At 45.7% G+C, this 60,948-nt stretch overlaps 6 protein-coding genes across 6 annotated transcripts; all 6 read left to right on the top strand.

Moving 5' to 3' along the window:
• The first annotated feature begins 10,107 nt into the window (after nucleotides 1-10,107).
• On the top strand, nucleotides 10,108-11,043 carry LOC140077545 (olfactory receptor 5V1-like). The gene has a single exon (XM_072124802.1). The coding sequence runs from the start codon at nucleotides 10,108-10,110 to the stop codon at nucleotides 11,041-11,043; it is 936 nt and encodes a 311-aa protein (XP_071980903.1).
• An 8,986-nt stretch (nucleotides 11,044-20,029) lies between these two features.
• Nucleotides 20,030-20,965, top strand: LOC140077544 (olfactory receptor 5V1-like). Its single transcript, XM_072124801.1, has one exon. The coding sequence runs from the start codon at nucleotides 20,030-20,032 to the stop codon at nucleotides 20,963-20,965; it is 936 nt and encodes a 311-aa protein (XP_071980902.1).
• A 7,822-nt stretch (nucleotides 20,966-28,787) lies between these two features.
• Nucleotides 28,788-29,717, top strand: LOC140077836 (olfactory receptor 5V1-like). Its single transcript, XM_072125371.1, has one exon. It carries the CDS (start codon nucleotides 28,788-28,790, stop codon nucleotides 29,715-29,717), a length of 930 nt encoding a protein of 309 aa, XP_071981472.1.
• Nucleotides 29,718-38,082: 8,365 nt separating this feature from the next.
• Nucleotides 38,083-39,036, top strand: LOC140077543 (olfactory receptor 6C1-like). The gene has a single exon (XM_072124800.1). It carries the CDS (start codon nucleotides 38,083-38,085, stop codon nucleotides 39,034-39,036), a length of 954 nt encoding a protein of 317 aa, XP_071980901.1.
• A 12,020-nt stretch (nucleotides 39,037-51,056) lies between these two features.
• LOC140077542 (olfactory receptor 5AR1-like) lies at nucleotides 51,057-51,998 on the top strand. Its single transcript, XM_072124798.1, has one exon. The coding sequence runs from the start codon at nucleotides 51,057-51,059 to the stop codon at nucleotides 51,996-51,998; it is 942 nt and encodes a 313-aa protein (XP_071980899.1).
• Nucleotides 51,999-59,552: 7,554 nt separating this feature from the next.
• Nucleotides 59,553-60,608, top strand: LOC140077538 (3-galactosyl-N-acetylglucosaminide 4-alpha-L-fucosyltransferase FUT3-like). The gene has a single exon (XM_072124790.1). The coding sequence runs from the start codon at nucleotides 59,553-59,555 to the stop codon at nucleotides 60,606-60,608; it is 1,056 nt and encodes a 351-aa protein (XP_071980891.1).
• Nucleotides 60,609-60,948: the final 340 nt, after the last annotated feature.

The raw sequence follows: 60,948 nt of genomic DNA, 5'->3' as shown, positions 1-60,948 counted from the left end.
ACTGGGTCATGTAACTGGACAATGATATCAAGTATTGCTGTATTTCCATGTCCCAGTTATAGTCCAGGCCTCAACCCAATTTAAAAGCTGTAGAGAGACCTAAAGAAAGTAGAGCATAAACTAATGCCCACAGGCCTAAAAACTAAGGCCATGTTGTAAAGGACAGTTCCTCCAGAATGAGATGAGAGACTTAAAAAGTAATCCAGACACCAATGACTTCAAGATATTACTGTATTATTGATTCTTCAAGCTACCGATTCATGGGGGCACTTTTTTCACACATAACTTTTTTGGCTTCATTTTTGGGATATAAATAGAGATGAGCGAACACTAAAATGCTCGGGTACTCGTTATTCGAGACGAACTTTTCCCGATGCTCGAGTGCTCGTCTCGAATAACGAACCCCATTGAAGTCAATGGGAGACTCGAGCATTTTTCAAGGGGACCAAGGCTCTGCACAGGGAAGCTTGGCCAAACACCTGGGAACCTCAGAAAAGGATGGAAACACCACGGAAATGGACAGGAAACAGCAGGGGCAGCATGCATGGATGCCTCTGAGGCTGCTTAATCGCACCATTATGCCAAAATTATGGGCAACAGCATGGCCATGACAGAGTGACAGAATGAAGCTAGATAGCATGTAAAACATCCAATAATTGACCCTGACACTATAGGGGACGGCATGCAGAGGCAGAGGCAGCGGCAGCAGGCTAGAGAGTGGCATGGCGACATACCCTAATTGGACTCAGGCTTCAAACCAATGGGTGTCAGAGAGGAACCAAAGGAGGTGAGCAAGAAGCGCTCAAATAATATCGGTACATGATAAAAGTTTGCCAGTATATTTTGTGGATTACACAGCAGGGTGGCGACAAAGTTAACATGGAAGCCATGAAAACAACCCAAAATTCTGCCTGACACAGCTCGTTTGATAAGGGGACCATGTATGCTTACAGTTCATGCCAGTCGCTGCACTGGCTGCCAGTCTCCTTTCGAATACAGTTTAAAATAATAATAACCCTCATCCATAAAGCTCTGTATAATGCTGCACCCCCCTACCTCTCCTCTCTTATCTCAGTCTATCGCCCAACCCGTGCTCTTAGATCCGCCAGTGATCTTAGATTAACCTCTACCCTAGTGCGGACCTCCCACTCGCGTCTCCAAGACTTCTCTAGAGCTGCACCAATTCTATGGAATGCTCTGCCCCGGACTATCAGACTAATACCTAACCTCCAAAGTTTCAAACGTGCTCTTAAAACCCATTTCTTTAGGCAAGCCTATAACACTCATTAACTGCATGAAGTTTTAACTCTTCTACTAACCCGTCCTGTGTCGTCCTCCCATCTGTTATCCAGCAACCAACAGGCACCAGACTTCTCTGCAGTCCCATTCACCCTGGACCTGGTATATAAGATGACGGCTGAGTGGTTCAAGCGACAGCAATTCCATTTATTATATTTTTTTCTATTCCCTAAGAAGAATGGCTTGACCATTAAATATTCTTTTACCTCGTGTTACCCCATCATCTTCATAAACCGTAAGCTCTGGCGAGCAGGGACCTCACTCCTGTTGTTCCATACAAATGTTGTGCTCTGTTACATTACATTTGTATTTGTTTCCTATGATTTGTAAAGCGCTACAGAATATGATGACGCTATATAAATAAAGATTATTATTATTATTATTATGGAGGCAGTGAACTAGTAGTAGATTAAAGGTGCTGCAACTATGTTAGTTGGATCTTGGGATGGAGCTGGCGCTCTGCAGCCAGGCGAGCTTTTGCCAATCCAAGCCCCTGTCTCTAGGCTACTCCCCAAACAGCACTTCTAAGAACCTTTTGTATAAGATCAAGTGTAGTAGCGTTCTTATAAGTTTAGGATATGGCGGGTGAGGGGAATGTAAACAGATGCGCAAGAAGCGCTGAAATAATATCCCTAAATGGTAAAAGTTTGCAAGTATATTTTGTGGATTACACAGCAGGGTGGCGACAAAGTTAACAACTTTGATGTGGAATGCCCTGTAATAGCTCTTGGGCGGTGTGCCTTTTATCGCCTAGGCTCAGCAGTTTCAGCACCGCCTGCTGTCGCTTAGCGACGGCACTGCTGCTGTGCCTAGAGCTACCGACTGATGGCGCCATGCCCACGGATGGTAATTCGGAGGAGGAGGAGGTGGAGGAGGGGTGGGAGGAGGTATAGTAGGCCTTTGAGACCTGGACCGAGGTAGGCCCCGCAATTCTCTGCGTCGGCAGTATATGACCAGCCCCAGGGTCAGACTCGGTCCCAGCCTGCACCAAGTTAAGTGTAGTAGCGTTCTTATAAGTTTGGGATATGGCGGGTGAGGGGAATGTAAACAGATGCGCAAGAAGCGCATGATGCGCATGGAGCTGGCGCTCCGCTGCCAGGCGAGCTTTCGCCAATTCAAGCCCCTGTCTCTAGGCTACTCCCCAAACAGCACTTCTAAGAACCTTTTGTATAAGATCAAGTGTAGTAGCGTTCTTATAAGTTTAGGATATGCCGGGTGAGGGGAATGTAAACAGATGCGCAAGAAGCGCTGAAATAATATCCCTAAATGGTAAAAGTTTGCCAGTATATTTTGTGGATAACACAGCAGGGTGGCGACAAAGTTAACAACTTTGATGTGGAATCCATGAAAACAACCCAAATTTCTGCCTGACACACCTCGTTTGATAAAGGGACGATGTATGGAGGCAGCTATATGGACGACTTTTGGAGGTAGCAATGGAGACAACGTGTGGAGGCTGCTATGGAGACAATTTAATTTGGATAGTGCCTGTATGTGGCAGTCCCAAACATTTTTCAAACCAGAGGAGCAGGTAGGTGGCCCTGCAGTAAAATGGAATAGATTGAGTGCCTGTATGTGGCAGTCCCAAAAATGTTTCAAACCAGAGGAGCAGGTAGGTGGCCCTGCAGTAAAATGGAATAGATTGAGTGCCTGTATGTGGCAGTCCCAAAAATGTTTCAAACCAGAGGAGCAGGTAGGTGGCCCTGCAGTAAAATGGAATAGATTGAGTGCCTGTATGTGGCAGTCCCAAAAATGTTTCAAACCAGAGGAGCAGGTAGGTGGCCCTGCAGTAAAATGGAATAGATTGAGTGCCTGTATGTGGCACTCACAAAAATTGTTTCAAACAGAGGACCGGGTAGGTGGCCCTCCAGAAAAATTAAATGCATGAAGTACTATAGCAAGAGCCAGTGGGCCCTGTCAAAAAATAGCCATTTTCCTCTGCTTTACTGTACAAAGAGGAGGAGAAGGAGGAAAATGAGGAGGAGGAGGAGTGGATCAATTATTCAGGTTGAGCTTCCTTCACCTGGTGGAGATTGGAAATTCTGAGAAATCCAGCCTTTATTCATTTTAATAAGCGTCAGCCTGTCAGCGCTGTCAGTCGACAGGCGTGTACGCTTATCGGTGATGATGCCACCAGCTGCACTGAAAACCCGCTCGGACAAGACGCTAGCGGCAGGGCAGGCAAGAACCTCCAAGGCGTACAGCGCCAGTTCGTGCCACATGTCCAGCTTTGAAACCCAGTAGTTGTAGGGAGCTGTGTGATCATTTAGGACGATGGTATGGTCAGCTACGTACTCCCTCACCATCTTTCTGTAAAGATCAGCCCTACTCTGCCGAGACTGGGGACAGGTGACAGTGTCTTGCTGGGGTGACATAAAGCTGGCAAAAGCCTTGTAAAGCGTACCCTTGCCAGTGCTGGACAAGCTGCCTGCTCGCCTACTCTCCCTCGCTACTTGTCCCGCAGAACTACGCACTCTGCCGCTAGCGCTGTCAGAAGGGAAATACTGTTTCAGCTTGTGCACCAGGGCCTGCTGGTATTCATGCATTCTCACACTCCTTTCCTCTGCAGGGATGAGAGTGGAAAGATTTTGCTTGTACCGTGGGTCCAGGAGAGTGAACACCCAGTAATCGGTGCTGGAATAAATTCTTTGAACGCGAGGGTCACGGGATAGGCAGCCTAGCATGAAATCTGCCATATGCGCCAGAGTACCAACGCGTAAGAATTCACTCCCCTCACTGGCCTGACTGTCCATTTCCTCCTCCTCCAACTCCTCCAACTCCTCTTCTTCTGCCCATACACGCTGAACAGTAAAGGACTCAACAATGGTCCCCTCTTGTGTCTCGCCAACATTCTCCTCCTCTTCCTCCTCATCCTCCTCCACCTCCACCTCCTCCGATATGCGCTGAGAAACAGACCTGAGGGTGCTTTGGCTATCAACAAGGGAATATTCTTCCCCTGTCTCTTGTGACGAGCGCAAAGCTTCCGACTTCATGCTGACCAGAGAGTTTTTCAACAGGCCAAGCAGCGGGATGGTGAGGCTGATGATGGCGGCATCGTCACTGACCATCTGTGTTGACTCCTCAAAGTTACTCAGCACCTGACAGATATCAGACATCCACGTCCACTCCTCATTGTAGACTTGAGGAAGCTGACTGACCTGACTACCAGTTCTGGTGGAAGTTGACATCTGGCAGTCTACAATCGCTCTGCGCTGCTGGTAAACTCTGGATAACATGGTCAGTGTTGAATTCCACCTCGTGGGCACGTCGCACAACAGTCGGTGAGCGGGCAGTTGGAGGCGGCGCTGCGCTGCCCTGAGAGTGGCAGCATCTGGGCTGGACTTCCTGAAATGCGCACAGATGCGGCGCACCTTCGTGAGCAAATCAGACAGATTGGGGTATGTCTTGAGGAAACGCTGAACTATCAGATTTAACACATGGGCCAGGCATGGCACATGTGTCAGTCTGCCGAGTTGCAGAGCCGCCACCAGGTTACGGCCGTTGTCACACACAACCATTCCCGGCTTGAGGTTCAGCGGTGCCAGCCACAGATCAGTCTGCGCCGTGATGCCCTGTAATAGCTCTTGGGCGGTGTGCCTTTTGTCGCCTAGGCTCAGCAGTTTGAGCACCGCCTGCTGTCGCTTAGCGACGGCACTGCTGCTGTGCCTAGAGCTACCGACTGATGGCGCCGTGCCCACGGATGGTAGTTCGGAGGAGGAGGTGGAGGAGGGGTGGGAGGAGGAGGAGGCATAGTAGGCCTGAAACACCTGGACCGAGGTAGGCCCCGCAATCCTCGGCGTCGGCAGTATATGAGCAGCCCCAGGGTCAGACTCGGTCCCAGCCTCCACCAAGTTAACCCAATGTGCCGTCAGCGATATATAGTGGCCCTGCCCGGCAGCACTCGTCCACGTGTCCGTGGTCAGGTGGACCTTGTCAGAAACGGCGTTGGTCAGGGCACGGATGATGTTGTCTGACACGTGCTGGTGCAGGGCTGGGACGGCACATCGGGAAAAGTAGTGGCGGCTGGGGACCGAATACCGAGGGGCGGCCGCCGCCATGAGGTTGCGAAAGGCCTCGGTCTCTACTAGCCTATAGGGCAGCATCTCCAGGCTAAGCAATCTGGAGATGTGCACATTAAGGGCTTGGGCGTGCGGGTGGGTTGCACTATATTTGCGTTTCCGCTCCAGCGTCTGGGGTATGGAGAGCTGAACGCTGGTGGATGCTCTGGAGGATCGTGGAGGCGACGATGGGGTTTTTGTGGCAGGGTCCTGGGCAGGGGGCTGACTAGCAGCTGACACAGGGGAAGGAGCAGTGGTGTGCACGGCCGGAGGTGAACGGGCTTGTTGCCACTGAGTGGGGTGTTTAGCATTCATATGCCTGCGCATACTGGTGGTAGTTAAGCTAGTAGTGGTGGAACCCCTGCTGAGCCTGGTTTGGCAAATGTTGCACACCACAGTCCGTCGGTCATCCGGTGTTTCCTTAAAGAACCTCCAGACTTCTGAAGATCTAGCCCTCGCCGCAAGAGCCCTCGCCACGGGAGCTTCACTAGTTGACACATTTGGCGCTGATGCACCAGCTCTGGCCCTGCCTCTCCGTCTGGCCCCACCACTGCCTCTTCCAACCTGTTCTGGTCGAGGACTCTCCTCCGTCTCAGAAGCACTGTGTTCACCCGGCCTCTCAACCCAGCTTGGGTCTGTCACCTCATCATCCTCCGATCCCTCAGTCTGCTCCCCCCTCGGACTTCCTGCCCTGACAACAACTTCCCCACTGTCTGACAACCGTGTCTCCTCATCGTCGGACACCTCTTTACACACTTCCACTACGTCAAGAAGGTCATCATCACCCACAGACTGTGACTGGTGGAAAACCTGGGCATCGGAAAATTGCTCAGCAGCAACCGGACAAGTGGTTTGTGACTGTGGGAAGGGTCCAGAAAACAGTTCCTCAGAGTATGCCGGTTCAAATGCCAAATTTTCCTGGGAGGGGGCAGACTGGGGGGGAGGAGGCTGAGGTGCAGGAGCTGGAGGAGTGGCGATTTCGGTGACATGGGTGGACTGCGTGGAAGACTGACTGGTGGTGGACAAATTGCTCGAAGCATTGTCAGCAATCCACGACATCACCTGTTCGCACTGTTCTGGCCTCAACAGTGCTCTACCACGAGTCCCAGTAACTTCAGACATGAACCTAGGGAGTGTAGCTCTGCGGCGTTCCCCTGCTCCCTCATCAGCAGGTGGTGTCTCACCCCGCCCAGGACCACGGCCTCTGACCCCTGCAGTAGTTGGACGCCCACGTCCCCGCCCTCGTCCTCTACCCCTAGCCCTCGGGTTAAACATTTTTAAAATGAGAGTTATAACTTTTTTGTTTTTTTTACTTCTTTTTGTTTTTTTTGTGTTTTTTGTTTTTTTTTGAGTTTTTAAAACCAAACAATGCTATCCTATTGCTATGGCTATTTTCAAGTATCAAAGCACACTACTATGCCAGATGAGATGACACTGAGTTAGTGCCTAATTGAAATCCAACCCCTACTAAATTTTCCCACTTCGGTCTTTGCTATGGATATGTGCGTCACTAAGCGCAGAACACAGCGGTCGCAAGTCTCACTACAAATTGCTCAGAATTGGCTAGTACATGCACTGCAGAAAGTACAGCCACCAGCAGATCAACCAGAAATCAAATATATAGAACGCTACTGTAGGCGTAAGTAAGCTCTTTGTATTCTCCTATGGCTATTTTCTAGCCAAGTATCAAAGCACACTACTATGCCAGATGAGATGACACTGAGTTAGTGCCTAATTGAAATCCAACCCCTACTAAATTTTCCCACTTCGGTCTTTGCTATGGATATGTGCGTCACTAAGCGCAGAACACAGCGGTCGCAAGTCTCACTACAAATTGCTCAGAATTGGCTAGTACATGCACTGCAGAAAGTACAGCCACCAGCAGATCAACCGGAAATCAAATATATAGAACGCTACTGTAGGCGTAAGTAAGCTCTTTGTATTCTCCTATGGCTATTTTCTAGCCAAGTATCAAAGCACACTACTATGCCAGATGAGATGACACTGAGTTAGTGCCTAATTGAAATCCAACCCCTACTAAATTTTCCCACTTCGGTCTTTGCTATGGATATGTGTGCCACTAAGAGCTAAACACAACGGTAGCAAGTCCCCCTGCTAATTCCTCACAAAATGGTACTAGATGCAAATTAAAATAAAAAAAGTAGAACGTTATTGTAGCCCTAAGAAGGGCTGTTGGGTTCTTTGAGAATCACTCCTGCCTAACAGTAAGCTAATAGAACACCCTAACGCTTTCCCTGACCAGCAGCAGCTCTCTCCCTAGCGGCATCCAGACACAGAATGATCCGAGCAGCGCGGGCAGCGGCTAGTCTATCCCAGGGTCACCTGATCTGGCCAGCCAACCACTGCTATCGACGTGTAAGGGTACCACGTCATGCTGGGTGGAGTGCAGAGTCTCCTGGCTTGTGATTGGCTCTGTTTCTGGCCGCCAAAAAGCAAAACGGCGGGAGCTGCCATTTTCTCGAGCGGGCGAAGTATTCGTCCGAGCAACGAGCAGTTTCGAGTACCCTAATGCTCGACCGAGCATCAAGCTCGGACGAGCATGTTCGCTCATCTCTAGATATAAATAATTACTTTGTAGAATTTGCTGTGTGTTTGTTTATACTTACCTTAATTATAGACCATACATGAAACCATAAAACTTACAGAATATGGACTCATTGTTAATTACTTTTTTAAAGAAAGTAATTTTAGTAACATGACAGTCCCATATTTCTATTTTGACTAAAACAGCAGAAGTCTATTGGAAGGAATTTATCAAGGTTTATACTTGCACTCAGCCAGAAATTGGGATGTTGAGTTGGGCATGCCAAAGAGCAAAGTGGGTTGGATTCCCCATGCCTACTCACTAGCTAAAGTTTCTGGTGCAGGTCATAGTATAATACTACCCCAGGCATGGCCATGCACTGGATGTATTAAGTCTGGAGACTCCTGATATATCCGGCACAACCAATGGGTTAAGATAAAACTTGATTGGTAAATCCCCCCCCCCCCATTATTTATGTTTTTGATGTATTTTGTCATGGGTACCCCTCTCCGTTGCGGTGCTGCCCCGGTCCCCGGCCCGCTCTTGCTTCTCCCCGATCCTGTTCTCTCTAGGGCTTGCGGGCGCCTGCAATCTAAGATTTAAAGGGCCAGCACACCGCCGATTAACGCTGGCATTCCCGGGTTTCCTTAAAGGACGGCTGTTCCCAGGATTCCCTGCTGGATCTTTGAGCCAACAGCCTTAGAGAAAGCTCTCCTGTGTGATTCCTGTGTCCCTGTTCTCCAGCGTTCCCGTGTTCCTGTGCTCCAGTGTTCCTGTCCCATGTTACTGCTGTGTGTTCCAGTGTTCCTTCCTGTATTGTTCTCCCGCTGTCACCCTGGGCTTGGACTGTGTTCTGCATTACTACCTTGGCTGCCACCGCGGGCTAGTTGCACACGTGGAACAACCTGGTGGCACCCCACTGCAGCAAGACCATCCCGCAAGACCAGATGCCACTTAGGCTCCAGTCCCAGATGTCGGCTAGTACCATCTCCCGCGGTGGTCCAGAGGATCCGGAATCCTGACATATTCCATGCTTACTAAAAATATGAATTAGTTTGTTTCCATGCATTACCTTAAATAACTCATTATAAAAAAAATGAAAATACAATATAATTTAAAGAAAACGTATTTGACCATATATAACAATATGCCATGACATGCCCAAACTTGGCCAAAGCTGCAATATCAAAGTTCATAGCTAGATGGAAAATGTGTGTCCTTTGTTTTTTTCTGTTGCTCGTCTCTAATCCCTTGCCTGTTACCGGCCCAAGGGAAGCTCTCAAAGCTCCACCACTTCTCTATATAATCCGCACTCCTCTTTGTTCTTAAAAACTCTCTGTTCACCGGTAGCTTTCTGGACATGTCATGTACATAGGTTGTGTTTCATTGGGGTTGAACATGCCGGAGAATGTCTGAACAGTTAAGGCTTCTACTCCTAGTACTTGTATATGTAGAGGGTAGCAGATACTAGTGAAAATCCTTTACACTCATGGTTTGATCATTTGATTTATAAAAGGATGTCTCCAGCCATTTTCCCAAAATTTCATGGAATTTAGAGGTGGGAAAAGAACCACCTTCAATATAAGCCATGGATCTTTCTAATGTGCAGTTATTACATCCCCTGTGAGTGGGTTCAACGGTAGAGGGTATCTTGGAGGACTTCTATTAAAGAAACTAGTGTGGTTGTTATGTGATATACAACTGTCCGGTCGGCAGGGATAAGATCACTTTGGCCTATGCCCAACAATGATAAAGATCGGGATAACGAGACCTGTGTCCCTCACAAATTTATCAATGGTATTTGTTCCCAAAACCACCTAGTTGTACTACACGTGCAAAATATATGCTATATTGTTCCCTTCTAATTTTCACATCTCCAACAAAAATTGGATGCTTTTAGGTAAATTTTAGAAAATTTGCTGGATGTGTAGTACCATCTCTATTGCGGCTTTCTTCTAGTCTCAAGGCGTGGAACACATTTAGATAAGGAAGGTATAAGTTGGAAAACACCATCCCAACTTTCTTTATCTATTGTCATGTTTTGTAGGAGCTCAGAGGTCATTTGTTTGTAAATCAAATAACAAATCTGTTATTTTTATAGGAAAAAAATTAAGTAATGTTAAGACATTTCTCTGCTTGACTTATTTTGTTAAAAACTTCATTGTCGTTGGAAAATGCAGATTCTGTTTTAAAATGTTCAATTCTATGGATATTATAAATATGAGTACATCAAGTTATTTCATCATTACTGGAATCTCTGATAATTCTTTGTTGCAATGTTTTGTGTTTCTCCTGGTTTTGGTCATCTATCTAATCACTCTTGGAGGTAACATCATCATCTTCCTCCTGGTTTGTCTCGATCATCGTCTCCATACACCCATGTACTTTTTCTTGGCCAACTTATCTTTGTTGGACATGAGTTGTTCTACAATTACTCTTCATAAAATCCTTACCTCTTTCATGACGGGAGATAAGACTGTCTCAATTCTCAGTTGTCATGTGGCAATTTTTACCTTTCTGTCATTGACTTGTGATGAATTGTTGCTTTTGGCGGCTATGAGTTATGATCGCTATGTTGCTATCTGTAAACCTTTACACTATCATCTTGTCATGAATTACAGATGCTGTGTCCTTTTGGCCTCTCTGTGTTGGGCTTTTGGTTTCCTTGAAAGCATACCAACTTTTATGGGTGTCTACAAATTAACATGTTATACATCCAACAAGATGGACCATTTCTTCTGTGACATTATTCCTGTCGTGAAGTTGTCTTGTAGTGACACATCTTTCCTCCAGCTCTATATTCTAACTGTAGGGGTTTTCATTTGTGGTTTTACTCCATTTGTCCTTACTTTTATCTCCTACATCTTCATAATTTCCACCATCTTGTCGATACGATCCAGCAGTGGCAGACGTAAAGCCTTCTACACGTGTTCCTCTCACCTTACAGTAGTCATCACTCTCTACGCTTCTCTTGTCTTCCAGTATCTGAGGCCATCTTCATCCATCAATCTAAGCTCCAGTAAATATTTTTCCTTGTTTAACGCAGCCGCTGTCCCAATACTGAACCCACTGATCTACAGCCTAAAGAATAAAGATGTGAAAGATGCTATTATGAGAAGAAAAATATTAGCTGTGAAATAAAGAAATACTCAAGTACATTCTTGAAAAATGTAAAACTCCATGGGGGAAATTCATTAAGACTGGTGTTTAGTAAATGCAGGCGCAAACTCCAGCAGTCCTGACCTGTAGACCAAATCGGAACTGGTAGAGTTTTTTACTATAGTAAATGTGACAGGTCGACCCCGCTCTTTAGCCCAACATGCCCATATGGGCAAGCGGTTAGGAGAATGCCAAAAACTGGCAGGGACGTGGAGATTCATGTGGTTTCTCCACCAGAAAACTGGTGGAAAAGCCATAATGAATATCCACCCATGTGTAGTTTTGTCTAAAAGCATTCTGTAAACAGTAAAAGTAATGCAGTTGTGAAATCCAGAAACGAAGAAGGAATCCTGCATAAAGCTGGAGTAGCTTTACTTTATTTTTAAAGTATTACAGTACCTCAATGCTTTAACCCCTTACCGACAAGTGGTGTTATACTACGTCACACGTCGGCTGTGGGTGAATGGAGAGGGCCTCCATTCTGGTAAGCCCTCTCCATAGCCGGTACTCGAAACTGCTCGTTGCTCGGACGAATACTTCGCCCGCTCGAGAAAATGGCAGCTCCCGCCGTTTTGCTTTTTGGCGGCCAGAAACAGAGCCAATCACAAGCCAGGAGACTCTGCACTCCACCCAGCATGACGTGGTACCCTTACACGTCGATAGCAGTGGTTGGCTGGCCAGATCAGGTGACCCTGGAATAGACTAGCCCCTGCCTGCGCTGCTCGGATCATTCTGTGTCTGGATGCCGCTAGGGAGAGAGCTGCTGCTGGTCAGGGAAAGCGTTAGGGTGTTCTATTAGCTTACTGTTAGGCAGGAGTGAGTCTACAAGAACCCAACAGCCCTTCTTAGGGCTACAATAACGTTATACTTTTTTTTAATTTTATTTGCAGCTAGTACCATATTGTGAGGAATTTGCAGGGGGACTTGCTACCGTTGTGTTTAGCGCTTAGTGACGCACATATCCACCTCAAACACCAAAGTGGGAAAATTTATTAGGGGTTTGATTTCAATTAGGCACAGTCTGCCAGTTTCTTTTTATTTTACGTTTATTTTTTTAATAACTCAGCGTCATCTCATCTGGCATAGTAGTGTGCTTTCATACTTGGCTAGAAAATAGCCATAGGAGAATCCAAACGGCTTACTTAGGCCTACAATAGCGTTATATATATTTTATTTCTGGTTGATCTGCTGGTGGCTGTCCTTGCTGCAGTGCATCTACTACCAAATTGTGAGGAATTTGTAGTGAGACAAGTATGAAAGCAGTGTGCTTTCATACTTGGCTAGAAAATAGCCATAGCAATAGGATAGCATCGTTTGGTTTTAAAAACTAAAAAACACCAAAAAAAAAAAACACAAAAAAACACACAAAAAAGTTAAAAAAAAATTAAAGTTATAACTTTCATTTTCAAAATGTTTAACCCGAGGGCTAGGGGTAGAGGACGAGGGCGGGGACATGGGCGTCCAACTACTGCAGGGGTCAGAGGCCGTGGTCCTGGGCGGGGTGAGACACCACCTGCTGATGAGGGAGCAGGGGAACGCCGCAGAGCTACACTCCCTAGGTTCATGTCTGAAGTTACTGGGACTCGTGGTAGAGCACTGTTGAGGCCAGAACAGTGTGAACAGGTGATGTCGTGGATTGCCGACAATGCTTCGAGCAATTTGTCCACCAGTCAGTCTTCCACGCAGTCCACCCATGTCACCGAAATCGGCACTCCTCCAGCTCCTGCACCTCAGCCTCCTCCCCCCCAGTCTGCCCCCTCCCAGGAAAATTTGGCATTTGAACCGGCATACTCTGAGGAACTGTTTTCTGGACCCTTCCCACAGTCACAAACCACTTGTCCGGTTGCTGCTGAGCAATTTTCCGATGCCCAGGTTTTCCACCAGTCGCAGTCTGTGGGTGATGATGACCTTCTTGACGTAGTGGAAGAAGTGTGTAAAGAGGTGTCCGACGATGAGGAGACACGGTTGTCAGACAGTGGTGAAGTTGTTGTCAGGGCAGGAAGTCTGAGGGGGGAGCAGACTGAGGGATCGGAGGATGATGAGGTGACAGACCCAAGCTGGGTTGAGAGGCCGGGTGAACACAGTGCTTCTGAGACGGAGGAGAGTCCTCGACCAGAACAGGTTGGAAGAGGCAGTGGTGGGGCCAGACGGAGAGGCAGGGCCAGAGCAGGTGCATCAGCGCCAAATGTGTCACGTAGTGAAGCTCCCGTGGCGAGGGCTCCCGCGGCGAGGGCTAGATTTTCAGAAGTCTGGAGGTTCTTTAAGGAAACACCGGATGACCGACGGACTGTGGTGTGCAACCTTTGCCAAACCAGGATCAGCAGGGGTTCCACCACTACTAGCTTAACTACCACCAGTATGCGCAGTCATATGAATGCTAAACACCCCACTCAGTGGCACCAAGCCCGTTCACCTCCGGCCGTGCACACCACTGCTCCTTCCCCTGTGTCAGCTGATAGTCAGCCCCCTGCCCAGGACCCTGGCACAAAAACCCCATCGTCGCCTCCACGATCCTCCACAGCATCCACCAGCGTTCAGCTCTCCATACCCCAGACGCTGGAGCGGAAACGGAAATATAGTGCAACCCACCCGCACGCCCAAGCCCTTAATGTCCACATCTCCAGATTGCTTAGCCTGGAGATGCTGCCCTATAGGCTAGTAGAGACCAAGGCCTTTCGCAACCTCATGGCGGTGGCCGCCCCTCGGTATTCGGTCCCCAGCCGCCACTACTTTTCCCGATGTGCCGTCCCAGCCCTGCACCAGCACGTGTCAGACAACATCATCCGTGCCCTGACCAACGCCGTTTCTGACAAGGTCCACCTGACCACGGACACGTGGACGAGTGCTGCCGGGCAGGGCCACTATATATCGCTGACGGCACATTGGGTTAACTTGGTGGAGGCTGGGACCGAGTCTGACCCTGGGGCTGGTCATATACTGCCGACGCCGAGGATTGTGCGGCCTACCTCGGTCCAGGTCTTTCAGGCATACTATGCCTCCTCCTCCTCCCACCCCTCCTCCACCTCCTCCTCCGAACTACCATCCGTGGGCATGGCGCCATCAGTCGCTAGCTCTAGGCACAGCAGCAGTGCCGTTGCTAAGCGACAGCAGGCGGTGCTCAAACTGCTGAGCCTAGGCGATAAAAGGCACACCGCCCAAGAACTATTACAGGGCATCACGGCGCAGACTGATCTGTGGCTGGCACCGCTGAACCTGAAGCCAGGCATGGTTGTTTGTGACAACGGCCGTAACCTGGTGGCGGCTCTGCAACTCGGCATACCCCAATCTGTCTGATTTGCTCACGAAGGTGCGCCGCATCTGTGCGCATTTCAGGAAGTCCAGCACAGATGCTGCCACTCTCAGGGCAGCGCAGCGCCACCTCCAACTGCCCGCTCACCGACTGTTGTGCGACGTGCCCACGAGGTGGAATTCAAAATTAACCATGTTATCCAGAGTTTACCAGCAGCGCAGTGCGATTGTAGACTGCCAGATGTCAACTTCCACCAGAACTGGTAGTCAGGTCAGTCAGCTTCCTCAAGTCTACAATGAGGAGTGGACGTGGATGTCTGATATCTGTCAGGTGCTGAGTAACTTCGAGGAGTCAACAAAGATGGTCAGTGGCGATGCCGCCATCATCAGCCTCACCATCCCGCTGCTTGGCCTGTTGAAAAACTCTCTGATCAGCATGAAGTCGGAAGCTTTGCGCTCGTCACAAGAGACAGGGGAAGAAGATTCCCTTGTTGATAGCCAAAGCACCCTCAGGTCTGTTTCTCAGCGCATATCGGAGGAGGTGGAGGAGGATGAGGAGGAAGAGGAGGAGAATGTTGGCGAGACACAAGAGGGGAGCATTGTTCAGTCCTTCACTGTTCAGTGTGTATGGGCAGAAGAAGAGGAGTTGGAGGAGGAAATGTAGAGTCAGGCCAGTGAGGGCAGTGAATTCTTGCGCGTGGGGACTCTGGCGCATATGGCAGATTTCATGCTAGGCTGCCTATCCCGTGACCCTCGCGTTCAAAGAATTTATTCCAGCACCGATTACTGGGTATTCACTCTCCTGGACCCACGGTACAAGCAAAATCTTTCCACCCTCATCCCTGTAGAGGAAAGGAGTGTGAGAATGCATGAATACCAGCAGGCCCTGGTGCACAAGCTGAAACAGTATTTCCCTTCTGACAGCGCTAGCGGCAGAGGGCGTACTTCTGCGGGACAAATAGCAAGGGAGAGTAGGCTAGCAGGCAGCTTGTCCAGCACTGGCAGGGGTACACTTTACAAGGCCTTTGCCAGTTTTATGTCACCCCAGCAAGACACTGTCACCTGTCCCCAGTCTCGGCAGAGTAGGGCTGATCTTTACAGAAAGATGGTGAGGGAGTACGTAGTTGACCATACCATCATCCTAAATGATCACACAGCTCCCTACAACTACTGGGTTTCAAAGCTGGACATGTGGCACGAACTGGCGCTGTACGCCTTGGAGGTTCTTGCCTGCCCTGCCGCTAGCGTGTTGTCTGAGCGGGTTTTCAGTGCAGCTGCTGGCATCATCACCGATAAGCATACATGCCTGTCGACTGACAGGCTGACGCTTATCAAGATGAATAAAGCCTGGATTTCTCAGGATTTCCATTCTCCACCAGGTGAAAGAAGCTCAACCTGAATAATGTATGCACTCCTCCTCCTCATTTTCCTCCTTCTCCTCCTCTTTGTACACTAAAGCAGAGGAAACTGGCTATTTTTTGCCAGGGCCAACTGGCTCTAGCTATAGTACTCTATGTATTTAATTTTTCTGGAGGGCCACCTACCCGGTCCTCTGTTTTAAACAATTTTTGGGAGTGCCACATACAGGTACTCTATGTATTTAATTTTTCTGGAGGGCCACCTACCCGGTCCTCTGGTTTGAAAACTTTTTTGGACTGCCACATACAGGCACTCAATCTATTTAATCTTTCTGGAGGACCACCTACCTGCTCCTCTGGTTTGAAAACTTTTTTGGACTGCCACATACAGGCACTATCCAAATTTAATTGTCTCCATAGCAGTCTCCACACGTCGTCTTTATAGCTACCTCCACACGTTGTCTCCATTGCTACATCCACACGTCATCTCCATAGCTGCCTCCAAAAGTCGTCCATATAGCTGCCTCCATATATCGTCCCCTTAGCAAACGAGCTGTGTCAGGCAGAATTTTTGGTTGTTTTCATCGCTTCTGCATCAAACTTGTCAATTTTGTTGCCACCCTGCTGTGTTATCCACAAAATATACTGGCAAACTTTTATCCTTTACCGATATTATTTCAGCGCTTCTTGCGCATCTGTTTACATTCCCCTCACCCGCCATAACCAAGCCAATTACTTATAAGAACAGTACTACACTTGATCTTATACAAAAGTTCTTAGAAGTGCTGTTTGTAGCCCCCGCCTGCTTTGAAAATTATAATTTTTTCAAAGTAAACGCTTCTGGCCCCCAGGCCCATTTTGGGTGGGGAGGAGCCGAGAGGCAGGGGCTTGGACAGGCGAAGGCTCGCCTCGCAGCGGACCGCCAGCTCCATCCCAAGATTAGGCAGCCTCAGAGGCATCCATGCTTGCTGCCCCTGCTATTTCCTGTCCATTTCACCTCCACGATCCTCCACAGCGTCCACCAATGTCTCCATGCGCAACTTTCAACTCTCTATATCCCAGGCGCTGGAGCGCGAGAGTATATACAGCACATCATCCCCTTATCAAACGAGCTGTGTCAGGCAGAATTTTCAGGTGTTTCACCAGATACATAATGGAACTCGGCCCATCTGTCGCCGCCATGCTGGAGACCTGAAGTTGCAATCATAGCAGCGCAATATGAATGCCCCATACTGTCGCTCTTAATCATGGAAGTCGTCTCCATGGCTGCATGCATGCTGCCCCTGCTTTTTCCTGTCCATTTCCGTGGTGTTTCCATCATTTTCTGAGGTTCCCAGGTGTTTGGCCAAGCTTCCCTGTGCAGAGCCTTGGTCCCCTTGAAAAATGCACGAGTCTCCCATTGACTTCAATGGGGCTCGTTATTCGAGACGAGCACTCGAGCATCGGGAAAACTTCGTCTCAAATAATGAGCACCCGAGCATTTTAGTGCTCGGTCATCTCTAGTCTTAATAAGAGACGAATACGAGGGGACGTGATTAATTTATATAAATATATAAATGGACCATACAAAAATATGGCAGTAAGTTGTTCCAGATTAAATCAAATCAAAAGACGAGGGGGCACTGTCTGCGTCTGGAGAAAACAAGGTTTAATCACCAGAGGCTACAGGGCTTTTTTTACTATGAGAACTGTCAATCTCTTAAATAGCCGAGCTCAGGCGCTGGTCACAGCAGGGAAACACAGCCGAAAAAGGAGACACTCCTCCCAGTTCCATGGGCACCTTTCAGTCTTTGAGTTGACTGTGATCTTCTCAGTACTTAGTATAGTATTCTAGAGCCAGATGTGAGGACATCTATCCTACAGCAAAAGCTTGGCTGAAACTGGGTCATGTAACTGGACAATGATATCAAGTATTGCTGTATTTCCATGTCCCAGTTATAGTCCAGGCCTCAACCCAATTTAAAAGCTGTAGAGAGACCTAAAGAAAGTAGAGAATAAACTAATGCCCACAGGCCTAAAAACTAAGGCCATGTTGTAAAGAACAGTTCCTCCAGAATGAGATGAGAGACTTAAAAAGTAATCCAGACACCAATGACTTCAAGATATTACTGTATTATTGATTCTTCAAGCTACTGATTCATGGGGGCACTTTTTTCACACATAACTTTTTTGGCTTCATTTTTGGGATATAAATAATTACTTTGTAGAATTTGCTGTGTGTTTGTTTATACTTACCTTAATTATAGACCATACATGAAACCATAAAACTTACAGAATATGGACTCATTGTTAATTACTTTTTTAAAGAAAGTAATTTTAGTAACATGACAGTCCCATATTTCTATTTTGACTAAAACAGCAGAAGTCTATTGGAAGGAATTTATCAAGGTTTATACTTGCACTCAGCCAGAAATTGGGATGTTGAGTTGGGCATGCCTAAGAGCAAAGTGGGTCAGATTCCCCATGCCTACTCACTAGCTAAAGTTTCTGGTACAGGTTATAGTATAATACTACCCCAGGCATGGCCATGCACTGGATGTATTAAGTCTGGAGACTCCTGATATATCCGGCACAACCAATGGGTTAAGATAAAACTTGATTGGTAAATCCTCCCCCCCCCCCATTATTTATGTTTTTGATGTGTTTTGTCATGGGTACCCCTCTCCGTTGCGGTGCTACCCCGGTCCCCGGCCCGCTCTTGCTTCTCCCCGATCCTGTTCTCTCTAGGGCTTGCGGGCGCCTGCACTCTAAGATTTAAAGGGCCAGCACACCGCCGATTAACGCTGGCATTCCCGGGTTTCCTTAAAGGACGGCTGTTCCCAGGATTCCCTGCTGGATCTTTGAGCCAACAGCCTTAGAGAAAGCTCTCCTGTGTGATTCCTGTGTCCCTGTTCTCCAGCGTTCCCGTGTTCCTGTGCTCCAGTGTTCCTGTTCTGTGTTCCTGTCCCCTGTATTGTTCTCCCGCTGTCACCCTGGGCTTGGACTGTGTTCTGCATTACTACCTTGGCTGCCACCGCGGGCTAGTTGCACCCGTGGAACAACCTGGTGGCACCCCACTGCAGCAAGACCATCCCGCTTTGTGGTGGGCTCTGGTGAAGACCAGATGCCACTTAGGCTCCAGTCCCAGATGTCGGCTAGTACCATCTCCCGTGGTAGTCCAGAGGATCCACTGATCCGGAATCCTGACATATTCCATGCTTACTAAAAATATGAATTAGTTTGTTTCCATGCATTACCTTAAATAACTCATTATAAAAAAAATGAAAATACAATATAATTTAAAGAAAACGTATTTGACCATATATAACAATATGCCATGACATGCCAAAACTTGGCCAAAGCTGCAATATCAAAGTTCATAGCTAGATGGAAAATGTGTGTCCTTTGTTTTTTTCTGTTGCTCGTCTCTAATCCCTTGCCTGTTACCGGCCCAAGGGAAGCTCTCAAAGCTCCACCACTTCTCTATATAATCCGCACTCCTCTTTGTTCTTAAAAACTCTCTGTTCACCGGTAGCTTTGTCATGTACATAGGTTGTGTTTCATTGGGGTTGAACATGCCGGAGAATGTCTGAACAGTTAAGGCTTCTCCTCCTAGTACTTGTATATGTAGAGGGTAGCAGATACTAGTGAAAATCCTTTACACTCATGGTTTGATCATTTGATTTATAAAAGGATGTCTCCAGCCATTTTCCCAAAATTTCATGGAATTTAGAGGTGGGAAAAGAACCACCTTCAATATAAGCCATGGATCTTTCTAATGTGCAGTTATTACATCCCCTGTGAGTGGGTTCAACGGTAGAGGGTATCTTGGAGGACTTCTATTAAAGAAACTAGTGTGGTTGTTATGGGATATACAACTGTCCGGTCGGCAGGTATAAGATCACTTTGGCCTATGCCCAACAATGATAAAGATCGGGTTAACGAGACCTGTGTCCCTCACAAATTTGTCAATGGTATTTGTTCCCAAAACCACCTAGTTGTACTACACGTGCAAAATATATGCTATATTGTTCCCTTCTAATTTTCACATCTCCAACAAAAATTGGATGCTTTTAGGTAAATTTTAGAAAATTTGCTGGATGTGTAGTACCATCTCTATAGCGGCTTTCTTCTAGTCTCAAGGCGTGGAACACATTTAGATAAGGAAGGTATAAGTTGGAAAACACCATCCCAACTTTCTTTATCTATTGTCATGTTTTGTAGGAGCTCAGAGGTCTTTTGTTTGTAAATCAAATAACAAATCTGTTATTTTTATAGGAAAAAATTTAAGTAATGTTAAGACATTTCTCTGCTTGACTTATTTTGCTAAAAACTTCATTGTCGTTGGAAAATGCAGATTCTGTTTTAAAATGTTCAATTCTATGGATTTTATAAATATGAGTACATCAAGTTATTTCATCATTACTGGAATCTCTGATAATTCTTTGTTGCAATGTTTTGTGTTTCTCCTGGTTTTGGTCATCTATCTAATCACTCTTGGAGGTAACATCATCATCTTCCTCCTGGTTTGTCTCGATCATCGTCTCCATACACCCATGTACTTTTTCTTGGCCAACTTATCTTTGTTGGACATGAGTTGTTCTACAATTACTCTTCATAAAATCCTTACCTCTTTCATGACGGGAGATAAGACTGTCTCAATTCTCAGTTGTCATGTGGCAATTTTTACCTTTCTGTCATTGACTTGTGATGAATTGTTGCTTTTGGCGGCTATGAGTTATGATCGCTATGTTGCTATCTGTAAACCTTTACACTATCATCTTGTCATGAATTACAGATGCTGTGTCCTTTTGGCCTCTCTGTGTTGGGCTTTTGGTTTCCTTGAAAGCATACCAACTTTTATGGGTGTCTACAAATTAACATGTTATACATCCAACAAGATGGACCATTTCTTCTGTGACATTATTCCTGTCGTGAAGTTGTCTTGTAGTGACACATCTTTCCTCCAGCTCTATATTCTAACTGTAGGGGTTTTTCTTTGTGGTTTTACTCCATTTGTCCTTACTTTTATCTCCTACATCTTCATAATTTCCACCATCTTGTCGATACGATCCAGCAGTGGCAGACGTAAAGCCTTCTACACGTGTTCCTCTCACCTTACAGTAGTCATCACTCTCTACGCTTCTCTTGTCTTCCAGTATCTGAGGCCGTCTTCATCCATCAATCTAAGCTCCAGTAAATATTTTTCCTTGTTTAACGCAGCCGCTGTCCCGATACTGAACCCACTGATCTACAGCCTAAAGAATAAAGATGTGAAAGATGCTATTATGAGAAGAAAAATATTAGCTGTGAAATAAAGAAATACTCAAGTACATTCTTGAAAAATGTAAAACTCCATGGGGGGAAATTCATTAAGACTGGTGTTTAGTAAATGCAGGCGCAAACTCCAGCAGTCCTGACCTGTAGACCAAATCGGAACTGGTAGAGTTTTTTACTATAGTAAATGTGACAGGTCGACCCCGCTCTTTGCCCCAACATGCCCATATGGGCAAGCGGTTAGGAGAATGCCAAAAACTGGCAGGGATGTGGAGATTCATGTGGTTTCTCCACAAGAAAACTGGTGGAAAAGCCATAATGAATATCCACCCATGTGTAGTTTTGTCTAAAAGCATTCTGTAAACAGTAAAAGTAATGCAGTTGTGAAATCCAGAAACGAAGAAGGAATCCTGCATAAAGCTGGAGTAGCTTTACTTTATTTTTAAAGTATTACAGTACCTCAATGCTTTAACCCCTTACCGACAAGTGGCGTTATACTACGTCACACGTCGGCTGTGGGTGAATGGAGAGGGCCTCCATTCTGGTAAGCCCTCTCCATAGCCGGTAAGTCTTTGCTGCATATTCCCGCACTGATCGTGGGTTTTAACCCATCCATCGCTGCCAGGAAAGTTGTCGGCGGCTTCAAAAAGTTGGCGGGGCATGGGTATTTGCACACTGTAATGATTGAGGAGGATCAATCAGACAACCTAGGGCTATATTGGACACTGAGCACAGTGACGTAGCGCTCAGCGTCCGATATATCTGACGCGAGCCCGTCCTTGTTCTCTGATGACAGGTTGATGAGTGTTAGGGGTGGGTGGGGATTGCAAGGCGACACCCACCTTCTGACATCACAGGATCAATTTGATCAGTGTCATGACTGATCTGTAAGTTCATTGTGATAGTAGAAGTAGTGAACACTGTGTGGGGAGGATGGAGAAAGAAAACAAATGGCAAAAGTTTTCTACAACAAGAAATTTGTGGTATGACTTTTTGTCAAAAACTTGAAGAAAGAACATTTGAAAGTTAGAAAATTGTACTGTGTTGATTTTTTATCCCCCAAAAATCTGATCAAGCAGCAAAATTATACTACTAAGATAAACTACAATGTGTCACGAGAAAACAATCTCAAAATCAGTTTGATAAGTTAAGGTATTAAAAAGTTATTACAATCCGAAAAGACACTGGTCAGATTTTAACAAAATGGACTGATTCAAACTCACTGCGTCCACTGCGTCCATCTCCGCTGCTCAGGGTCCCATTCACTTCCCCACAATCCAGCGATGACTCCAGCAGCGCGGCGTGCGCGTACTCGCCTCCTAGGGTACGCGTGGTAGCTTCAAGAAATTTAAAGGGCCAGCGCGCCGATAATTGGCGCTGGCTGGCCAGCCATATTGCTTAAATTTCCAGCCCCTTCCTGTGCCCCCTGCCAGATCTTTGTGCCTCACAGACTGAGAGAAAACTCTGTAGTGATTATCCTACGTTCCTGTTTCTCCTGCTTTCCTGTGTCTCCTGCGTTCCTGTGTGTTCCCGTGTTCCAGTGTCTACCCGTGTATCCTGTGTTCCTTTGTGCCTGTGTTCCCGTTCCCATCTGCCTGGACCTTCTGTTGCTGACCCGGATTGGACTTGACGTTGCATCTCTGCCGCCTGCCCTGACCTTGTGCCTGGATCTGACCACGAGACTGTCTCCTGCTAAGGTACCTTGATCTCGGCTGCCACCGTGGGCTGGTCGCACCTGTGGAACGACCTGGTGGTACCCTGCCGCAGCAAGTCCAATCCGATTTGCGGCGGGCTCTGATGAAGACCAGGTGCCACTTAGACTCCGGTCCCAGGTGTCGACTAGTATCACCTCCCGTGGTTGTCCAGTGGATTCACGCATCCCAAATCCTGACAATAATTTTTTCTGAGTGGAAATTTTCTCTCTATAAAAATGAATTGTTGTGCAAACCTGACGAAAAAAGTTAGTTTCGGGTACCCGTGGCAAAATGGTGGTAATTACAGGGCAGTTGCCTTGCCAAAAATAGGGTAGGGAAAGTAATAAAAACATATTAATAAATGTTTTAAATAATAATTAAAATTATTTGGAAACCAAATGAAATGCTATCATTTAAAAAAAAATAAATTAAATCCTATTGTCACTGTTCTCGAAGGCTCCATGGGTGGTGAGGTGAAGAGGTGGATGCTAGGTGGACAGTGAAGGACAGCTAGAAATTTTAATTATTTACTTTTTCAGAGCAGTGTGAAGTTGCCAGGCACCAGGGGTACTGGACCCATTGGATCATCGCGGACGATGACGTAAGCCGACACCTGGGAGTGGACACTAAGTAGCACCCAGTTTTCACCAGGGCCTGCCGCAAAGCTGGTTGTACTTGCTGCGATGTGGTACCACCAGGTAGCTCCACAGGCACAACTTTGTCCGCGGTGGCCAAGGCGCAGTATAGAGTCATAAGGCAAGATCGTGGTCAGGGACAGGCAGGAGGTCAATACAGGCAGCACCGGATCAGAGCCAGGGATGTAGCAGTAGGTCAGGACAGGCAGCAGGGGATCGGAGTCAATAATGGAACCGGGGTCACAACAGGAAATTGCAGAGTAAACACAGGGCATCAGGAACCAGCTTTCTCAATGGCTATAGGACACAAAGATCCTGCGGGGTGTGCAGGAAGAGGCTGGCTTATGAGGAATTCTGGGAATAGCCAGCCCCACTCAATGGTGAGCTGGCCCTTTAAATCTTTGGGAGTCGGCGTGCGCCCTAGGAAGCGGGGAATCACGTGTCTGACTACCGGACCCGGAACAGGAACCCAGACAGGTGAGTTGGAGCGGTGCTGCACTGTAGCACTTAAAGGGGCACGGGTGAGCCTATGACCCCAGATGTGGGTCGCAGGAGCAGCCATGACCCCCCCCCTTCAGCCTCCCCCTCTTCTTGGTCTGGAGGAATCTCTGCAGGAGACCACGGTATTAGATATTGTCCTAGGGCTCCCAAGACCTCTCCTCAGGCCCATGGTGGTAGGAAGTCGTAGTTTGTAGGCCACAGGAGTGATGCGCTTCAGCACCACAAAAGGACCCAGGAAACATGGACTAAGTTGGTAGCTAGGGATCCTCAGTCAGAAATACTTGGAGGATAGCCACACCTTGTCACCTGGAGGAAAAATGGGAGGAGACCTGTTGGCCTGGGTCTTGTTTCGAGCAGAAGCCTGTAGCAAGGTAAGTCGAGTTTGCTCCCAGATAGACTTCAGATTCCGCTAGATTCCAGAGTCCAGAGAGTTATAAGAAAACTATACCCACAGCAACAGAGTTGACCAGTCTGGATGCAGAAGAAAAGTCCAATTTCACTTGAAGCTGGCTGCACAGAGATCGCCAGAACGTGGAAACTGAACCCCCCGGTCAGACACAATGTTCTTGGGAAGTCCATGAAGCTGGAAGACATGAAGGAAGAACCTGGCAGACCAACAAAGTGGGACATTTTGGAAAAACGGTCAGTTAGCACCCAGATGACAGTATTGCCAGAGGAAGGCAGAAAGTCCATGATAAAATCCATAGCCAAGTGAGTCCATGGGCAGCTGGTTTTCAGCAATGGCAGAAGAAGACCTCCAGTTCTGAGACAAGATGACTTATTTCGAGCACAAGAAGCGCAGGAACCCACAAAATCTCATATATCTTTGACCAGATCAGGCCACCAATAGAAACTGGAAATGAGGGTGACAGAGCGTTGCACCCCAGGTTTCCCAGCCACACCTGAGCAATCTCGACAGTATCCTCTTCCAAAAAGCAGGTCGGATGTAGGTCTTGCCAGGAGGAAGCTGCCAAAGGTCCGCTGGAGCAGCAACAACCAGTCGTTCAGAAGGAATAACATGCTGAGGAGTCAGTTCTTCCCCAATAACATCAGAGGCACAAGAGAGGGCATCAGCCTTGATGTTCTTTTCTGACAGACGGAAGTGGATTAGGAAATTGAAACAGAAGAAAAAGAGTGACCAGGGATAGAGCCGCTGAGCAGTCTGGAGATAGAGTAGCTTCTTGTGATCTGTGTATATGCAGACTGGAAAGTGAGCTCCCTCCAGAAGATAGAAACACTCTTCTAGGGCAAGTTTTATGACCAGTAGCTCTCAGTCCCTTATGGAGTAATTGAGTAATTCCTCTCTGCTAAGGAGAAAGTCTTAGAGAAGAACCCACAAGTGAGAGTTCAGCCCTTTGGCCCTTTGTAGGTGATCACTGCTCCAGCTCCTACTGAGCAGGCTTCAACCTCTAACTGGAATGACTTCTCCATGTCAGGCCGTGTGAGAACTGGGGCAGAGGTAAACGCAGACTTTAGTTTAGTGAAGGATTCTTCAGCCACCGGAGGCCAGAGTTTAGGATTGGCATTCTTCTTGGTCAACGCCACAATGGGAGATACAAGGGAGGAGAAGTGTGGTATAAATTGCCGGTAGTAGTTAGGTAGCAGGTAGAAGTTCAGGTATCTCTGTATAGCAGGAAGGCCTACTGGACGAGGCCATTGGAGAACCACAGAAAACTGCATCTGTAGGCCCTTGTCAAAGATCATGTACCCAAGGAACGGAAGGCTCTTCTTGTGGAACTGGCACTTCTCGAGTATGTCATATAGGCGATTGGCCCTTAAATGTCTTAGGACTTGCTGGACGTGGGACTGGTGGGACTCAAGGTCCGTAGAGAAGACCAGGATATTGTCGAGATCATGACACAGGTATATAACAAGTCTCTGAAAATGTCATTGACGAATTCCTGAAAGACAGCTAGTGCATTACAGAGACCAAACAGCATGACCAGATACTCGAAGTATTGAAGAGGGTCTTCCACTCATTGCCTTCACGGATATGGATGAGGTTATATGCCCCACGTAGGTCTAGTTTAGTGAAGACCTTGGCTTTATGTAAGAGGTCGGAATGTTCTGTCATCAATGGCAAAGTGTAGCGGTTCTTCACGGTGATCCTGTTAAGGCCACGATAGTCTATGTATTGACGGAGTGACCCATACTTTTTGGCCACAAAGAAGAACCCTGCATCGGTAGGAGAAGAGGACTTACATATGAACCCCCTCTGCAGGTTCACTTTAACATGGGCTGACATTGCTGCAGTCTCAGGGACAGACAGTGGGGGTCATTTACTACGGGCCCAATTCGCGTTTTCCCGACGTGTTACCCGAATATTTCCGACTTACGCCGATTTTCCCTGAATTGCCCCGGGATTTTGGCGCACGCGATCGGATTGTGGCGCATCGGCGCCGGCATGTGCGCGACGGAAATCGGGGGGCGTGGCCGCACGAAAACCGACTCGCGCTTACCTTCCCTCAGCTGGCCTCGGTGTATTTCAGTGCGTTCCGATGCTCTTTAGCGCAGCAGCACCACCTGGTGGACGGCGGAGGAACTGCCTTAGTGATTCCCGGCCGGACCCGAATCCACCGCAGAGAAGGCGCCGCTGGATCACGAATGGGCCGGGTAAGTAAATCTGCTCCAGTGGGTACACCCGACCCCGTGGAGGAGATGAGCTGGGCAGCAGGTCAATAGAACAGTCGTAGGGACGGTGCGGTGGCAAAGTCTCTGCTGGCTTCTCCAAAAAGAGGTTGGAAAAATACATATGGGAAGCAAGAAGACCCAGCAGAAGCTTGGAGTACTGTGGAAGAGACACAGTGGAGATGGAACAAGGTAGCTCCAGACATCATGACTGGCATTCTGGTCCCCAGCACGCTGTGTGGCACTGCAACCACGGAAGGCCCAGAAGAACTGAAGACGTGGCCAGACCAGCACGTAAAAGGAAAGTCTCTCCTTGTGCAAGGCCCCCACTTGCAGGCATTGGGGTTCAGTGTGGGACTGGATTGGGTCGTGGAGAATCTGCCCACTGACTGACGAGATGACCAGCGGCATCTCGAGATGAACCAGGATCCAGAAAGGCATAGGCTTGAAACTGATTACCCAGTAAGTTCAGGTAGGTGCAGACTTGGAGAAGCTTTGTTCTCACCTAGAAACGCTTCTCCCAAGAACCCTAGGTGCATGCGTTTCCCGGACGCTGAGGACATTGTTGACAGGTCTGAAGGAAATGTTCTGGGCTGGCACAATAGAGGCACAGGTTCTCCTGATGTCACCTGGAATGCTCCTGGGGATACAGCTGAGCTCTATCCACCTGCATTGGTTCCTCTGCAACTGACAAGGCAGGTGGCTGAAGTGGCCTTTGGAAGGAAGGAGCTAGACGGGGCGTTGCTCCTCAGAGCACTCCATTAAATCTAAGTGGCCAGAGAATTGAGACCACTGAGATTGCACGACAGTTCACGTACAATGGGGCACATTTTCTTACCCGGTCCAGTCGCGATCCAGCGGTGGGTTCTCCGACGCTGATTCGGGTCCGGCCGGGATTCACTAAGGTAGTCCGCTGGAGTTCACTATCCTATCCTGGGTGCAGGTAAGCGCGTGTCAAGCGACACATTTTTTTAAAAATTCTGCGGTTTTTCCGAATTCGGGTTTTCTGACGACCACGCCCCCCTGATTTCCGTTGCATGCATGCCGGCGCCGATGCACCACAATCCGATCGCGTGCGCCAAAAACCCGGGGCAATTCAGGGAAAAGCGACGCAAATCAGTAATATTCGGGAAACCCAACGAAAAATAGCGATTTGGGCCCTCAGTAAACGACCCCAATGGGGGTCATTTACTAAGGGCCCGTTTCCCGTTTTTCCGGCTGGTTACACGAATTATTCCGTTTTGCGCCAATTTTCCCTGAATTGCCCCGGGTTTTTGGCACACGTGATCGGATTGTGGCACATCGGCGCCGGCATGCACGCAACAGAAATCGGGGGGCGTGGGCGAACGAAAACCCGACGGATTCGGAGAAACCGCCGCATTTTAAAAAATGGACGTCGGGGGACCTGGTGGACGTCGGAGGAACTGCCTTAGTGAATCGCCGGAAGACCCGAATCCACCGCAGAGAACGCGCCGCTGGATCACGAATGGACCGGGTAAGTAAATCTGCCCCAATGTGTCTTTAGCTTGTCCACAAAGTCCCTTTTTTAAAGATCGTTAAAGGTTTGCCTTCTAGAAAAAAACACTTCAAGCCATGATGGAGGGTCTAATGGTGGCACAGGAGTAAGCAGAGGAGAAAGAGGTGTCAGGCCAGTACACACTCGGCTTGCAGGGATGCTATCCCAAATGTGTCCAAGTACTCCAATGTCAAACCAGTGGGCAATTTAGAAGGAGGAGGAAGCACAGAAGGAGAAGGTAGCACCCAGCCTTTGGTGGCTAGTGGTTAATAGATGTATAATGCACACAACATTTCAGCTCCTCCATGGAGCCATAATAGACTTACACACACATAACAAAAAACATAAAGTAAAGTGTCCAACCCCTTAAAGCCCGGGTCAATTTTCTATTTTGGTTTTCACTCCCTGTCTTTTAATTTTTTAATATACAAAGCCATATAATTGCTTGTTCTCTGTGGGACAACATTGTGCTATATAGGTTGTTTTTACCCCATTCTCTAAATAACTAAATTACTTTAGGGACACTTTCATAGAGACACAATTTACGTTAATTTACCATTACATCATTAAAATTCGATGCAAAACCTTTGAGAGTTTTCTAAGTCTAATCCCATCGGTTTTTATTGACCCACAGGGAATATTTGAAGTTTTTCCATCCGTCTATTTAAACCCCCTGCTCCTATTATTACAAGGCTCCATTCATGGAGCGTAATCTTCACGGGCTCCTTTTGTAATGTCCACTGTAGTGTCAAGCTTTATCTGGATGTAGAAATATTCCGTACTCTGCAGTGAAACCAGACTCTCTCTATTACAGCATATTTCACTTTATTTGCACCTTAAAATTTTAAAGGATTTTCACATTTAAAACATTTCATTTTTTCATAACTATATGGATCACAGCAATGTCACCTTGCCGACCCATTTCATCATTACGGGGATCTTGGATAAGCCCTGGTTGCAAGTCTTTATTTTCCTACTGGTTCTGCTCATTTATCTCACGGCTCTCGGAGGTAACATCACCATCTTCCTCCTGGTTTGTCTCGATCATCGTCTCCATACACCCATGTACTTTTTCTTGGCCAACTTGTCCATCTTGGACATGTGCTGTTCTACGATTACTCTTCATAAAACCCTGATATCTTATATATCCGGGGATTCCAAAATCTCAGTTCTTGAATGTCATCTTCAAATATTTGCCTATTTATCGTTGACCGTGGATGAAATGTTGCTGTTGACTGCTATGAGCTACGACCGCTATGTTGCCATTTGTAACCCTTTACGTTACAATGTTGTTATGAACTTCAAACTTTGCATTTTTTTGGCCTTTATATGTTGGTTTTTAAGTTTCCTGGAAGGCATACCAGTTTTTACCGAAATATTTAGAATAATTTGTTATACATCTAACAAGATTGACCACTTCTTCTGTGACATTATGCCTGTCATTAAGTTGGCATGTAGTGACACATCTTTCCTCCAGATCTATATTCTAATTGGAGGAGCGTTTGTAACTGGTTTTACACCCTTTTGCCTTACATTCGTTTCTTATATTTTCATAATTTCAACCATCCTGTCGATACGATCCAGCACCGGGAGACGTAAAGCCTTCTACACGTGTTCCTCTCACCTTACAGTGGTCATCATTCAATATGCTTCTCTTGCCATCCAGTATCTCAGGCCTCCTTCAGCCATAGATTTAGGTTCCAATAAATATTTCTCCTTGGTTAACGTAGCTGCCGTCCCGATACTGAACCCACTGATCTACAGCTTAAAGAATAAAGATGTGAAAGCCGCCATAAGGAGAAGGATAAAATCTATATAACACAATATTTTTATTATTTACAACCAAGACCATTATAAAAACATGGAGACATTGAAATGACGATTTCACTTAGTAAAGGTATGTTTGTCAGTGAACATCCAATAATCATTGTACAGTTATAGTATTGAGCTGCCTATTTGTCACTCCTAGATAGACTTTTCCAGTCTTACTCTACATTTTGTGTGTAAATGTTAAAACTAGAGATGAGCGGATCCAACGTCCAGGTAAGGCGTTCAGGATCAGCCTCTCGTTCCTGATGTATTGCCAGATTAGCGGCCAAACAGCCAATACCCCTAGTGACTAACCATGGCTAGAATTGGCCATGGTAAGTTCTTCTGGCCAATCCTAGGCATGGTTGGTAGCAAGGGGCATTTATTTGCTGGATCGACAGTTCGGCTGCTGATTTGGCAAAACGTTCGTGTCGGGCGGAAGAACCTGAAAGCCAAAGACCGTGGCATGTAAGTGTTTAACACTTCATATGAATATGAAGTAGCTATGATTGTGGGCGTTACGGCTGTAATATACCCGCAGCTTCCGGCACTGGCTCTACTAGTCCAATCTAGCAGGCTGTCAACTGGTTGTTAAATTTACAGCCGGCTCAGGGAGCCGGGGAGATGCAGAGCACAATGCTGACTCCCCCCCCCTCCCCCACATCTAGTCTAATAACAGTGTGGCAGCTCTCCTGCATGACCAGGCAGCACAAACAGCAGTGAGATGAGTATATGAAGCTTTACTTCATCCTCCTCTTCAGTCCTCGCTGTCTGTGCTATGTCCCTCTCCCTTTCCCCCTCCTCTGTTCCTGAACCATTCATGCATGCCCGGAGTGTGGGTGAATATATGTTCTGTCATATATGTATGAATATGTATGTATTTATTGTATATATGAAACTGTCAGCGTAGGTCTCATACACATGACAGAAACACGCTGCAAACAGACGGAAGTATACGGGCAATAAACGCTACTCACCTCTCCCATCTTCATCGGATGCGGGGATCTCCATTGGAGCCTGGCTCAGTCCCGTCCCGGTATGGTGAGACACATTGGCCCACATTTACTAAAGCCCCTGCGCCAGTTTTCTGGCAGACTGCCATGTGCAAACTGCCTGTACACATATTTAGGAAGTGTCCGCGCCACATATGTGTCGCGGTTGCACCACTCACAAAATGAAATGGGGCGTTCCAGTTCGCAGTCAGACCATGCGACACATTTATTATGCACAGTGCAATAAAAGTGTGTCATTATGCTGTCCATGTTAAAGGGGCACCAAAAAAAGTTGGGGCAGTGCAGGGGGCGCCAGAATCATGAAGAACATGTGCCAGAAATCCTGAATCTGGCGCCCCCTGCACACTACACAGGTAAATGCACCTAGTACACACTGCACTCTTCTTAGTAAATGTATACCTAAAATGGATGCCCTGTTTCTTAAAGTGGCACACGCCCCCTGACGTTTTTTATTGAACAGATCATGTAACATATATGTTTGTTGGTTTTACGCTAAGCTCACATCACTGGGATTGGTGACTGTTCCTCTAATCTATCACGGGATAGAGTGATGGTAAATTAAAGACCTTCCATTTACCATCTGTTGTCATTGACTTTCACATAAGCAAGTTCACTACTGTTACCCATCAGTTATTTGTAACTACAAAAATAACACAGCAGCTCACAATATATATCGTGTTAAAATAACTCAATAATTGGACTCCACTATCGTCGGTATAAACTGAGCCTGACTTCCATATACAACCACATACTAGCGAAGGACTTACCGAATATACTCAAGTATAAGCCGACCCGAGTATAAACCGAGACCTCTAATTTTACCACCAAAAACTGGGAAACCCTATTGACTCGAGTATAAGCCAAGGGTGTAGTATACAGCCAGCCCCCATGTAGTATACAGTCAGCCAGCCCCCATGTAGGATACAGTCAGCCAGCCCCAAGTAGTATACAGCCAGCCCCAAGTAGTATACAGCCAGCCCCATGCAGTATACAGCCAGCCCCAAGTAGTATACAGACAGCCCCATGTAGTATACAGCCAGCCCCCATGTAGTATACAGCCAGCCCCCATGTAGTATACAGCCAGCCCCCTGCCAAAAAAAAAATAAAAAACTTAATACTCACCCTCCAGAGTCCGGATCATTGGTGCGGGTCCGGATCTTCAGCGCGGGTCCCAGTGGCTCCTCTTCTCTCTTCTCTCTGCTTTCTTCTTTCGCCGGCAGAGTCGCGTCCATGCAATCTGCCAACGGGTGCATACTATGATGCGGCAGTGTCACCGCTGATGACGTCATCAGTCGCGACACCGCCAGATCATAGTGTGCGCCCGGACGCGACTCTGACGGCGAGAGAAGAAAGAAGAGAGAAGAGGAGCCACTGGGACCCGCGCTGAAAATCCGGAGCCGCGCGCTGAAGATCGGGACCCGCGACAACGATCTGGACACTGGAGGGTGAGTATTAAGTTTTTTATTTTTTACTTGACTCGTGTTTAAGCCGAGGTGAGTTTTTTCAGCACATTTTTTTTGCTGAAAAACTCGGCTTATACACAAGTATATATGGTACTTTGCTCTCTGTCTGGATAATGCAATGCTGGGACCTATTTCGTTTGTACAAATTTTTATATCTTATATATATGTATATATAAACTTTATATACTAAATGACGATTAGAGCAGGTTTTGAGGAGTGTAAAATAATAGTTGCTAAACTGAGACAATAGGCTACTGTAGGGAGCATTGAGACTAGGGGAACAGTGACTACTGGCCACTGTGGGGGCACTGTGACCACTGGCTACTGTGGGGGAACTGAGACCACTGGCTACTGTGGGGGAACTGTGGCCACTGGCTACTGTGGGGGAACTGTGGCCACTGGCTACTGTGGGGCACTGTGACATTTGGCTTCGGTGGGTCACTTTAACTACTGGCTACTGTAGGACACTGTAGCTATTGGTTAATGACGAAAAAGATGCACAATCAAAACTTATATTATAGCCAGTGATGCAACTGGTGAATAGATTCAAAGATTGCAAAGTAAATATGTCTAACCCTAATGCTATAAACAGAATAAGGTAATACAGAGAATTTTTTAACTCATTGGGGCAGATTTACTTACCCGGTCCATTCGCAATCCAGCGGCGCGTTCTCTGCGGTGGATTCGGGTCCGGCCGGGATTCATCATGGTAGTTCCTCCGCCGTCCACCAGGTGGCGCTGCTGCGCTGAAAAGCATCCGGATGACCTGAAATTCACCAGCGGAAATCGGCGCAAATCGGAAATATTTGGGTAACACGTCGGGAAAACGCGAATCGGGCCCTTAGTAAATGACCCCCATTGTTTTACTCATTGAGTTGGACGTCTTATTTAATATGAAGACATTTTCCCTACAACATTTTTAAAACATTATACACTTTGTCATTTTTAAAATGGAACCCAATTTACATTTTCAGAACTTCATGGATTATAAAAATGCAAGTATCCCGTTTTATCATCAATGGAATCTCGGTTGATCCCTGGTTGCAAGTTTTTGTTTCCTCCTGGTTCTGCTCATCTATCCCACCGCTCTTGGAGGTGACATCACCATCTTCCTCCTGGTTCTGCTCACCTATCTCACCGCTCTCGGAGGTGACATCACCATCTTCCTCCTGGTTCTTCTCACCTATCTCACTGCTCTCAGAGGTGACATCACCATCTTCCTCCTGGTTCTTCTCACCTATCTCACCGCTCTCAGAGGTTCTGCTCACCTATCTTCCTCCAGGTTCTGCTCACCTATCTCACCGCTCTCGGAGGTGACATCACCATCTTCCTCCTGGTTCTGCTCATCTATCCCACCGCTCTTGGAGGTGACATCACCATCTTCCTCCTGGTTCTGCTCACCTATCTCACCGCTCTCGGAGGTGACATCACCATCTTCCTCCTGGTTCTGCTCACCTATCTCACCGCTCTTGGAGGTGACATCACCATCTTCCTCCTGGTTCTTCTCACCTATCTCACCGCTCTTGGAGGTGACATCACCATCTTCCTCCTGGTTCTGCTCACCTATCTCACCGCTCTCGGAGGTGACATCACCATCTTCCTCCTGGTTCTGCTCATCTATCCCACCGCTCTTGGAGGTGACATCACCATCTTCCTCCTGGTTCTGCTCACCTATCTCACCGCTCTCGGAGGTGACATCACCATCTTCCTCCTGGTTCTTCTCACCTATCTCACTGCTCTCAGAGGTGACATCACCATCTTCCTCCTGGTTCTGCTCATCTATCTCACTGCTCTCAGAGGTGACATCACCATCTTCCTCCTGGTTCTGCTCACCTATCTCACCGCTCTTGGAGGTGACATCACCATCTTCCTCCTGGTTCTTCTCACCTATCTCACTGCTCTCAGAGGTGACATCACCATCTTCCTCCTGGTTCTGCTCATCTATCTCACTGCTCTCAGAGGTGACATCACCATCTTCCTCCTGGTTCTGCTCATCTATCTCACTGCTCTCAGAGGTAACATCACCATCTTCCTCCTGGTTTGTCATCATCTCCATACACCCATGAACTTATCTATCTTGGACATGGGGACATGTTCCACCATTTCTTCATAATACCCTTACTTCTTTCATACCAGGAGATAAAACTTTCTCAGTTTTCAAATGTCTTGTGCAATTTTTTACATTTTTGTCGTTGACTGTTGATGAACTGTTGCTTTTGACAGCTACGAGTTTCCTGTCTGTAACCCTTTACATTATAAGGTTGTCATAAATTCTAAACTTTGTGGTGTTTTTGCATTTTTATGTTGGGTTTTCGGTTTCCTTAAAGACACACCCACTTTTATGATAATATTTCAAATAATTTGTTACACATCCAACAAGGTGGACCATTTCCTCTGTAGTGACACAACTGCTCTCCAGCTCTACATTGTAGTAGTGTATTGTGCAGGCCTCACACCATTTGCTCTTACATTCATTTCCTATATTTTCATAATCTCCACCATCTTGTCGATAAGATCCAGGAGTGACAGACGTAAAGCCTTCTACACAAGTTCCTCTCACCTTACAGTAGTCATCACTCTCTACGTCTCTCGTCATCCAGTATTTGAGAGCATCTTCATCTATAGATTTAGGTTCCAGTTAATATTTCTCTTTGATTAATGCACCCACTCATCTACAGCTTAAAGAATAAAAATGTTCCAGGCGCTATAATGAGAAAAATTTCATGCTGTACTGTGGAAGCATCTTCCCCTGGTAGTATTGTTTCTAGTGGAGAATAAGGTGCCCTAACAGAGCCACCATATGGTGCTACATTGAGTGCCACATTCTCATGATTCATGGGGAACCCATCACACAGACCCCCACTGATCAGCAAGTTAGCCCCATCCTGTGCATAAGGACATCATGGCACAAGCCATGTGATGATGCCATCATATTTCTTGAATCTTAAAGAAGCAGCGCTGCAGAGGGGAGGTCCTGCTATGCTTAAACATATTGGTACATATGATAATAAAGGTTGTAGTAGTTTAGTACTTGTGCGGCCGCATCGAGTACTGAAGTGATGGATCACAGCTAGAGATGAGCAGACCCAAACTTTATGTTCAGGTTTGGGTGCGTCCCAGATGACCCGCACATATTGCTGGTTATTGCAAATTGACGTCCATGTCTGTGATTGGCCAAGGGGACACCCTTGGACAATCAAAGCCATGGCTAGTTGGCCAGGGGTGTCAATTTCCTGGAAAGTTTATGTTCGCTCATCTCTAGTCACCAGGCCTCCTTTTCTTAGCATGGTGTCCGGGGTCCACATGGCAGCGGACCGGTGTGGGTGCATGCTCCCTTCTCCTTACAGGCCCAGTCGCAGTCACGCAAAGACCATAAGACCTGCAGCCAAAAATGTTGCCCAACTTGTTTTTCACTTTATTTAGGGGGAAAAACCTGCTATAAATCCTTATTTATTATGTGTCCTTGAGTAAGAAAAATAGAATGTTGAAGAAAGCATCTCAACCCGGTGGTCCAATGGCTTTACAAATACCTGAAATTTTAGTTTTAGGGTCATTTGCCACCATTTGGGTCCATTTGACACAGCTTATGTGCTCCTACCCTTAGACCCTTCTTGTTTCTCATTTGATAATGGGGCCTAGCTAGAAAATCTGTGGCTTAAAATCATGCACCTAAATTGTGCCAAAACTGTGGAACAAAGACATAAATGACAGTTATATAAGATATGGATCTCGTGTGACTTCTTAGATGCTTCTAATTTTTCCAAAAAAAGTAGCCACAAAAAGTATAAGTAACACTGTTGCCTGGCAGCATTTGATAGAAGAATTTTTCCAGTTTTCCTAATGAAAGTATACAGTCTTACCTCATGACTACCACCTATCCAGTCCAAGTGGAGCCTTCCTGGAAAAAAACAGACAAGTCCCAATATCTACTTTTTATTTTTTTTTAAATGCAGATAGATAAAGCAAGCCGCGGTCTGTATCCTCGTAATTCCAGTATGAGGGAAAATACTTCAAAGGGATAACAATAAGAGCATCTTTCATTTTCAAGTGAAATACGATGCAATATAGACAGGTCTGTTTGCAATCTCATATAATCTAAGTGGTGTGGGGAATTGCTCTGGTAGATGCTTTGTAGCAGTGCAGGAAGCAGGGACACACGCAGGGTTAAAGTCCAAATATCAAGTGTTTATTCACACTTCTTTGTCAAAACAGAAATTCAGCCTTGGCTTAGGCACATATAAAATCCAAATAAACCCTGCTCGGCTGGGCACTGCCTAATACAATAACAGCACCTAACTATATATGTACCAAGCTGCCTGGCACACGCTCTTGGCCAGCAGAATATCAGGAGGCACTCAGTTACCTTTGCTGCGTGAACACGGTCCAGCCTTCAGCTCTCCAGGTAGTGCCTCACCTACTGCTTCTGGCCTGCAGTCTAAATCAGACTCTGTGACCCGAACCTGGGACCAGCCTACCCCTACTCCATAATAAGCAGGCCCAGTACGGACAATACAAAGGTGTCTATGCTAGCAAGGCCAACATAGACGAAACAGACGACTCCTGCTTACCACATGTGTGCATTAACCATTGGGTTACTGCAGACAAATCCAGGGCTTTAACCATGTACTTTTTATCTGCTTGATAGTGGTTTTCCCACATGACACCTCTCACTTTCTCACAGTAGATATCAGAGAATCATCCAAGATACCATCGTCCGCGGTGGTGAAGTGGGACCAATACCCCAGAACCCTGACACCGGTCCCTTAAAACCTCAAAAACTGATGTGAAACCCACAGTGTTGAACAACCCACAAAACAAAGGCACGGTGGCCTATAAAAATTCTTCTTAAAAAATGTCTAGCAGAAAAATGTCCTCCTAAAATTTCTTCATAAAAAATTATCTTGCCTGGTAGTAACAGAGCACTATAGAAATTAGAATTAAACAATACCCATTCTAAAAGTTGAAGTTTGGTACTGGAATGACTACTTCTTTTCTACAAAAACAATTACCCTACCCTACTTTATAGTTTTTTCCGCCTCCTCCTTGTTTAAGTCTGCACTGATTGGCTCATTGAGGCAGACTGTTTAAGCCCCACCCTCTGTTCCTGTCTTAGTCATGTGATCAGGCCGGTTCCTCTCCTATGTTGCTTTCAGAAAGGCTCCAAACCTCAGAAAAGCGAAACAGAAAAGATGTGGCTTTGTTTCGGTACCTGAAAAATTGCAGATTTTTATCTTTTTGCAAAGTTTTCAATTATCACCTCCACAATTCATTGCTGATATAGAAACAAACATATTTTCAAATGTTTAGCTCAGCTTTAAGGATTCATAAGATGTTCATAGTCGGCTATAGTCATATCTTTCTTTTCGATCTTTAATATTAGTCTCTCTGCTTCCAAGTATGGAAACAGCCGGTAAAACATCTACACAAAAATTTCTCTCCTACTCGTTCTCCCAAATCTGGAAGTGGGAACTGGAGCCAAAAAAAACTAGACCTCATATATCTATGGTAAGGAATATATCTAAGAATCCTAAAATGCTTCAAAGATTTTACATAATTGTATTATTAAGGGGTTAAAGCATTAAATGACTTTACCAATGAACTACCATTACTTTACCATTCATTTATTAGAATAACAAAAAAATAAACACCTCCAAAATTATACATTTGGGTATTTTACACCCAAGGGAAACTCCCCCAGGACTGGATGCTTGTATTTAACACTTCTCCTCAGCACAGACCTTAGATGAGGTAAAGATGTGTCCTAGCAGGGATCCGACTTACAGCCTTTCATTGAGATTTTCTATGCGTCTACTTCAAATTTTTATGGTTATTTTTTTCATTTTTTTATAATAATCATGAATTTATGTTTTTGGAATTGAATTTCTTAGTTTTCAAAGCAATGGATCCTACAAATACAAGTGCAGTAAAGTATTTTATAATTTCTGGAATCTCGGATGACCCTATGATGAACAATATCATCTTCTTTCTGGTTCTTATCATTTATCTTCTCACTCTTGGTGGTAACGTGTCCATTCTTCTATTGGTCTGCCTAGACCGTCAGCTCCACACCCCCATGTACTTCTTCCTATGTAACTTGTCCATTCTAGACATCAGTTGCTCAACGAACAACCTGAATAACATCCTCGTATCTTTCATATCAGGGGACAACACAGTTTCGGTCCTCAGATGTTTGGTCCAGATCTTCATATTTTTGTGTCTGACTTGCGGAGAGCTTTTGATCCTCGCTGCTATGAGTTTTGACCGATATGTGGCTATATGTAGTCCTTTACATTATCACATGATCATGAATGCTAGAATATGTATATTACTAGCTATTATATGCTGGGTATTGGGTACGGTGGAAAGTATACCAATCTTTGTAGAACTAATGAAGTTCACTTGTTACAAGTCAAATGTGGTCAACCACTTCTTCTGTGACATCATGCCCGTGCTGAAGTTATCTTGCAGTGATACCCATTTCTTAGACCTTTACATACTCACTTTAGGAGTCATCATTTCAGCGTTTTCTCCCTTCCTTATGACATTCGTTTCCTATGTCTTCATTATCGCGACCATACTGAAGATCCGATCCACCACCGGCAGACGGAAGGCCTTCTACACCTGTTCCTCACACCTCACGGTTGTCAGTCTTCTCTACACCTCTCTCGCCATTCAGTACCTGAGGCCCCATTCCTTGGTCAACTTAAAATCAAACAAACTTATGTCTCTATTTAACTCAGGTGCCGTTCCCATATTAAACCCTCTAATATATAGTTTAAAAAATAAAGACGTCAAAGATGCTTTTTGGAGGAAATTTTCATTGCTTCCTAATGTAAGAGATGCCAAAATGTAACCGGAGGCTTAGCTCAAGGTACTTACACTACGATCCAATATAAGTGCAAAGATATTGTATCATATAGATTCCATTTACAAGATTTATTGTATTTTACTGGCTAAATGATGCACTTGTTAGCAATAAAAACATCTTGTTATGAAGTGCCAGAATCTTATAGTCCAAAGTTCAGGAGGATCCAGAACTTCCTGACCCTCCTGACCACTGTCCTGGAGATCAGGTAAAGCAAGAGAGAGAGAAGAGTCTCTGTAATGCTCTCTGTTCTTGCTTGTCCTGACATGAGTGTTACTGCAGGGCCAAGAGTGTTATCAGAAGCATGTGACTGATCATGGGATCATTTGATCTGCGTGGGGATGTTAGCAGAGAAGCCAGACAAGAATTTGCACCTGGGACTGGAGTATGAAGAAGAGCTTTGTGTATATGGACGGATGTTGCAGTGATAAGTGTTTTCATGTGAGTGAATGTATGTATGTAGCAGCCCTAAGTGAGTAGATACAGGTGCATGAGTGACTGCATGTAGCAGAGCTGTGCTGGAGTAAGTGGATACAGCACGACTTTGTTTGTGAATGACTAGACGTAGGAGAGCTTTGTTTATGTAAATGAATGGAGGAATCAGAGCTGTTTGTGAGTGAATGGATGTAGCAGAGCTGTGCTAGAGTAAGTGGATACAGCACGACTTTGTTTGTGAATCACTAGACGTAGCAGAGCTTTGTGTATATACAGTAAATGAATGGATGAAGCAGAGCTGTTCCTGAGTGAATGGATGTAGCAGAGCTTTGTGGGAGTAAGTGGATACAGCACGGCTTTGTGTGTGAATGAATAAATGTAGCAGAGCTTTGTGTATGTAAATTAATGGATGAAGCAGAGCTGTTTGTGAGTGAATGGATGTAGCAGAGCTTTGTGGGAGTAAGTGGATACAGCACGGCTTTGTGTGTGAATGAATAAATGTAGCAGAGCTTTGTGTGTGTAAATGAATGGATAAAGCAGAGCTGTTTGTGAGTAAATGGATGTAGCAGTGCTGTTTGTTACTGTGCTTGCGTTTGAAAAACCGGGCAGTATTTAATTGGTGTCAGATATATTTTTCCTTTTCTGGATGACTAAATCTTTGCTTATGTGAACATTTTCGTCTATTATGCTTTTCGGGGCCATATATCTCAAGAGTCTTATGAGTTATCTCAAATGTTATTTTCCTTTGGTCCATCCATTAGCACTGTCCATCTATTATACATCATACAGCTTTGAATATAATAATAATAATCTTTATTTCTATAGCGCCATCAAATTCTGTAGCTTTACAAATCATATGGGACATATACAAATATAATATTACATGACGTAGTACAAACAGTCATATGGAGTGAGGGCGCTGATCACAAGAGCTTACAGTCTATGAGGATGACAAAAAGCTTGTATAATGGTTCAGCCATTCTTTATAAGGGGATGCAATAAAAATAACTTAATAAAAAAAGTCTGCTGCTTGAACCAGCCATTAGCCGCTATCAGTGAGACTGCAGAGATTTTCCAGATGACAGACAGGGGGAGTGCCCAGAATTGGTTAATAAAGAGTTAAAGTTGAATGCAGTTAGCGTTAGTGTTAGTGTGATAGGCCTGCCTAAATAAATGAGTTTTAAGAGAACGTTTGAAGCATTGGGGGTTTGTTATTAGTCTGATAGACCAGGATAGGGCATTCCAGAGAATTGGTGCAGCTTGGGAGAAATCCTGGAGACGTGCGTGGGAAGTCCGAATTAAGGAAGAAACTAATCTAAGATCCCTAGCAGATCGAAGAGCATGGGTTGGACGATGGACTGAGATGAGAGGTAGGGGGGTGCAGCATTATGAAGAGCTTTGTGGATGAGGGTTATTAATAGAGATGAGCGAACATACTCGTCCGAGCTTGATGCTCGTTCGAGCATTAGCGTACTCGAAACTGCTCGTTGCTCGGACGAATACTTCGCCCGCTCGAAAAAATGGCAGCTCCCGCCGTTTTGCTTTTTGGCGGCCAGAAACAGAGCCAATCACAAGCCAGGAGACTCTGCACTCCACCCAGCATGACGTGGTACCCTTACACGTCGATAGCAGTGGTTGGCTGGCCAGATCAGGTGACCCTGGGATAGACTAGCCGCTGCCCGCGCTGCTCGGATCATTCTGTGTCTGGATGCCGCTAGGGAGAGAGCTGCTGCTGGTCAGGGAAAGCGTTAGGGTGTTCTATTAGCTTACTGTTAGGCAGGAGTGATTCTACAAGAACCCAACAGCCCTTCTTAGGGCTACAATAACGTTCTACTTTTTTTTTTTTTATTTGCAGCTAGTACCATATTGTGAGGAATTTGCAGGGGGACTTGCTACCGTTGTGTTTAGCTCTTAGTGACACACATATCCACCTCAAACACCAAAGTGGGAAAATGTATTAGGGGTTGGATTTCAATAAGGCACAGTCTGCCATTTACTTTTTATTTTACGTTTATTTTTTTAATAACTCAGCGTCATCTCATCTGGCATAGCAGTGAGCTTTCATACTTGGCTAGAAAATAGCCATAGGAGAATCCAAACGGCTTACTTACGCCTACAGTAGCGTTATATATATTTGATTTCTGGTTGATCTGCTGGTGGCTGTCCTTGCTGCAGTGCATCTACTAGCAAATTGTGAGCAATTTGTAGTGAGACTTGCGACCACTGTGTTTTGCTCTTAGTGACGCACATATCCATCGCAAAGACTGAAGTGGGAAAATTTATTAGGGGTTGGATTTCAATTAGGCACAGTCTGCCATTTCCTTTTTTATTTTACGTTTATTTTTTTAATAACTCAGCGTCATCTCATCTGGCATAGCAGTGTGCTTTCATACTTGGCTAGAAAATAGTCATAGCAATAGGATAGCATCGTTTGGTTTTAAAAACTAAAAAACACAAAAAAAAACAAAAAACACAAAAAAAGTTAAAAAAAAATTAAAGTTATAACTCTCATTTTCAAAATGTTTAACCCGAGGGCTAGGGGTAGAGGACGAGGGCGGGGACGTGGGCGTCCAACTACTGCAGGGGTCAGAGGCCGTGGTCCTGGGCGGGGTGAGACACCACCTGCTTATGAGGGAGCAGGGGAACGCCGCAGAGCTACACTCCCTAGGTTCATGTCTGAAGTTACTGGGACTCGTGGTAGAGCACTGTTGAGGCCAGAACAGTGCGAACAGGTGATGTCGTGGATTGCCGACAATGCTTCGAGCAATTTGTCCACCAGTCAGTCTTCCACGCAGTCCACCCATGTCACCGAAATCGGCACTCCTCCAGCTCCTGCACCTCAGCCTCTTCCCCCCCAGTCTGCCCCCTCCCAGGAAAATTTGGCATTTGAACCGGCATACTCTGAGGAACTGTTTTCTGGACCCTTCCCACAGTCACAAACCACTTGTCCGGTTGCTGCTGAGCAATTTTCCGATGCCCAGGTTTTCCACCAGTCACAGTCTGTGGGTGATGATGACCTTCTTGACGTAGTGGAGGAAGTGTGTAAAGAGGTGTCCGACGATGAGGAGACACGGTTGTCAGACAGTGGGGAAGTTGTTGTCAGGGCAGGAAGTCCGAGGGGGGAGCAGACTGAGGGATCGGAGGATGATGAGGTGACAGACCCAAGCTGGGTTGATAGGCCGGGTGAACACAGTGCTTCTGAGACGGAGTAGAGTCCTCGACCAGAACAGGTTGGAAGAGGCAGTGGTGGGGCCAGACGGAGAGGCAGGGCCAGAGCTGGTGCATCAGCGTCAAATGTGTCAACTAGTGAAGCTCCCGTGGCGAGGGCTCCTGCAGCGAGGGCTAGATTTTCAGAAGTCTGGAGGTTCTTTAAGGAAACACCGGATGACCGACGGACTGTGGTGTGCAACATTTGCCAAACCCAGATCAGCAGGGGTTCCACCACTAATAGCTTAACTACCACCAGTATGCGCAGGCATATGAATGCTAAACACCCCACTCAGTGGCAACAAGCCCGTTCACCTCTGGCCGTGCACACCACTGCTCCTTCCCCTGTGTCAGCTGATAGTCAGCCCCCTGCCCAGGACCCTGCCACAAAAACCCCAACGTCGCCTCCACGATCCTCCACAGCATCCACCAGCGTTCAGCTCTCCATACCCCAGACGCTGGAGCGGAAACGCAAATATAGTGCAACCCACCCACACGCCCAAGCCCTTAATGTCCACATCTCCAGATTGCTTAGCCTGGAGATGCTGCCCTATAGGCTAGTAGAGACCGAGGCCTTTCGCAACCTCATGGCGGCGGCCGCCCCTCGGTATTCGGTCCCCAGCCGCCACTACTTTTCCCGATGTGCCGTCCCAGCCCTGCACCAGCACGTGTCAGACAACATCATCCGTGCCCTGACCAAGGTCCACCTGACCACGGACACGTGGACGAGTGCTGCCGGGCAGGGCCACTATATATCGCTGACGGCACATTGGGTTAACTTGGTGGAGGCTGGGACCGAGTCTGACCCTGCGGCTGGTCATATACTGCCGACGCCGAGGATTGCGGGGCCTACCTCGGTCCAGGTGTTTCAGGCCTACTATGCCTCCTCCTCCTCCCACCCCTCCTCCACCTCCTCCTCCGAACTACCATCCGTGGGCATGGCGCCATCAGTCGGTAGCTCTAGGCACAGCAGCAGTGCCGTCGCTAAGCGACAGCAGGCGGTGCTCAAACTGCTGAGCCTAGGCGATAAAAGGCACACCGCCCAAGAACTATTACAGGGCATCACGGCGCAGACTGATCTGTGGCTGGCACCGCTGAACCTGAAGCCAGGCATGGTTGTGTGTGACAACGGGCGTAACCTGGTGGCGGCTCTGCAACTCGGCAGACTGACACATGTGCCATGCCTGGCCCATGTGTTAAATCTGATGGTTCAGCGTTTCCTCAAGACATACCCCAATCCGTCTGATTTGCTCACGAAGGTGCGCCGCATCTGTGCGCATTTCAGGAAGTCCAGCACAGATGCTGCCACTCTCAGGGCAGCGCAGCGCCGCCTCCAACTGCCCGCTCACCGACTGTTGTGCGACGTGCCCACGAGGTGGAATTCAACACTGACCATGTTATCCAGAGTTTACCAGCAGCGCCGAGCGATTGTAGACTGCCAGATGTCAACTTCCACCAGAACTGGTAGTCAGGTCAGTCAGCTTCCTCAAGTCTACAATGAGGAGTGGACGTGGATGTCTGATATCTGTCAGGTGCTGAGTAACTTTGAGGACTCAACACAGATGGTCAGTGGCGATGCCGCCATCATCAGCCTCACCATCCCGCTGCTTGGCCTGTTGAAAAACTCTCTGATCAGCATGAAGTCGAAAGCTTTGCGCTCGTCACAAGAGATGAGGGAAGAAGATTCCCTTGTTGATAGCCAAAGCACCCTTAGGTCTGTTTCTCAGCGCATATCGGAGGAGGTGGAGGTGGAGGAGGATGAGGAGGAAGAGGAGGAGAATGTTGGCGAAACACAAGAGGGGACCATTGTTGAGTCCTTCACTGTTCAGCGTGTATGGGCAGAAGAAGAGGAGTTGGAGGAGTTGGAGGAGGAGGAAATGGACAGTCAGGCCAGTGAGGGGAGTGAATTCTTACGCGTTGGTACTCTGGCGCATATGGCAGATTTCATGCTAGGCTGCCTATCCCGTGACCCTCGCGTTCAAAGAATTTATTCCAGCACCGATTACTGGGTGTTCACTCTCCTGGACCCACGGTACAAGCAAAATCTTTCCACTCTCATCCCTGGAGAGGAAAGGAGTGTGAGAATGCATGAATACCAGCAGGCCCTGGTGCACAAGCTGAAACAGTATTTCCCTTCTGACAGCGCTAGCGGCAGAGTGCGTAGTTCTGCGGGACAAGTAGCGAGGGAGAGTAGGCGAGCAGGCAGCTTGTCCAGCACTGGCAAGGGTACGCTTTACAAGGCTTTTGCCAGCTTTATGTCACCCCAGCAAGACACTGTCACCTGTCCCCAGTCTCGGCAGAGTAGGGCTGATCTTTACAGAAAGATGGTGAGGGAGTACGTAGCTGACCATACCATCGTCCTAAATGATCACACAGCTCCCTACAACTACTGGGTTTCAAAGCTGGACATGTGGCACGAACTGGCGCTGTACGCATTGGAGGTTCTTGCCTGCCCTGCCGCTAGCGTCTTGTCCGAGCGGGTTTTCAGTGCAGCTGGTGGCATCATCACCGATAAGCGTACACGCCTGTCGACTGACAGCGCTGACAGGCTGACGCTTATTAAGATGAATAAAGCCTGGATTTCTCATAATTTCCAATCTCCACCAGGTAAAGGAAGCTCAACCTGAATAATTTATCCACTCCTCCTCCTCCTCATTTTCCTCCTTCTCCTCCACTTTGTACAGTAAAGCAGAGGAAACTGGCTATTTTTTGACAGGGCCCACTGGCTCTAGCTATAGTACTTTATGCATTTAATTTTTCTGGAGGGCCACCGACCCGGTCCTCTGTTTTAAACAATTTTTGGGAGTGCCACATACAGGCACTCAATCTATTCAATTTTTCTGGAGGGCCACCTACCTGCTCCTCTGGTTTGAAAACTTTTTTGGACTGCCACATACAGGCACTCAATCTATTTCATTTTTCTGGAGGGCCACCTACCTGCTCCTCTGGTTTGAAAACTTTTTTGGACTGCCACATACAGGCACTATCCAAATTAAATTGTCTCCATAGCAGCCTCCACACGTTGTCTCCATTGCTACCTCCAAAAGTCGTCCATATAGCTGCCTCCATACATCGTCCCTTTATCAAACGAGGTGTGTCAGGCAGAAATTTGGGTTGTTTTCATGGATTCCACATCAAAGTTGTTAACTTTGTCACCACCCAGCTGTGTTATCCACAAAATATACTGGCAAACTTTTATCATTTACCAATATTATTTCAGCGCTTCTTGCGCTTCTGTTTACATTCCCCTCATCCGCCATATGCTAAACTTATAAGAACGCTACTACACTTGATCTTATACAAAAGGTTCTTAGAAGTGCTGTTTGGGGAGTAACCTAGAGACACGGGCTTGGATTGGCGAAAGCTCGCCTGGCAGCGGAGCGCCAGCTCCATGCCAAGATCCAACTAACATAGTTTTAACTGCAGCACCTTTAATCTACTACTAGTTCACTGCCTCCATACATGGTCCCCTTATCAAATGAGCTGTGTCAGGCAGAATTTTGGGTTGTTTTCATGGCTTCCATGTTAACTTTGTCGCCACCCTGCTGTGTAATCCACAAAATATACTGGCAAACTTTTATCATGTACCGATATTATTTGAGCGCTTCTTGCTCACCTCCTTTGGTTCCTCTCTGCCACCCATTGGTTTGAAGCCTGAGTCCATTTAGGGTATGTCGCCATGCCACTCTCTAGCCTGCCGCTGCTGCCGCTGCCTCTGCATGCCGTCCCCTATAGTGTCAGGGTCAATTATTGGATGTTTTAGATGCTATCTAGCTTCATTCGGTCACTCTGTCATGGCCATGCTGTTGCCCATAGTTTTGGCATAATGGTGCGATTAAGCAGCCTCAGAGGCATCCATGCATGCTGCCCCTGCTGTTTCCTGTCCATTTCCGTGGTGTTTCCATCCTTTTCTGAGGTTCCCAGGTGTTTGGCCAAGCTTCCCTGTGCAGAGCCTTGGTCCCCTTGAAAAATGCTCGAGTCTCCCATTGACTTCAATGGGGCTCGTTATTCGAGACGAGCACTCGAGCATCGGGAAAAGTTTGTCTCGAATAACGAGTACCCGAGCATTTTAGTGCTCGCTCATCTCTAGTTATTAACTTAAAGTGTATTGGGAAGGAGATGTGCAACCCGTGCAGTGACCGGTAGAGACTGGAGGCATCTGTGTAGCGTTTGGTCTGAAAGACGAGCCTGGCTCCTGCACCTAGAATAAACTGTAGAGGGAAGAGTTTAGTAAGTGGAAGGCCCATAAATAGGGAGTTACAGTAGTCTAGACAATAGAGCAACAATTAGTGTTTTAGAGGTTTCAATTGTAAGAAATGGTCGGATTCTATAAATATTTTCAAGGTGCATCCGGCAAGAGCGAGTAACAGATGGAATACACGGTGCAAAGGAGAGGTCAGAGTCCAGCACAACCTCAAGACAGCGGCCTGTGCCACGGGGTTATAATGACATCACGGACAGAAATGGAGAGCTCAGGGTTATGTCAGTTAGTAGACAGTGGAAAGACAAGAAGTTCCGTTTTGGAAGGATTAGGTTTCAAGAAGAGAGAGGCCGTGATGTTAGAGACAGCAGAGAGACAGTCACTGGTGTTCTGCAGTAAGGCAGGGGTGATGTTACGTGCAGAAGTATATAGCTGGGTGTCTGTTTGAGTAAAGCAGTTTCATAATTATTCTCCCATATTGATGGATAGTGTATAGCAATAAATATTGATAACATATTTCATACTAAAACCCTTTTCATTTTTTACTTCTATTCGGGCAATAGTAAGACCCTTCTGTAATTGCTTTGTTCAATCCTTCCTTTACCTGTTTCACTACTAAAAATGAAAGCTTGTTCTGATGGCCAGAACCAACAATAGAAAACCAGAGGTTGAAATAAGTGTATTGAACACAATGGAGCAGATTTACTTACCCGGTCCTGCCGCGTTCTCTGTCGAGGATTCGGGTCTGCCGGGATTCACTAAGGTAGTGCGTCTGATGTCCACAAGGTGTCGTTGCTGTGCTGAAGTCCACCAGAGTTCACTGGAGTTCACTATCCTATCCTGGGTGCAGGTAAGACCGTGTCAAGTGACACATTTTTTTAAAAAATTCCATGTTTTTTCCGAATCCGTCAGGTTTTCCGACAGCCACGCCCCCGATTTCCGTTGCATGCATGCCGCCACAATCCGATCGCTTGCGGCAAAAACCCGGGGCTATTCAGGGAAAAACTGCGCAAACTGGTAAGTTTTGGGAAACCCGACGAAAAAGAGTGATTCAGGCCCTTAGTAAATGACCCCCAATAAGAGAAATGTTCCAAAAAAAATGGAAATAATTCCTTCTCTAAAGACTTTTTTTGGTGAATGGTTTTAAAGGAAATCTCCCATCAAAATCTATCCTGATAAACCAGAGACATTACTCATAGATCCAGACTGTGGTATCTGCTTATATGTGTTATCCATAGACTCCTTCCTTCTAAAATCAACCTTAATAATTATGATAATGAGTCAAATAGGCTCTGGGAGGCATTACCAACGCCCCTCCATGCTGTAGCTTCACAAGCTGTCACACTGTACAGGAGCACTAACACGCCCCTTTAGGTACACAGGGCGGCATGGTGGCTGAGTGGGTAGCACTTCTGCCTTGCAGCGCTGGGGTCCTGGGTTCGAATCCCACCCAGGTCAACATCTGCAAAGAGTTTGTATGTTCTCTCCGTGTTTTGCGTGGGTTTCCTCTGGGTACATCGGTTTCCTCCCACACTCCAAAAACATAAAACGGTTGTTTAGATTGTGAGCCCCATGGGGACAGGGACCAATATGACAAGCTTTGTGCAGCGCTGCATAATCTGTAGGCGCTATATAAATAAAGAATTGTTATTATTATTATTTTTCTCTGTCTTGTCAGACACAGTGCAGCCACCATACAAAGTGTCTTGCACCCCCATGTTAAAGGTGCACCAATAGAAGTTGGTACACTCTGTCGGGGCAGTGCAGGGGGCGCCAGATTCATGAAGAGCAGCGTCACAAATCCTGAATCTGGCGCCCCCTACACACTTCACAGCAAACTGCACCTAGTACAGACTACACTGTTTTTGGTAAATGTAGACCATTGTCTTGACAGAGGTTTGTATGGAACTAATCTCACTAAAAATATCATGTTAGTTACTTTTCAAAGTGTTGTAAAACATTTTATTAGAAACATTCAGCCATTACTCTCCTTATGTTGACACAAGGACTTTGTGCTTTCCAGATTGAGTTTGTCCTCATCATCCAATATCTTGACCTGATATTTGCAGTGGTACTAAAAACTCTTTGATCCCTTAGTAGATTAGAGGTCCTAAGAGCTAAATTATATGCTTAATACTAAATCATATTCTGAATTATATTAACGACAAAGTATCTCACTAAATTATAATTATAGGGTAATTCCCTATGTAATGATTGTCACAGTTGCTCCTGCGGCCCATGTCCCGGGTCGCTCCCTGTGCTCCTCATGCCAGCAGCAGGTTCATTTACCTCCGCCGTGCCCCAGCGACTGTCTCCGCACTCCAACATGCGTGCCCCCACCTCCTAGGGGGGGGTGCCGCTGCCCACTTGACAATCTATAAATAGCCAGCCTCTTCTTGGGACCCCTGTCGGATCTTTGTGTCCTTATGCCATTGAGAAAGCGTTCCCCGACTGTCTGGGTATTTCCCGTTGTGACTGTCTGCTACGTTCATGACTTCGATTCTTTGCCACCTGTTTTCTTTCCGCTATGTCCCCAACTCTGATCCTGTGCCGCCTGTCCTGACCTTCCGCCTGATAACGACTCTGATTTTGCCTGCTGAATCTGTAGCTCGCCTTGGACGCCACCACAAGCAAGTCTCGCCTGTGGAGTGACCTGGTGGTATCCCATCGCAGCAAGTCCAACCCGCTTTGCAGTGGGCTCCGCTGAATACCGGGTGCCTCTTAGACTCTGCTCCTAGGTGTCGGCTTGCGCCAACCCTCGCGGTGGTACAGTGGGTCCACTACCCCAACCCTGACACTGATGCACATATACTACTACTATTAATAAATCTTTATTTATATAGCACCATCACATTCCACAGCACTTTACAGATCATAAAGGTACATAGGCAAACAATACTAATAATACAACATTTCAGAGTAATAAAGTAGTAATCAGGTGATATAAGAACTGGTGCAGGATTAATGAAGAGAATAATTTTAGATCGCTGGCAGATGAAGAGCAAGGGTTGTGCAATAGATTGAGATGAGCGAGGTGAGGTATAGAGGTGCAGCACTTTGCAGAGCTGTCTGGATGAGGGCGAATATCTTAAATTGAATTTGAAATGTGACTGGCACATAGTGAAGGCATCCATTTAGTGTCTGGATGACTTTGAGTGGTGAGTACTAGAGATGATTGAGTGCATCCCACACAACTTGGACATATTGCCGGATTGATGGCTGCGAAGTCAATCTGGAAAATTGATGCCACCAGCTATTACCCATGGCTGAGATTAGCCGGGAAGAAAACCATGGCCACATGCAGCTCAGGCTCGTAGCTATGGGGCCTCAATTTGCCGGCTAGTATGAGCAGCCACCAGTCCAGATATATGTATGAGTCTCGCATGACTCACCCAAACTTCGGATCTGAGTTGAAAATTCAGGTCCGGTCATCTTTACTGAGTACAAATCAGTTGTAAAGTGTGAGTCTTTATTTCTTATCTGCGGCATAATTTCATTATTTCATGTCCACTCTCGCAATCTCCATTATTACTTTTTTTGTCTAATCTGGAGGGTCTCTGTTATTATATTTGTTGCCATAAGGATCTGTGGTCAGATCTGGGGTCTTCATTATTATTCTTTTACTAATCTGGAGTCTCCATTATTACATTTAGCTGTTTTTGTTGTGCATTTTTATTGCCAGACCTGGGGTTTACATTAATATTTAATGTCTGGTCTTGGGTTTGTATTATCTATCCTAGTGCTTGTTCTAGAGTTGCCTCTATTGAGCAGTATGACTTCGGACCAAAAATGCTTGGCACCCCTGTATTAGAAGCTAAGCAAAACTTTGTTCATATAACTGACTTTTCAGAATTAGTATCATTCGTTTCAAAATCCAATACAATCCTGAAATTCTAAAAAAAAACACCTTTTGATTTGAGTTAATTTAAAATGATTCATTTGAGTATTTAATACCCAAGAGAAGCTCCCTCAGGAACGCTTGTATGTATTAAACACTGCTCCTCAGGGCAGACCTTAGGTGAGGCAGAGATGAGTCACAGTAGCTTTATGACTCACCTTTTAGATTTTTCCTGTGTTGACAAGATCTCTTGAATATTTTTAATAGTAATTCAAAAATTCATATTTTTGGAATCCCATATCTTAATGTTCTATGTGTTGTTTAACAATGGATCCTACAAATACAAGTGCAGTAAAGTATTTTATAATTTCTGGAATCTCGGATGACCCTATGATGAACAATATCATCTTCTTTCTGGTTCTTATCATTTATCTTCTCACTCTTGGTGGTAACGTGTCCATTCTTCTATTGGTCTGCCTAGACCGTCAGCTCCACACCCCCATGTACTTCTTCCTATGTAACTTGTCCATTCTAGACATCAGCTGCTCAACGAACAACCTGAATAACATCCTCGTATCTTTCATATCAGGGGACAACACAGTTTCGGTCCTCAGATGTTTGGTCCAGATCTTCATATTTTTGTGTCTGACTTGCGGAGAGCTTTTGATCCTCGCTGCTATGAGTTTTGACCGATATGTTGCTATATGTAGTCCTTTACATTATCACATGATCATGAATGCTAGAATATGTATATTACTAGCTATTATATGCTGGGTATTGGGTACGGTGGAAAGTATACCAATATTTTTGGAACTAATGAAGTTCACTTGTTACAATTCAAATGTGGTCAACCACTTCTTCTGTGACATCATGCCCGTGCTGAAGTTATCTTGCAGTGATACCCATTTCTTAGACCTTTACATACTCACTTTAGGAGTCATCATTTCCGCGTTTTCTCCGTTCCTTATGACATTCATTTCCTATGTCTTCATTATCCTGACCATACTGAAGATCCGGTCCACCACCGGCAGACGGAAGGCCTTCTACACATGTTCCTCACACCTCACGGTGGTCAGTCTTCTCTACACCTCTCTCGCCATTCAGTACATGAGGCCCCATTCCTTGGTCAACTTAAGCTCAAACAAATTAATTTCTCTGTTCAACACAGCTGCTATGCCCATACTAAACCCGATGATCTATAGTTTGAAAAATAAAGACGTCAAAGTTGCTTTTCGAAGGAGGATGAGATTTCCTTTATTCCTTAAGTAAAAGATGTTTGTGGCTTTCTGGAGACAAAGCTTAAATACGTCACACTACCAACAATTTGAACATTTTTTTAATAACCTTAATTATATATCAAGTTTCTTTTGAGTTCCCTCAAATGTACGGGGCATATCTCTGACACTAGGTGATGTACTTCTCTTGGTCTAGTCATTAGCACCGTCCATTCAAAATACATAATACGGCTTCTCCTCATACTTTCCAGGGTCTTGGCCATTAAGGCTTGAGGTCTTCAGCTGAAAACACATTGGGGCACATTTACTACGGGTCCGAATCGCGTTTTTCCGCCGGGATTCCCGAATTTTTCCGATTTGCGTTGAATTGCCCTGGGATTTTCACGCGACAGGAATCGGGGGGCGTGGCTGTCGTAAAACCCGACAGATTCGGAAAAGCCGCAGAATTAAAAAAAAAATTGTGTTGCAAAAATAGCACTCACATGCACTGAGACGGAGAAGGTGAATTCTGGCGGACTTCAGCGCAGCAGCGGCACCTAGTGGACATCGGGCACACGACCTTACTGAATCCCGGCAGAACCCGAATCAGTGTCGGAGAACGCGCTGCTGCTGGATCGCAACTGGACCGGGTAAGTAAATCTGCCCCACTGAGGCTTATTTACTATGGGTCCGCAGATGCACTTTCGTCAGATTTTCAGATGTTTTTTGGGATTTAGGTCGCATGCAATTGTGGTGTGGCTGCGCTGCTTTTGTGCGACAGAAATGGGGGGGGGGGTGCCATCGGACGATCCGACTGATACAGACTGAGCACGGAATTAACTTTCAAATTGTGTCGCAACATCAAGCACTTACATGCACCAGGAAGAAGAAGGTGAACTCCAGGGACCTGAGCGCATGATCTTACTGAATCGCTCCAGAATCCATGATCATTGGACAACACACACAGCAGGGATTGCGACAGGACCGGGTAAGTAAATGTGCCCCAATGTGTCTCACAAGCTATCATATGTCTCTGCAAATGGAAAAATAAAAATGATATAGATTATAGAAAGAGGGGAGTAAAAATGGAAAAATAGAAATGGCCTCGGTAAGGAAAAGGATATGATTAGACAATTGTGGCGATGGCTACGGAGTTCTACAGACTGGGAGTAAAGAAGAATTTCGGAGCAATACACCAACATTATTATTCCATTGTACCTAGACTACAAATGACCCAATAGTCAGGTTTCGTTTCGATCGCCTGACCGAACAGCCAATCCAGCAAAATGTTGCCCGTAGCAACTATCCATGGCTACGATTGGCCAGGGGGACACCGATGACAAAATTTACTTCCGATGGATAGCTGAATGTTCCGCATTCCGCATATTTTCTTTTACAGTCATACAAAAAGATTATTTTGAGACAAGGGGTTCCAGAGGTGAATAACTTCAGTTTATTAGAACATGTGATAAATACATATTTTGACATATCCTAATAATAGTCGTTTTTAACTTTTTTTGAACACATTTTTCCTTCGAGCTGCTGAAACCCCTTCTTGAAGAAGAACCTTTCTGTTTTTGAACCACTGTATCCGGACCAGTGTAGCCTATTGCCAGCACCGCTTACTGGCCATCTACATATAAGAATTTAACCTTTCAATTTTATATTTTTTTAAAGTAAACTTAAAGGAATTTTACCATAAATATCCATCATGTTAAACCGGTGACACTTACCCATAGATCCAGGCACTGGGACTGTGGGTATCTTCTTATATTTGTTATCCATGGCCTCCATCCACCTTCTAAAATCAACATTTAAAATTATGAGCCAGAAGGGCTATGGGGGTTTTACTGGAGCCTCTTAGTGGTGCAGTTTTCCAGGCTGTTATAATGTGCAGAACACGTCTCACCCAACCTCCTGCTCTCTCCCTCCTCCCTCGACCTGTGTAATCTAGCAGCTACAGAATTTGTAGGAGGAAGGGAGACCTACTCTGCACAGTTTAACAACCCATGAAGCTAAAGCCTGAGGGTTTTGATAACACCTCCCACTGCCCTTCTGTCTAATTAGCATAATTTAAAGTTGATGATTTCCAAGGTCATGTTGTCTGGATCTATGCGTAAGTGCTCCCTGGTTTATCACAATGGATTTTTATGGTGATTTCCTTTAAATGTATAAAGCAAGTAATAAACATAGAGAAGTGTGCCAATATACCAACCTGAAATACAGAAAAAAACTGCTAAATTATCAATACAAATATTCACTTTATTATAGTTCCAATGCACAAAAGATCATAATCGTATATCACATAGGTGGGATAATCTAGACAAGAGGCAAAGTGGCCCCACATGGAATAGGGCAACCGCAAAATACATAAGCCGTCCCTAGTAGGCCCAAAAACCAAAAATACCCAGTATCATGTCGAAAAAAGTGAAGAAGTCAAGGGTGTAATAGTTATTGCTCAATATATGTAAAGAGAAAACCGGAGGATCTTTAAAATATCCATATGTTTGAAATCCACTCACCGGAAAGTAAGGTGATGGGTGGACTATGGGCGATCCACGGGGGGCAGTAGTACACCCCGACGCACGTTTCACACTGGTGCTTCGTCAGGAGACTATACCATTCTGGCATCAGTCTTGTACAGACCAGGAGTATGGAGGCAAATATATACATATTCAGCAGTATACAGACTACATGACCATGAAGAAGTGTCCATGGGTGGGAGACTCCGACCTCCTCCATACTATAACATTATACTATAGTGTTTGTTATACCTGCTATACCTGGGATCCTTTCATCTTCCCATGAGCTGGTAATTATAAGACATGAATTGATGGGAAACCTTTATGAGTCATGGAAAGATGGGAAGAGAAGTTAGAAGCCGTCAATAAAAGCGATGGGAAACCTTCCATAATGTGAGCACTGACGGAGCAGAACAGAGGAGCCGCATACAGCGGAGGATGTGCCGTCCGGTGAGTGGGGACAGACGATCGGCACTGTATTTACTCTGGATGGGCTTCACCTATTAGCTAGTAATGTAATGTGTGACACTTTTGGCCCATTGTTGGGTTAGTAGCGGAAAGATGATGATATATTGAATGAACACGACTCGTCACAAGTGTCCTGCTGACTCTCCATGATGTAAGATGCTACAATATACTGTACATACAGATACTTACCCCTTATTCACAGGGAATATATTTCGGATTGTAAGGGGTCTGACCACTGGGATTCTCAAGGGTCACGAGTCTACTCATGTGAATGCAGTGCTCTACTCCAATCATTTAAGGGGTAACCATCTTTTGATATAATTATTAATATTGTCAGCAGGGGGATGAACATTTTTCTAATATACAGGTAGTCCTCAGTTTTCATATAGGATAAGGTCCATTGGTTTGTTCTTAAATTGAATTTGTATGTAAGTCAAAACTGTATATTTTATCACTGTAGATCCAGACAAAAAATGTTTTTGTCCCAGTGACAATTGGAGTTTCAACATTGTTTGCTGTAATGGGACCAAGGATTATCAATAAAGCTTCATTACAGACACCTTACAGCTGATTATTGCAGTCTGGGACTATAGTAACATCCAGAGAGCTTCACCAGAGGTCACAGTGGGCAGAGGGGTCCGTCTGTAACTAGGGGTCGTCTGTAAGTCGGGTGTCCTTAAGTAGGGGACTGCCTGCACTTCATTAAGAAATTCTGCTTAGGCTGCATTCACACACATGTATGGGGGACGTATATACGGCCGATATACGTCCCCCATACATCGCTATGGGCTCACTGCCCTGTAAGGGAGCGGTACGGTGCAGCACACGTGCGGCACCGTACCGCTCCGTAGCCCGGGAATACGGCACCGTGCGCTGTATCTTCCTATGGAGAGGGGCATGGGCGAGCAGCGCTCATCCCCTGCTCCTCTCCGCAGCCCCGATGTATGCCCGCCGTACTACGGTACGGCGGGCATACATCGTGTGAATGTAGCCTTAGTTTGTAAAGTAACAGTCTGCAATGTGCCCCTTAGTTACAATGTTACTTGTACTTTGCTATGGAAAATCTGTTTACAGGATTGAAGAGTGTTATCCCTGTCTGCTCTATCCTGAGCTGTATTATGCTATGATCACTATATTCAAATATCCAGCTGAAAGTGAAGGGGTTAATCCTCAATTCTTAGACCTGTTTAACCAAACACAGGGTGATTATATGTGAGATGCTCTACACTTTTCTAATCAAGAAATTCATCTTAGGTTGGTAAAAAAAAAAAGATTAAGCTACAATATACCATAGACATGTGTGTGTGTGTCTATGGAGGCTGCATGAGCTCACATCTAATGTCCCTGTGTTGGGTTAAACTGCTCTGAGATGGGAGGATTAACCCCTTCACTTCTCTGTTTGAATATAGTGCTCATAGCATACTACAGCAAAGGAGAGAGCTGTGTAAGAGGAGAGGAAGAGTGACCCGTCTTCAATGTGGTAGATAGATTTGCCATAGCAACGTACAAGTAACTAAGGGGCACATTGCCGTCTGTTACTTTACAAACTTAGGCTGCATTCACACGAGCATTTGGGGACGCATAAACAGCCCCCATAGGCCAACAATGGCCGCACAGAGCTACTCAGTGCCGCACATGTGCAACACCACACCGCTCTGTACATGGGGAAAAGATAGGACATGTACTATCTTCCCCCGTGTTGCGGCGGCGTGCACCATGCATCAACCTTCCTCCTCTCCATCGCGGCAAACGTATGCCCTCCCAGCTACGGCCTGGCGGCATACGTTCGTTTGAATGCAGCCTAAGCAGAATGTTTTATTGAAGTATATTAGAAAAATATTCATAACTTCCCCCCCCACATGATATCAAATGATGGTTACCCTTTAAATGAGACTTTTGCACCCCCATAGAAGTAAATAGAGCAATAGGCTGGGATACACACCTTCCCTCTGTTTGCCTGGAACTTCTTATGGGATTTTTAGCTCCTGGTGATTGCTGGGTGTCCTATTGGTCAGATCTCCACCAATCAAACTTGTATCCCCTATTTTGTGAATGTGAGATAAGAGACTATTTTGGCACAATGGGGCACATTTATTTACCCGGTCCAGTCGCGATCCCACGGCGCGTTGTCCGATGCTGATTCGGGTCTGCCGGGATTCACTAAGGTCGTGCACCTGATATCCTGCATGTGTCGCTGCTGCGCTGAGATCCGCCGGAGTTCACTTGCTTCTTCCTGGTGCATGTGAGTGCTGATCTTGCAACAAATAGTTTTTTAAATTCCGCATTTTTTCCGAATCCGTCGGGTTGTTCGACGACCACCCCTCCCGATTTCTGTTGCATCAAAGCCGCCACCGATGCGCCACAATCCGATCGCGTGCACCAATTCAGCGCAAAACGGAAATATTTGTGAAACCCGACGAAGTGCGGCGTTCGGACCCTTAGTAAATGATGTATACTACATGGATACCACAGACACAAAATCTGAAACCAAAACCATGAATTTGTAGACCTGCCCTCCAGGTGGCAGTCTGGTAATGCTTTACTCCGAAAGTCTCTAGTTACTGCTTTCTCTACGGTCCACAGATCCTATTACAGACAGCTTCCTGGTTAGGCGTAGAGCATATCTATCTATAGCAATCTATCTGCCAAAAGATATCCATCCTAAATCCCCATTATATATATCATGATGAGACATCCAATCCTCCCTCCTTAAAGGGTTTCTGTTGGTTTCGACAACTCATCTACATATGACCTATGTAATCATGTTAACATAAGAGAATAACCCCAAGATGCTATCTGCACTATTAGATTACTCTATGTGCTTACATTGAAATGAACATTAACAAGCCAGTCCGGCCCACCGGAGGATCGGAGGATCCTTCAGTGGGTCCTGAAACTGAATGGTGAAGTGACCATATCTGATCTCCATAGGCCAGACCTTACAATGGGCTGTGGAGTTCTGATTGTAGAACAGGACACCCAATTACATTGCCCTCTCAATCATTAATGTATTGCCCTCTGTTCTTCCTTATTGACCCACCAAATAAAAAGGTAATACCTTATGTTCCATGCAACAGCTCCAGGTTCAGGGTCACAGAATGCAGAATTTAGATATTATATTGGTAAGTGTGATGTAAATGTTACTATTTTGGTGATTGTGCAGGCACTGTTATTCTATTGGCTACTGTTGGAGCACTCTTAGTATAAAGGCTTCTGTGGGGGAACATTTACTATATCGGCTACCATGGGAGCACTGTTACCACAAAGGCTTCTTTCTGTAGGGGAACTGTTACTATTTTGGCAACTGCGGGAGCCCTCTTACTATTAAGGCTTCTTTGGGGCACTGTTACTATATTAGCTACTGTGGGGGCACTGTTACTATAATGGGCTTTGTGAGGGCACTGTTACTATATTGGCTATTGTGGGGGCACTGTTACTATAATGGGCTTTGTGAGGGCACTGTTACTATATTGGCTATTGTGGGGGCACTGTTACTGTACAGGCTACTGTGAGGGCACTGTTACTGTAATGGGCTTTGTGGTGGCACTGTTACTATATTGGCTATTGTTGGGGCACTCTTACTATAAAGGCTTCTGTGGGGGCATTGTTATTATTTTGTCACCTGTAGGAGTCCTCTTACTATAAAGGCTTCTGTGGGGTACTCTTACTATATTGGCTATTGTGGGGGCACTGTTACTATACAGGCTACTGTGGGGGCACTGTTATAATTTTGGCTACTCTGGGAGCATAACAGTGATCTCTAGTGGAGCAAGAGAACAGTATTAGATTAGAATTTTATTATGAATGTGGAGGATATGATAATAACCCCATCTTAGATATGTTCTGATGCTGACAATGTGTGCTGCGAATGTGCTTAGATTATCAGGGTCCAGGTTTATATTCCCTTTTATTTAGCTTTTGAACATTCTGCTATTTTATCTGACTCATAGAAAAAGAGAGATGAGACATATCATAGTAATCAGATAGATATAAAACACAATGACACACTCCAGCTCTGCTATATCTCAACTACAACACACACAGGGTCATCTCTGTTATATGCCCCCCTCCCTTGGACAAAGACCTGTCTTTAGCTTGTAAAGTCTCTGCATGCAGCTTGCTGGCAGAAAGTGCTTGTGTATGAGCTGGTCTTCTGATGCAGGGGGAGAGTCTGGAGGCAGAGTGCACTGCAGTGTGCAGATAGGAGAAGCTATTCATGAATCCGACCATAGTCAGCAGATTTACAGTCATATCCAGAGACAACTAAAATCGTAAACACCAGGACTAATGGAGACAGGGTAGAATTATATCTGTGAAATGCTGTATTTAGAGAATGTGTTATTTCGTTATCTTGAGTATATTTAAGAATCTTGTCTTTTAGACAACACCCCTTGTCTCAAAAAGTTCCAAAAATTTGGCAATTTTAACCCAACTAAAAGGAGGTGCCGTGTCAGACTAGACTAGATATTGCTCAGATCAGATTGTTTCCAGTTACATAATATAGAGATGTTCTAACTTTCCTTAATATTTGTTCATTGAACTGATTATCTTGTGTCTTTTGGTTTAGAAACAAAACATCCTAGTTAACTCCTAATTTCTGATATTTCTTCAATGCAAGAATGATAAAGAAAACGAAAATTCTCATCTTCATCCTCATCATTTTGCTTGTAGTTGGAGTCGTCTTCTACTGGGGACAGTTTGATGTTTCTTCTCAAGCATCGGAAACCCAAGAAACCAAAATATCTCCACTTCATAAAGAGGATGAGATCGTTGTTCTCGTTTGGCTCTGGCCATTCGGAGACCATTTTCCGTTGAACACGTGTCTTGTAGAATTTGGCATTTCTGGTTGCCATCTTACGGTGGACAGAAACTTGTATGAAGTTGCCAATGCAGTGGTCATACACCATGTAGATATTATGTATGACAAAAAGTCATTGCCTCAACAGCCAAGACCTCATTTTCAGCATTGGGTTTGGTTCAATATGGAACCTCCACTGATTATCAAGAACTTAGATTTACTAGATGACCTATTCAACAGGACTATGACATTTCGTCAGGACTCGGACATTTTTAGACCTTATGGTCAACTTGTGCCTTCAAAAGGGTCTCAGAACTATACCATTCCAACCAAGTCCAAACTGGTTTCATGGGTGGTTAGTAAGTGGTACCCAGGTGTTCGTCGAACAGAATATTATGAGGAACTGAAGAAATATGTCCATGTTGATGTCTACGGTGGAAAACACCAAAAACTGAGTAGTGATGACTTTCATTCAACCATCTCCCAGTATAAATTCTACTTGGCCTTCGAGAATTCTATCTTTAAGGATTATATCACCGAGAAGTTATGGTCCAATGCATTTGGGTCGTGGGCAGTTCCAGTTGTGTTGGGAACATCTCGGAAGAACTATGAACGTTTTGTCCCTGGAGATGCCTTCATTCATGTTGATGATTTCTCAAGTCCTATGGAATTGGCTTCCTATTTACTAGAGTTGGACAAAAATGATGAAAAATACCGGAAATATTTTAATTGGAGAAGTCATTATGAAATCAAAGTAGGGGGTGGGTGGCAACTGAATTACTGTAAAGTTTGTGAATCCTTGAGCAATGGTCCACATTACCAAGTAATTCCCAGCATATCCAAATGGTTTCTTAACAATTCTGCTTATTTCTCATGAAATATGATGGCATCTCTTTAACATTAAGTTCTATGTTGCTGTCATGCTCTGTTTATAGAAATAAATCTAAAAAAATTGGAAAAAAAGTAAAGTGGTTTCTCTGAACCAGCAGAGTTTCTTGGTGATTTACTCTACAGGGCAAATGTCGATGCTCCTCAAATAAAATATATTACATAGAGTGCGTTCACATGTATAGGTTACAGTGTGTGCAGCGCCATCCCACTACATTGGGACCCGACTTCTAATTAAAACATTTACAGTGTCTTTCAAATTACAATATAGTACCTGCCATGAATTACTGTAATAGCACAGTACACACATATATCACCAAAACCACAAA

Source organism: Engystomops pustulosus, chromosome 9 (assembly GCF_040894005.1).
Source record: "Engystomops pustulosus chromosome 9, aEngPut4.maternal, whole genome shotgun sequence".
Classification (NCBI taxonomy): Eukaryota; Metazoa; Chordata; class Amphibia; order Anura; family Leptodactylidae; genus Engystomops; species Engystomops pustulosus.
This window is presented reverse-complemented; position numbering and strand designations above follow the sequence as displayed.

What these genes read in the sequence shown, in the direction of transcription:
- LOC140077538 (XM_072124790.1), top strand. Translation starts at nt 59,553, where the DNA reads ATGATAAAGAAAACGAAAATTCTCATCTTCATCCTCATCATTTTGCTT.
- LOC140077836 (XM_072125371.1), top strand. Translation starts at nt 28,788, where the DNA reads ATGGATCACAGCAATGTCACCTTGCCGACCCATTTCATCATTACGGGG.
- LOC140077545 (XM_072124802.1), top strand. Translation starts at nt 10,108, where the DNA reads ATGGATATTATAAATATGAGTACATCAAGTTATTTCATCATTACTGGA.
- LOC140077544 (XM_072124801.1), top strand. Translation starts at nt 20,030, where the DNA reads ATGGATTTTATAAATATGAGTACATCAAGTTATTTCATCATTACTGGA.
- LOC140077542 (XM_072124798.1), top strand. Translation starts at nt 51,057, where the DNA reads ATGGATCCTACAAATACAAGTGCAGTAAAGTATTTTATAATTTCTGGA.
- LOC140077543 (XM_072124800.1), top strand. Translation starts at nt 38,083, where the DNA reads ATGGATCCTACAAATACAAGTGCAGTAAAGTATTTTATAATTTCTGGA.